A 65,200-nucleotide genomic window follows, 5' to 3' on the forward strand; every position below is an offset into this window, starting at 1 on the left:
TAGAGTGAGAGGAGAATGGTGGGATGGAGGGATGATATGATGAAGGAGGGTGAGGGTGGCGGTGCCATCAGGAATAGAGTTTATCAGCAGTTACTGGTGAGATTAATAATGGGTGTTCTGGAGCTTTGGGGATTTCCATTCATTACCTCATAATACAGTTATCACTCATAAATACAGATACCCCTCCACCTGACAATGCACTTCAGTTGAGTACACCAGGATGCACATTTTTAATCATGTCCTCTATAGTGCATAGGGCTCTGGTCAAAAGTAGTGCACTATATAGGGAATATGATGACATTTGAGATGAAGCCATTGACTCATATCTGAAGGTGTAACTGTAACTGTGCTAGTTTATTTGAAGCCAAAACATTCATCATTTAGGGATGACACTTATCTTATTCCTTTTGTTTTTACAAATTCAGGTGAAGGTAAAGACAAGATTTACTGATAATTCATGTTTTGCACGTCCCTCACTCTGGTCACCGTTGCCAATGTTATCAAAGTTATACAGACTCCACAGCCATGTTGATGTCCAAAAGTGGAACGAGAGCTAATGACTGTTTCACCTAAAAACACTATAGAGGCTTGGAAAGACGATGACATTGTTAAAGTAAGCAACTATTTAGTAGGAAAGAACTGTGTCATCATCATCATGTCATCAAATTTACAATGTTGTCATTAGCTAGCAATGTTTGTCAAAAATACTTAGCAATTCTAACATTAGCTAGCTAAAAATCCTGTGGTCTCCACTCAATCTTAGCTAGCTAGCTAGCTAATGTTATACTGCAACTACAGTCAATCTGGAGACATCAATATTTTGACAAAAGATTTTCCCTCTATTAATTTGCATTCTTTAGAAATGTAATTGTGTTTTCAAGCCACAGTAATGCACCCCAGACCAAACCTTCATCAGTGCCCGTTAAGAATGCATTGAGTAGAACGTTCCGTTGGTCATCAGTCCTAAAAGGAACGTCCAAAACAATATTGTGACGAAATGTGCATTCCATGAATACTATACACTACCGTTCAAAAGTTTGTGGTCACCTAGAAATGTATTTGTTTTTTAAATAAAAGCAATTTTTTTGGACATGAAAATAACATCAAATTGATCAGAAATACAGTGTAGTCTTTGTTCATGTTGAAAATGACTATTGTAGGTGGAAATGGCTGATGTTTTATGGGATATCTACATAGGCGTACAGAGGCCCATTATCAGCAACCATCATTCCTGTGTTCCAATTGTATGTTGTGTTAGAAAATACAAGTTTATAATTTTAAAAGGCTAAATGATCATTAGAAAACCCTTTTGCAATTATGTTAGCACAGCTGTAAACTGTTGTCCTGATTAAAGAAGCAATACAACTGTTCTTCTTTAGACTCGTTGAGTAACTGGAGCATCAACTTTTGTGGGTTCGATTACAGGCTCAAAACGGCCAGAAAAAAAAACTTTCTTCTAAAAAGTGCTCTAACCAGAATACGGTGTGTAAATCTTATCCTGATGCGGAATAGATTGCAAAGTATTCATGGCTCTGTACCTTCCGTAGTTCGGACTTGGAGATTGTGGGGAATGCAGACAGCTCGTCAACACTTCTTACACAAACAGGTAGTGATGAAGTCAAGCTCTTCCCATTTGAGATTGACATGCATATCATTAAAATTATGATTATATATCATTAAAAGTAGAAATGTCCATATTTGGATGGAAACCAATCTAGTGAGAGGTATCAAGGAAAGTTGTAATTTCAGTTGAAAATGACCAACCACAGCCCTGCTGGGCTCACTTTGGCAAACCACCATCTGCTATAACATTGAGTCAGTTCATCCTACTGGACATTGGAAAGCTTTTGTTTTGACACCCATTGTTTGTCCTAGACAGGAAATTGGTGTGCAACACTTATCTCCCTCCGGTGGATGGTTCAGAGTTCCATGCTTACAAAAGGGTTGATTGATACACGTCAGATGACAAGCCTACGACATGGTGTTAAACGCAAATCAGATACAATTAAGGTAGCTCCAACGGTTAGGATTGTTTTATATAGAACACTTTATTTGACATGTTAGAACAAGACATTACACCCAAAGAATGTATCCAGAAGAAACATATAAATTACGCTCCTCAAAGAGGTATTTGACATGTCTTTGACCTGTTGAGAGAGAGAACCTATTAGTTCACTTATGGTCTGCCAGGGTCTGAAAAGCATAAAACAAGACCTACCTCATTTCGGGTTGTCCTGATTCACACATTGTCCACTACAGGGGCCGCCAGAGGGACTACTGGCATCACAGATGACCACATCACAATGGACAAAGACCTAGGAATCAAAGATATGATGGCGTCAGATTTTTTTTTTAAAGGGATGATTGCCACTCACAAAATTAACCAATAAAGATTGTTGGGTGAACTTTGTTACCTGGCCACTCAGCTCAACCGCATCCTTGGCGAAGGAAAACATATTGCCCTCAAAGCGTTTGACGTGAGTGAGGGTGGAAGTGGACCCTGGCGGCAGCTACCACCGGGTGGAAGACCACACGGTATGGAACCTCGGGTTCTCACAGCTGCCAGTGGAGAGAGGGACTAAGTTAGGAACAAGAAAATGCTGCAAACCCCAACCGCTTTGTGTAAGAAGTATTATGGTGGTGTCATGACTGTCCTGTGAGAATCAGTTCAATTTACAGCAGAAGTGGGTTCCTTCTCCCCCTCCAGTATGAACTAAAGGAATGTCTTGAAAAAACATATTTCATATACAATGTAAAGGCTCGAGACTTCCTACCTGTAGAGTGAGCACTTTTCTAGTAAAAAAAATAATCACAAAATAAAAACCAATATGACATTCATTTTCTATAGCTAATCTCTAACCAGTCTTATGTTAGAAATATTGTTCCATTATTCACTTTTGAACGTGTTAGAGAAACTCCCCTAGAAAATGTGCATAGTAAGTAGCCATGCCACGAGGGACATCAGAGAGCGGGTCAGACTGACAGAACCATCCCCGGCGGCCAGAGTGCATAAAAGGAATGGTAACGGCCAGAGTGCATAAAAGGAATGGTAACAGAAATTAACATTAGACCAGAAAACCGTGAGGCGCAAGCTACATGTTTGGAACTTTCCTAAACTCACAAGTACCTAGAAAAATGAACTTAAGTGGGACCATTCTGCTACTATATCATCACCCACTGAGGAATCAGTGACAGGGTTGATTAGCCTATCTTCCAGAACGAGTGAAAGGAAAATCCATCCTGTAGTTCTGTTCAAGACCAGTCATTGGAGCCACGGACAACCAACGACATTGTGACCTCATGTAGCCAATCAGAGAGAGAAGACCAACCACCTACCTTTCCACGGCGGCATCCCACATAAATACATTCATACTTTTACTCCAAACTAGTGCCAGTTCAAAAATATTCAAAAATATATCAACGATAAGTGTCCCTTACGGAACGGGGGGGGGGGGGGGGGGGGGACCTTGTAACAAGCCGTCATATTGTGTCACCTGTGTGTTTAGCCTGTGTTATTTAGTTAGCTAGTAATTCAATTAAACCAACTTGTATAGTACTGAATCATAAGGCTGGGGGTTTTGCAGCTGCAAGGAGGATACGATGTAATGGTTAATAAGTTGACTATCAATTTAATACATTTCTACCATCTAGAGTTTAAGTCGGGAGACGGTAACTCTTTAAAACAGCTTCCTCGGCACCCCAAATCCTAACATGATTCATTTAGAGTCGGCAAACAATTAAACAGTCCTCAGATAATTGAAGGTCACGTCAGTGGTTTGTTGGTTTTAATTTCTGATCTTTTGGCCCATCAGACCTGGATGAATCTGATTTAGTACATTTTTATTGACGGAAAAGGGGCTTTCCGTCAACAATATTTATTTTGGTCTACTGCAATGGCTTGTTACATGACGGATGTCAAACATGTATATTCAATTCCATTGACATGAGGTGAGATGTCTCTCTAAATGGTTCTTAAAATTCTAAATGATCCAGAATGGTCAGACTACAGGTGACCTGAATATTGATCAATTGACCGTGGTTTAACCAAAGTTGCCCAATAGACAGTCGGTATCATCAACAAGGCAGTCATATTTTTTCAACACAAGTACTTCATTTTAAACAAGAATTTCATGCAAATGCGCCAGAGCAATTCTTCCGCTGTTGGAAAAATTGGTCACACAAAATCAATTCTACACCCGATGCAACCTACGCATTGACAGTTTAGGCCGACTTTCTTTATTTGCATCTTTATCCTTTACTGTTTAACTGCCAGATATTAGCAAAAAGGAATGTGTGAAATCTGAAGACGTTACATTAAGAGACAAACGCCCACACCAGTACAAATCCACTTGAACTGACAGACGATGGTTAGGATTTTGCACAACGATATAGTTGCAGCTGAAGTGACAAATCTGAACTGCCCATTTTGTGCACAGCCATGTGAATGTTGTGTATTTTCCTATGATATACAAAACATTTCAGCCTGGTTTTTTTTAACTGCTATGACATTGCTGATTTAATAAACAGCTGCAAAAGTTACTCCGTGTCCACATGGCCAAATGTAGGTTTTTGATACCATTTCATAAAAATTGTAAAATTGCGTGATTTGATAGCATTTTGCTAACCCGATCCTCCAAATGAATGGTTTTGACAAATAAAGTTGCTTCACTACACTGCTTGGTGTAACATGCATCCAGATACTGAAAAGGCACCCGCAAAATAAAGTGTCATTTGCAGCATGCATAATCATGGTCAAAGTCATTGTAGCCCATTACAATGTAGGAAAAATAAGTCATCTTTCAATAGTAACCCAATTTAAATTATTGAGATAAAAATTAGGCCAGCATGTCCATCTGTGGCAAAGTGCTCACCCAAATCAAAAATGTAGTAGTTTTTTTTAAATATGATCATTAGCTAGCTAAATAATTTTAGCAAGATGCTGCTACACTTGACCGTGTTCATGTTTAGCAACTCCCAATTAGCGCATTCCTCTAGGACAGGAAATTCCATTGAAAGCGGCATCAACTTCTGGGGATCCTGTCAACTGATCCTATTGAGTTTCAAACATCCATGCTGCACAGGCATCTGAACCATCCTTTAGGTTTAGTGCAATAACTGTTTTAAACACAAGAGGTCACTTGTGCCTGAATTCAACCCAAAACCAACAACTATTCAGTCAGTGTTAAGAGCAGTTGTATGAAACCAATCGGAAAGGCAAGCCAAGCTTGCCAGCCGCTCTTGATTTCCATTCGACTGACCATCAGCTTGGCACAACACTGAACTGTAGCAAACCAAAAGGATAACATTGAGTAAAAAGGTGTAGGTAACGCCAACATTACCCTTTTCACACACAAGTTCCAAACATCTTCAACAGTCGCCCCAGTGGGAGTTGATTTTATGCGCGTGATGTCAGAATGTACTCACTGTTCCAACATGTGGACATTTAACCCGCGCTGACCTCAGACCAAGGCACACTACCTGCTAATTTTCTATAGGCCGTTTCAGCTTCTAATTTTGCCTCATTCATTCACAAAAGTAGCCATTTTTCACTGTTGCAGACCATTTCTATTTGAGAATTTAATGAGCCGGACAAGCTTTCCTTCAAAAGAAAGCCCAAGCACTTCCCCAGATCAAGTATACAGTCCTTGCACATTTAGTGCCTTCCTTACAATTAACTGTGGACATGCGTGCATTCCTGTCAAAGTGCCTTATTTTCTGCATAACGTGTTGTCATTTCTACTGTAGCGTACCGTAAGTATAATGTACTTAGCGTTTTATTCATGCTTTCTGATTCTTGCCTAGATTGTAATGGACACATGTGTAAAACACTTTTGAAGGTGGTACTGAATATGAGCTAACATCATACAATGCAGTCAGGTTATCACGTACGCGTCTGTCAGACTTATGGTGATCTCAACTGGAGTACCCCCATTGTCTTGAATGCACTGAAGTCGTTAGTTGATTTGAACACGGCATCAGATTGTAAACTATGGTACCTCAGGGTTGCCAGATCAGACCCCCTTTCCAGGGGTATTTAGCTTAGAAAAACTGTCTGCCCGGCCATTTATTGTTGATACATTCCCCATCTTATTAATATTTCCTGCATCATCCTCTCCATAATACCTTCCCCCAAGGACTTCACCTCCCAAAATGGATTGAGCTATATCTTGCAATTCTGTTTAGCTTTGTGCTACGGTTGTATTGGCTTTATGATTAGTTAACTGTAAACTACTTGTCATGTGTACGCCGTAACAAGTACAAAGATTTGTCACATGTGAAGTGGCCAAACTAAGTTAAGAACTCAGGAAACGGGCGCAGTGAGCGGCATTCTGGGATTAGGGAGTTCTTGCTTGACAAACATGGCTGCCATATTTTCTAAACTAGATTTACATGTTCCAATGTACGCTGCAGGGACCAGGTGGGACCACAGGCGGGGTCGCTCAGGGTCAGCTGACCAGGGGTCAGACCGGGAGCAGACTCCACCTTCACCGCCAGCGCAGTCATTGTTCCGTTAGAGAAACACTCATGGAGGTGTGGGAGCAAAAGACAGGTACCCATCAGACATGGGTTCTGTATTTGTTACACTTAATTGAGCTTGCCAAGCACAGTAGAACCAATGGAATATCAGCAAATGTGCAAACCATGCCCATCTGGTTCTCCAGATTGAATTGAAGAATACACCTGAAGTCGTAAAATGTCTAACTTGTTATGCTAACTATCTAGCAAGAGATTGCATAACAACATCATCAACTTCCGGTTGACAGGTGAAGAGCTAGTACACGCGACTGAAAGCATACGGTTCGTTTACAGGTTGGAACAACCTATTTCATATGTTTTTTGCGGTCCTTTTTTGGAACCGTATAAGCCTAAGGCATTCTGCAGCACATCTTGCGTGGTTCCGCATAATTCTATGGCACGTTATTTAAGTGTCAGCCAAGACTCAATTTACCACAATCTGCCACCATCTACCACAAACGGTGACTGCATAAGCTCAAAACTTTCAAAAGTAAGAACCACTGTACATCTGACAAAGTTATCAGATGTAACATTTTACTGGTTGTCTCAGATTTTTTTTTAAACACTACTACTTTGTTCTCCTGTACCTCTTCTCCCTGCCTGTTTGTTCTTCTAGATTCTCCCCTTCCATCTATGTCCCCATCTGTGGCAAATCCACCCTTGTCTCCTTTTCTGAACATTTTCCACCAAAAAATGTGTACAGTCTTGTAGGTAGACTCATCACTGATCCTTTCACCTTCATCCCATCTCAGACGTACTCTCATCTGGGCTACCTGCACAGCCTACCTCATTACAGATGTGTAGATCCACCAACTACATTCACTTCCGAAACCGAATGTTATGATCGAACACGACATTTTTTAAATAATAATAATTCAATGTCCAAAGTCAGATTCCGCACTCATCTGGTACGTTGTGATTCAAACTGTAGCCCAAATGAGCCTGCTCTGGTATCAATGCTCATCGGGAGAAGTCCTCAACTTCAAAACTTTGTTTTCTACAGCAAAGCTGGCTTACCTTATGTTTTCACTACTGCACTTGTTTATTGCAATTGAATGATAAAAACACATCGAAGAAACACCCACATCAAACCACACCCCAAGACAATTCTTGTTTGCCTTCAGTCATGGCCGCTAGCATTTCTTAATGAGCATTGATGAAAAACAAGAGCTGTGCTCGAATACCCATACTAACATACTGTATACTACATACTTAATGAGTATATACTGCATACTATATATTATTAGTTCATTTTAGTATACTGTAAACAAACAGTATGCTTTCATGAATTCAGAGCGTTGTCAGATTGTCTGTTTGTAAATTCAGAGCAGAGTAGACAGCCAGAGCGAATTTACGAAAGCACCCAAATGTCCATTGAGAACGCACAATGACTATACCATTTAGCTAAGCTCAGAATGACGGGAATAATCACATCAAACATTGGGTAGTTAGTTAGATAGCCTATAGTTAGTATATTGTCAAGTTTGATCTAGAAGTAGCCAACATACCGGTACATACTGCTGTACTGATACGCTATGTGGTTCGTAAGACCAGTGTAGCTAACAAATTGTCAGCCAATATAACGTGTAAGTTAACTTATTTAAAAAGTAATTACTTTATTACATTGCTCAACATTTTGTTAATATTTGTCATAATTAGTTAAAGCAATGAATGTGAATCCGCTCGTTGTACTTCGACTGCATATTTTACGCCATTTTCAACAAATCTGGAAATGATGTGAAGCCACGCCCATTTCTTGAAGAATTGCATTATTGGCCCTAAAGTACGGAAATAGTGTCCTCTTCGTGTATTCCTCATATTTTGGCAAATTATGTACGATATCCTGGAACATTTGGCATACTAAATATATCCATAGTATTTTTATTTTTTTCTATTTTTTTACTTCATTTAACCAGTTAGGCTAGATGAGAACAAGCTCTCATTTACAACTGCAACCTGGCCAAGATAAAGCAAAGCAGTTCGACACATACAACAACAGAGTTACAGATGGAATAAACAAACATACAGTCAATAATACAGTAGAAAAAGTCTATATACAGTGTGTGCAAATAAGGAAAGGATAAAGGAGAGGAGGTAAGGCAATAAATAGGCCATGGTGGCGAAGTAATTACAATATAGCAATTAAACACTGGAATGGTAGATGTGCAGAAGATGAATGTGCAAGTAGAGATACTGGGGTGCCAAGGAGCAAGATAAATAAATACATACAGCAAGGGGATGAGGTAGTTGGATGGGCTATTTACAGATGGGCTATGTACAGGTGCAGTGATCTGTGAGCTGCTCTGACAGCTGGTGCTTAAAGCTTAGTGAGGGAGATCTGAGTCTCCAGCTTCAGTGATTTTTGCAGTTCGTTCCAGTCATTGGCAGCAGAGAACTGGAAGTAAAGGCGGCCAAAGGAAAAATTGGCTTTGGGGGTGACCAGTGAGATTTACCTGTTGGAGCGTGTGCTATGGGTGGGTGCTGCTATGGTGACCAGTGAGCTGAGATAAGGCGGGGCTTTACCTAGCAGAGACTTGTAGATGACCTGGAGCCAGTGGGTTTGGCGACAAGTATGAAGCGAGGGCCAGCCAACAAGAGCGTATAGGTTGCAGTGGTGGGTAGTAAATGGGGCTTTTGGATTGGAGATGCTGAATGTGAGTCTGGAAGGAGAGTTTACAGTCTAACCAGAAACCTAGGTATTTGTAGTCCACATATTCTAAGTCAGAACCGTCCAGAGTAGTGATGCTGGACGGGCGGACAGGTGCGGGCAGCGATCGGTTGAAGAGCATGCATTTAGTTTTACTTGCATTTAAGAGCAGTTGGAGGCCACGGAAGGAGAGTTGTATGGCATTGAAGCTCATCTGGAGGTTAGTTAACACAGTGTCCAAAGAAGGGCCAGAGGTATACAGGTATAATATGATATATTTATACGGGTATACTATGACCAATAAGCATACTAAATACTCAAATCATGTCACAAACAGTACAGTTAGTGCGAGTATTCGAACACAGCTAAGGCCAAATCAGGAAGTGCAGTCACCTTTTAATCCTGAATGACAATTGTCTTGCCTCATAGAGATAGATAAATCTTCTTAGGGCTGATCGATATGACAACAGCCAGTGATAGTGCAGGGCGCCAAATTCAAAAGAACAGAAATCTCATAATTAAAATTCCTCAGACATACAAGTATTTCACACCATTTTAAAGATACACTTCTTGTTAATCCCACCACAGTGCCCGATTTCAAATAGGCTTTACGGCGAAAGCACCACAAACGATTATGTTAGGTCAGCCAAGTCACAGAAAAACACAGTCATTTTTCCAGCCAAAGAGAGGAGTCACAAAAATCAGAAATAGAGATAAAATTAATCACTAACCTTTGATGACCTTCATCAGATGACACACATAGGACTTCATGTTACACAATACATGTATGTTTTGTTCGATAAAGTTCATATTTATAAAAAAAAATCTCGTTGGAGCGTTATGTTCAGTTGTTCCAAAAACATCCAGTGATTTTGCAGAGAGCCACATCAATTTACAGAAATACTCATAATAAATGTTGATGAAAATAAAATTGTTATGCACAGAAATATAGATATACTTCTGCTTAATGCAACCGCTGTGTCAGATTTCAAAAAACCTTTACGGAAATGCAAACCATGCAATAATGTTAATACGGCGCTCAGAGCCCAAACAAGCCAAAAAGATATCTGCCATATTGTGCAGTCAACAGAAGTCAGAAATAACATTATAAATAATTCACTTACCTTTGATGATCTTCATCAGAATGCACTCCCAGGAATCCCAGTTCCACAATAAATGTTTGTTTTGTTCAATAATGTCCATCATTTATGTTCAAATAGCTACTTTTGTTAGCGAGTTTTGTAAACAAATCCAATCTCACGAAGCGTGTTAAAATAAATCTTCAATAATGCTCCAACCGGAGAATTCCTTTGTCTGTAGAATTGCGATGGAACAGAGGTCGCCCTCATGTGAACGAGCATCACGAGCTCAAGGCATTCTGCCAGACCTCTGACTCATTCCCCTCTCATTCGCCCTCACTTCACAGTAGAAGCATCAAACAAGGTTCTAAAGACTGTTGACATCTAGTGGAAGCCTGTTGACATCTAGGAAGCGCAACATGACCAATATCCCACTGTGTCTTCAATAGGGAATGAGTTGAAAAACGACCAACATCCGATTTCCCACTTCCTGGTTGGATTTTTTCTCAGATTTTTGCCTGCCATGTCTATTCTGTTATACTCACAGACATCATTCAAACAGTTTTAGAAACTTCAGAGTGTTTTCTATCCAAATATACTAATAATATGCTTCTGGGACTGAGTAGCAGGCAGTTTACTCTGGGCACCTCTGGACAACTTATTCAGCCAAGCTACTCAATACTGCCCCCAGCCATAAAAAGATAAAAGACTACGTATCTGTGCCAATATAGTGTCTGTGACAGCATGGGCAACGCCATTGAGGCTATCTTCATATTAAAGTAGTAACATTTCTTCTTCACAATTGTCTGAGCCCTTCTGATGACCCGATTGGACATGACTTCAACAGGGTCACCAGTAGGGCTCAGCCAATGAAGTTGGTAGTCCCACCCAGTTGACTACATTCAAATTGTGAAAGTGCATGCAAATGCAGCATTTTGGCCATTAGAGGCCAATATCTTTCTCTCTGTCTGGGCTAAAATTGTAGACGGTTGGGTAATTAATGCTTTTCACCTGTGAAAGGCTGTTGTGCTGCTAATGAGGGAGTTCTATTAACCTGAGCTGATGTGTACCGGTCCATGGCCCCTGACATAAATGGATAAAAGCGGTGATGGAGGAGCACCCTTCTAAAATTGAACAGTAGCCTTACATTTAGGTTTTTGTCCTAACACTACACAGCTGATTCAGATTAACAAACCTGGATGATTATTTGAATCAACTTTGTAGGGCAGGGGAATAAAAAGAAGATGTGCAGCCCTTTGGGGTTCAGGTGACTGAGTGTGGGAAGCCTTTGTCATAGGGTAAAAGTTGCATACCCCTGTGCTGTAGGCTTCACACGTTGGGTCAAATATCAGGTTCTGTAGCTGTTTATTTTATAGGAACAAATCTGTTCTACAATGATTATTTTCCTTAGCTCAAGGTAAGTAGTAGCAGGCCTAGGAGAGTCTTATGCGACGCAAACAATTGAATTGTGTTCTTCCTCCTTTTAATCAATCATAATAATTAGTCAAATGCCTTACAGATTTTGCCTATTGATGGCAGCTATGGGCATACAAGCACAACAGACACCTTCTATAAGTATGCATTTTGCACCTCGCCTTCTGGATGATAGCGGGGTGAACAGGCAGTGGCTCGGGTGGTTATTATCGGGTTGTTGTCCTTGATGATCTTTATGGCCTTCCTGTGACATCGGGTGGTGTAGGTGTCCTGGAGGGCAGGTAGTTTGCCCCCGGTGATGCGTTGTGCAGACCTCTCTACCCTCTGGAGAGCCTTACGGTTGTGGGCGGAGCAGTTGCCGTACCAGGCGGTGATACAGCCCAACAGGATTCTCTCGATTGTGCATCTGTAGAAGTTTGTGAGTGCTTTTGGTGACAAGCCGAATTTCTTCAGCCTCCTGAGGTTGAAGAGGCGCTGCTGCCCCTTCTTCACGATGCTGTCTGTGTGGGTGGACCAATTCAGTTGTCTGTGATGTGTACGCCGAGGAACTTAAAACGTACTACCCTCTCCACTACTGTCCCATCAATGTGGATAGGGGGGTGTTCCCTCTGCTGTTTCCTGAAGTCCACAATCATCTCCTTAGTTTTGTTGACAAGGAGTGTGAGGTTATTTTCCTAACACCACACTCCGAGGGCCCTCACTTCCTCCCTGTAGGCCGTCTCGTCGTTGTTGGTAATCAAGCCTAAAACTGTTGTGTCGTCCGCAAACTTGATGATTGAGTTGGAGGTGTGCGTGGCCACGCAGTCGTGGGTGAACAGGGAGTACAGGAGAGGGCTCAGAACGCACCCTTGTGGGGCCCCAGTGTTGAGGATCAGCGGGGTGGAAATGTTGTTGCCTACCCTCACCACCTGGGGGCGGCCTGTCAGGAAGTCCAGTACCCAGTTGCACAGGGCGGGGTTGAAACCCAGGGTCTCGAGCTTGATGACGAGCTTGGAGGGTACTATGGTGTTAAATACCGAGCTGTAGTCGATGAACAGCATTCTCACATAGGTATTCCTCTTGTCCAGATGGGTTAGGGCAATGTGCAGTGTGGTTGTGATTGCATCGTCTGTGGACCTATTTGGGCGGTAAGCAAATTGGAGTGGGTCTAGGGTGTCAGGTAGGGTGAAGGTGATATGGTCCTTGACTAGTCTCTCAAAGCACTTCATGATGACGGAAGTGAGTGCTACGGGGCGGTAGTCGTTTAGCTCAGTTACCTTAGCTTTCTTGGGAACAGGAACAATGGTGGCCCTCTTGAAGCATGTGGGAACAACAGACTGGGATAGGGATTGATTGAATATGTCCGTAAACACACCAGCCAGCTGGTCTGCGCATGCTCTGAGGGCGCGGCTGGGGATGCCGTCTGGGCCTGCAGCCTTGTGAGGGTTGACACGTTTAAATGTTTTCCTCACGTCGGCTGCAGTGAAGGAGAGTCCGCATGTTTTAGTTGCGGGCCGTGTCAGTGGCACTGTATTGTCCTCAAAGCGGGCAAAAAAGTTATTTAGTCTGCCTGGGATCAAGACATCCTGGTCCGTGACTGGGCTGGTTTTCTTGTTGTAATCCGTGATTGACTGTAGACCCTGCCACATACCTCTTGTGTCTGAGCCGTTGAATTGAGATTCTACTTTGTCTCTATACTGACGCTTAGCTTGTTTGATTGCCTTGCGGAGGGAATAGTTACACTGTTTGTATTCGGTCATGTTTCCGGTCACCTTGCCCTGATTAAAAGCAGTGGTTCGGGCTTTCAGTTTCACGCGAATGCTGCCATCAATCCACGGTTTCTGGTTTGGGAATGTTTTAATCGTTGCTATGGGAACGACATCTTCAACGGACGTTCTAATGAACTCGCTCACCGAATCAGCGTATTTGTTGTCTGACGCAATACGAAACATATCCCAGTCCACGTGATGGAAGCAGTCTTGGAGTGTGGAATCAGATTGGTTGGACCAGCGTTGAACAGACCTCAGCCCGGGAGCTTCTTGTTTTTAGTTTCTGTCTGTAGGCAGGGATCAACAAAATGGAGTCGTGGTCAGCTTTTCCGAAAGGAGGGCGGGGCAGGGCCTTATATGCGTCGCGGAAGTTGGAATAGCAATGATCCAAGGTTTTTCCCGCCCTGGTTGCTGATAAAATTTAGGGAGTCTTGTTTTCAGATAAGCCTTGTTAAAATCTCCAGCTACAATGAATGCAGCCTCCGGATAAATGGATTCCAGTTTGCAAAGAGTCAAATAAAGTTTGTTCAGAGCCATCGATGTGTCTGCTTGGGGGGGTATATATACGGCTGTGATTATAATCGAAGAGAATTCCCTTGGAAGATAATGCGGTCGACATTTGATTGTGAGGAATTCTAAATCAGGTGAACAGAAGGACGAAGGATCGGAGTTACGAGAGGGAGTCGGCGAGAGAGAGGGAGTCGGCGAGAGAGAGGGAGTCGGCGAGTCGGCGAGAGAGAGGGAGTCGGCGAGAGAGAGGATCTTGACGAGAGAGAGTCGGCGAGAGAGAGGGAGTCGGCGAGAGACAGGGAGTCGGCGAGAGACAGGGAGTCGGCGAGAGAGAGAGTCGGCGAGTCGGCGAGAGAGAGGGAGTCGGCGAGAGAGGATCTTGACGAGAGAGAGTCGGCGAGAGAGAGGGAGTCGGCGAGAGAGAGGGAGTCGGCGAGAGAGAGGGATGACAGGAGAAAAGTACAGAGAAAGAAGATGAGACTTAATGGACCCCCAATGGTCCTTCTGACATCTCTGGAATCTAAAAGGATCACATGGGTGGAGAACGAGGTGGAGCAAGTGATAAAAGAAAAAGGTTTAACTAGACTGGTCTTTGCCATCACATCAAATTCTCCTCTGCACCCTTCTGCTTGCCTGGCAAAAAGGGTCTGAATGTGACAACGGACCTTTTTTCTTCTCATTTTAGTTCCGCAAAGTACCCTGTACAGTAGGTGGCGTAAATACACCTTATTAATTGTAGTCTGCCAATAAAACTCAAAGAAGAAAAAAACGCCATATCTGTTTCAGAGCCTTTGAAAGTCTTTGTGCTAATAAGCACATCTACTACCTGACTCCAGCAAAAAAACAGGTCAAACAGGGAAATTGTTCCAATCATTTTTCCCATAGGGGATTTTAGAAACACTTAAAATAAGGGATGTGTTTCATGTAGGCTTTACCCCGGCGTGAGGTTTTGATAACCATGTAAATCTCTCTCGGACAAAGTGACTTTTATCAATATATTTGGCTCCACTCACTCTCAGATTTGAAAATGCTAATTAGGATCAAAGTAGACCATGCAAAACTACAAATCCCTGCAAGCTCCTGCACGTCATCTCTAGCTGACACCTAACATGTATTGCATCATTTTAAAACTTGCAAAAGACAGTTCACAGAATTGCCCATTTAAAGAAATTTTGACAATTTATGAATTACTATGTTTAGCTAACATTAGATAGTTAACCCAGAGATTCTTACCGTTGCCTTGAGTCTCGTCCAGATCATCCATGGCATTTGTAGTTATTTATGATAGCCACATTAGCAGCTAATTAGCATTTCATTTTTGGGGGGTAAATACAGGCAAATTATATTGATAAAAGTCACCTTGACCTAGAGAAATTTACACGGTTGTCAAATGTCACGCAATCGTAACCTGAAACGAAACACAGCCCTTATTTTAAGTGTTTCTAAAGTCCCCTATGGGAAAAATGAATGGTGGAAAAACTATTGGAACCAATACCCTGTTTGACCGCTAGGTTTTATGGGTATTATGACTCAAACTGTGGTACTCTATAAAGCCAGGCTTGCCGTTGGCTTGCTTTGCATTTAAGCCTGTGAGACAAAATGGTGGCTGCAATGATTTACATTTTTATCATGCATGTTTTTAGCTCCTAATGGTTTTAATTGCTCATATTTTTTTGTATTTTCATGTGTACATATGAGACACACCAATTATATGTATTTTAACAAGTTATATTATATGACGTTTGTATTTGACTGTCGAATACTAACCGCTAACTAGCTCAGCACTAGCCTGCCCAATTCACCCTAACTATTTGTAGCTCCTGTGGTAGCTAGTCTATGGGTTTTTGTTACATGAATATGTATACCTCTTCTATAATTTGTTTTACTAGTAGCCTGTATGAAGAGAGAATTGGTTATATCTGGAGTACTTCTCCTATCTTATCCAGTGTCCTGTGTGAATTTAAGTATGCTCTCTCTAATTCTCTCTTTCTCCCTTTCTTTCTCTCTCTAGGAGGACCTGAGCCCTAGGACCATGCCTCAGGACTACCTGGCATGACTTCTTGCTGTCCCCAGTCCACCTGGCCATGCTGCTGCTCCAGGTTCAACTGTTCTGCCTGCGGCTATGGAACCCTGACCTGTTCACCGAACGTGCTTCCTGTCCCAGACCTGCTGTTTTCAACTCTCTAGAGACAGCAGGAGCGGTAGAGATACTCTTAATGATCGGCTATGAAAAGCCAACTGACATTTACTCCTGAGGTGCTGACTTGCTGCACCCTCGACAACTACTGTGATTATTTTTATTTGACCATGCTGGTCATTTAGGAACATTTGAACATCTTGGCCATGTTCTGTTATAATCTCCACCCGGCACAGCCAGAAGAGGACTGGCCAACCCTCATAGCCTGATTCCTCTCTAGGTTTCTTCCTAGGCTTTGGCCTTTCTAGGGAGTTTTTCCTAGCCACCGTGCTTCTACACCTGCCTTGCTTGCTGTTTGGGGTTTTAGGCTGGGTTTTTGTACAGCACTTTGAGATATCAGCTGATGTAAGAAGGGCTACATAAATACATTTGATTTGAATGCATTGTTGTAGCCTATGTACTACAAGGGTGTTATTTGGTGGTTTGTTACACCACCACCACTGGCATGGAAATGGTTATATTTGTCTTGCAAACTTGCTCCCACCATTATGAAATGTAATGTTGCTCATTATTCTCCTTTACTTATCAACCCAGAAATGGATCAGGGGGGAAGCTGCTGTCTTTTAACCTGCACAGTTTCAACACAAGATTTAAATAATATTACATACAAAATATTATATTCAATTGATAAATTGATAAATCTCTATTAGGCTCAATGTTATTAAACTGAAGCGGAAAGACTTACATTCATTAAACTGGTGCTTATTTTGTCTCCCGCAGGTTACGCGGGGACTGGGATAACGGGCACCTAAAGGGATTCTACTCGGACAACCCCCATCCAGGAATCTGCAGCCCATTTTTGCATGACTGTGGACGGGTTCTTTGATTTACAATCTCTCTATCTCACCCACACTATCATAATACCAATGGATATGTAGTACAGGATATGAATGGGTGTAATAGATGAAAACCAATGTAGGGATGTGGACTAACACTTGACAACTATCGACCCATATCAAAATTGTCTGTACTATCTTAGGTACTGGAGTCCTTAGTTTAGTAGGAAGCTGAAGGCCTACCTCCAAGAAAACAACATCTTAAATGGAATGCAATCAGGTTTCAGGTCTGGCCACAGCATTGTTTCAGCATCATTGAAGGTTTTAAATGACATCCACTGTGACATCCACTGTGTATGTCTGTCTTTATTGATTTGTCGAAGGCATTTGACACCGTGAACCATGCTGTGTTAGTGCAACGGTTAAAATGTTGTGGAATTTTCTGGTCGTGGTCTAGATTGGTTTATAAATTACCTATCAAATTGTACACAATGTGTAATAGCGGATTGTTGTAAATCTGAGTACAAAGAGTTGTGCTCAGGTGTTCCACAAGTTTCTATTTTGGGCCCACTGTTGTTCATTTTGTATATCAACAACATTGGGGATCATATTGAAACAGCGGATGTTCCTTTTTATGCAGATGATACTATTCTTCATTCAATTGGTAGTAGTTTATCTTTAGCTTTTGAAAATACCCAAAGAGCAGTTAACATCATACAATAGAATCTGTATAATTTAAATCTGGTTCTGAATTCGGGTAAAACAAAATGCATGATCTTTTCAAATGCCAGGCATGTTACTCATCATATCATTGCTACATTGGCTGGACATACTATAGAGCAAGTCAAAGTGTACAAATATTTGGGTTTCACTGTGCATGTGGAGAACTTGATAAGGAAGCTCAAGCTGAGAATAGGTTTATTATTACCGGCATAAGGTTTGTTTTTCTCTGGAGTCCAGGAAGGAGCTGGTATGATGTACATTACTGGCAGTTTTAGATTTTAGTTATGTTATATATATGCAGGCCTCAACCACTACCCTGAGAGCACTTGATTCAGTATATAATGTGTCCCTCAGATTCAGTCAGAGCAGGAAACTCATTGCTTTTCCTGCTCTTCCAAGACCACGCCTCACTGCAGCAGGTTCAGGATAGGCAGGCTGAGCTGATACTCATCTTGCAGGATCTCAAGGACTATAATCGGTGGTTCTCAGGCCAGCCCAGATCTCTCGTGGATCGACTGCGGGACATCCCCACGCTGCTGTGCCACGCCTTCGGGGAGATGTTCTCCATGGGGGGCCAACTACTGGATGTCCTGTACCCATATTTGTGTCTGGTCTACCTGGCCACTTCGCTGGACGTCTTGCTTAAGGTCCTGTTCGGCCTGCAAAGCTTCTTAGATGACTGCGTTGTCATCTTGCTTCTCTTCATCATGTACCACAAAGTGGTGACTCAGAGACTGGCAGGTTGACAGCCTCTGGACAGGAGTATGAAATAAATCCCATACCTCTTTATATCATGTCAGGTCAAAGACACTGTGATGATCAGTTCTCTTTATCTATTAATTTGGACTTCCAAGGGGCCCTGATAAAAGTCCCTTGGTGTACAATGGAGTGACAGGTAGCCCAGTGGTTAGAGCATTGGACTAGTTAAATAAAGGTTTAAAAAAATAGTGGAGACTATGGCTGGACCTGGAAAAGGTACACATAAGCAGATTAAAATTGTTAAGGGGGGAGGGAATATATAAAAAATATATATTGCTATTTTTTTAAAGGGCACTGGAGAAATATACAAATAAATGTACATTTCATTTCCCCGACACGAACAAAGTGGGCTTTAGCCATAGTTTGGATTATACAGAAGTTGGATTCTAAATTTAAAATGCATATTGTGGCAGACCAAGGGTTTTGGTCAAGACGTTTACACAGATCAGACACGGACAGAGTTGGATTAGCTCGGATTCAAGGATGTTTATTTAAATAACAAACCAAATTAAAATAATAGGTCTCCTGGAGGAGACCCTCTCCGGAATACCGTCTTCTGGGCTCCGGGTTTTGCTGTATCCTGTGGGGAACAAAACTGAGCTCCCTTCGTTATCCCTGGGACTGAGCACGACTTAACAGGAGTAACCTCTCTTCCCCCAGTCCCTTCCCGGTGTGCTGACCTTCTGGCAACTTTATGGGACTCGTCCAGCTGGTGAGAAATCAGCCCCTTGATTACTCACCAACCACAATCAGCCCCAATTAGTCCTGGCCCGAGAGCCGTCGAGACCTGGCAAGTCCAGCAGAGGGAGCCATCGCCTCGTGATTTAGACTCCGTCTGTCACCAGGCCTCGACTAGTCTCCTCCTGGTAGCTGACCTGCTTGCTGTTACGCCACAATATTTATCGGATTACATAAACAAGCACACGCACACCGGTTTATTTTTATTGTTTAAATAGTAATGATAATGGTGAAGGTGCATTACTGTAAAATAGAATAATTCTGATATCATTGTCATTGTTTTTAGTACTACCCACAGAGTTCTTTAAACTACGGCACGCAACGTGGTTTAATGTGCCAGTAAATCAGCACAATCTACTTTTGAGTGTTTCCAAATTTCCGACGACTTGGAGCTAGATTTGGGATCATGTATACTGTGCTAATACCGATACAAAAACAGAGTAATGGAGAGTATTATGTATTGAACGGGGTAGTAAAAAATACCCAGAAAAACAAATTATGTTTTGGATGAACAAATTCATACTAATTACCAAAAACAAGAACACTAACCAAATTCGCACTACTACCTTGAATTTCAAATAAAAGTAACAAACTGTACTATTCAGATCTCTCCACAGGTTTTGATTTTTTATTAGTTTGACTAGTGCAATTTACGACTTGCGCTATAAACGAAACAAAGTCCACCTTCTTCACTATTAATGGGTCAGGATCCATCTCCTGCATGGCATCCACTACCATCTCCTCTCTACTCACTCCTTCTGCTATTTTCACTGCCTCCACATACAGTGCATTTGGAAAGTATTCAGACCCCTTTTCCATATTTTGTTACATTACAGACTTTTTCTAAAAATGGATTAAACACATTTTTCCTGATCAATCTAAACACAATACCCCATACTGACAAAGTGAGACATTTTTTGAAAATGTATTAAAAATAAAAACAGAAATACCTTATTTACATAAGTATTCAGACCCTTTGATATGAGACTTGAAATTGAGCTCAGGTGCCTCCTGTTTCCATTGATCATCCTTGAGATGTTTCTTCAACTTGATTGGAGTCCACATGTGGTAAATTTTAGGCACACACCTGTCTATATAAGGTCCCACAGTTGACGGTGCATGTCAGAGCAAATAATAAGCCATGAGGTCTAAGGAATTGTCCGTAAAGCTCTGAGACAGGATTTTGTCGAGGCACAGATCTGGGGAAGGGTACCAAAACATTTCTACATAATTGAAGGTCCCCAAGAACACAGTGGCCCCCATCATTCTTAAATGGAAGAAGTTTGGAGACTCTTCCTATAGCTTGCCACCCGGCCAAACAGGGCAATCGGGGGAGAAGGTCCTTGCTCAGGGAGGTGACCAAGAACCTGATTGTCACTCTGACAGCGCTCCAGAGTTCCTCTTTGGAGATGGGAGAACCTTCCAGAAGGACAACCATCTCTGCAGCACTCCACCAATCAGGCCTTTGTGGTAGAGTGGCCAGACGGAAGACACTCCTCAGTAAAAGGCACATGACAGCCCACTTGGAGTTTGCCAAAAGGAACCTAAAGGACTCTCTGGTCTAATGAAACCAGGCTTGACCTCTTTAGTCTGAATACCAATTGTCACATCTAGAGGAAACCTGGCACCCTTCCTACGGTGAAGCATGGTGGTGTCAGCATCATGCTGTGGGGATATTTTACAGCAGCAAGGACTGGGAGACTGGTCAGGATCGAGACAAAGATGAATGGAGCAAAGTCCCGAGAGAGCCTTGATGAAAACGTGCTCCAGAGCGCTCAGGACCCCAAACTGTGGTGAAGGTTCACCTTCCAACAGGACAACAACCTTAAGCACACAGCCAAGACAACGCAGGAGTGGCTTCAGGACAAGTCTCTGAATGTCTTTGAGAGGCCCAGCAAGAGCCCGGACTTGAACCCGATCGAGCATCTCTGGAGAGACCTGAAAATAGGAAGTACCCGTGCTAAGGCCTGTTCAATGCTGGTCTGACCAATCGGAATCCATGCTTCAAGATTGTATTGATCACCCGAACTGGGATATGTTCCGGGTAGCCTCTGAGAATAACCACTGCATTTAACCATGGCAAGGTGACTGGGAATATGACCGAATACAAACAGTGTAGTTATTCCCTCCGTAAGGCAATCAAACAGGCAAAACGTCAGTACAGAGACAAAGTGGAGTCGCAATTCAACGGCTCAGACATGAGACGTATGTGGAAGGGTGGGTCTACAGACAATCACGGACTACAAAGGGAAAACCAGTCACGTCGTGGACCCCGGACAAGCTAAACAACTTCTTTGTCCACTTTGAGGATAACACAGTGCCCCCGACGCAGCCCGCAACCAAGGACTGTGGGCTCTCCTCCGTGGCCAACGTGAGTAAGACATTAATGCGTGTTAACCTTCACAAGGCTGCCGGCCCAGACAGCATCCCTAGCCACATCCTCAGAGCATGCACAGACCAGCTGACTGGAGTGTTTACGGACATATGAAATCTTTCCCTATCCCAGTCTGCTGTCCCCACTTGCTTCCACCATTGTTCGTGTACCTAAGAAAGCAAAGGTAACTGAACTAAATGACTTTCGCCCCATAGCACTCACTTCTGTCATCTCAAAGTGTTTTGAGAGGCTGGTCAAGGATCATATCACCTCTACCTTACATACCACCATAGACCCACTTCAACTTGCTTACCACCCCAATAGATCCACAGATGATGCAATCGCCATCGCACTGCACACTGCCCTATCCCATCTGGACAAGAAGAATACCTATGTAAGAATGCTGTTCATTGACTATAGCTCAGCATTCAACACCATAGAGCCCTCAAGCTCATCATTAAGTTTGGGGCCCTGGGTCTCAACCCAGGGCCCCCTGTGCAACTGGGTCCTGGACTTCCTGACGGGTCCCCTCCAGGTGGTGAAGGTAGGAAACAACACCTCCACTTTGCTGATGGCCATCATAGCGCTTGATGATTTTTGCGACTGCACTTGAAGAAACATTCAAAGTTCTTGAAATTTTCTGGATTGATTGCCCTTCATGTCCTAAAGAAATGATGGACTGTCGTTTCTCTTTGCTTATTTGAGCTGTTCTTTCCATAATATGGACTTGGTCTTTTATCAAATAGGGCTATCTTCTGTATACCACCACTACCTTGTCACAACACAACTGATTGGCTCAAACGCATTAAGAAGGAAATAAATTCCACAAATTAACTTTTAACTAGGCACACCTGTTCATTTAAATGCATTCCAGGTGACTACCTCATGAAGCTGGTTGAGAGATTGCCAAGAGTGTTCACAGCTGTCATTAAGGCAAAGGGTGGCTACATTATAGCTGTGCCACCAGAGACTCTGGGTTCGCGCCCAGGCTCTGTTCGCAGCCGGCCGCCACCTGGAGTTCCGTGGGGCGACACACAATTGGCATCGTCCGGGTTAGGGAGGGTTTGGCCTGTAGGGATATCCTTGTCTCATCGCGCACTAGCGACTCCTGTGGCGGGCCGGGCGCAGTGTACGCTAACCAGGTGCACGGTGTTTCCTCCGACACATTGGTGCGGCTAGCTTCCGGGTTGGATGCACGCTGTGTTAAGAAGCAGTGCGGCTTGGTTGGGTTTGTTTCGGAGGACGCATGGCTTTCGACCTTCGTTTCTCCCGAGCCCGTACGGGAGTTGTAGCGATGAGACAAGATAGTAACTACTAAAAATTGGATACCACGAAATTGGGAAGAAAAGGGGGTAAAAAAAACAACGTTTTTTTTAAAAGGGTGGATACTTTTAAGAATCTCAAATTTAAAATATATTTAGATTTGTTTAACACTTTTTTGGTTACTACATTATTCCATATGTGTCATTTCATAGTTGTAATGTCTTCACTAATATTCTACAATGTAGTAAATATTAAAATAAAGAAAAACCCTGGAATGAGTGTGTCCAAACTTTTGACTGGTACTGTACATTTGGTAAAATACTGGTTAGCATTGATGCAACGAATAAAGTGTATTTCTTTTTTTTTTTTAGAAAGAGTGTTTTTGACTCTATGTGTTTCTGAAGAAAGTTGACATGGAACATTCTGGGGATGACAATGTTTATTGACAGGGCATATTTGAATAAAAGGCAACAAGCTGTATCAAAACAACGAGACATTTCATCATATCTGAAATTCTTCCAATAGAAATCTACCACCAGGTGTGAAGGGGGTCCATGTAGTTTGTATATGATGACACATCTGCCCATGTTCAGATAACAATACTGTATTATTTATTTCCCTTTATGTGTAAATTATGTTGTAGATGTTGCCACCAGCAGACAATATATACTTTCTCTGGACTATTAATCCATTTTGTCACAATAATTGTTGCTCTATTTTTGCACCTTCATTTTGTCTCTTGCATTCTAAAATAAATTATTTAACAGTTCTTCGGTCATAAGAATAGTGCCAATGTTCTCATAGTCAGGCTGTAGCATCATGTCTGATTGACGTGGTCAGAACTACTCCTCAGGATCCAAAAGCTCCCTCGTCCACACTGACCATTTTGCTACTCACAAACCATCGTACAGCCATAGCACAGAGTTTGGCAAACTATTCTCCTTGTTTGAACCCAATATTCCACGACAACATTGTAATTTGCATCTAAATTTGAGTTTTGTTCGTCTTGTCTTGTCGCACTTGGTTCCAACACGGTGCCCATTCAAATGTTATATATCAAACAGTTTACTTTTGCTTCATATGTACACCACTTTGCTAGTCCTGAAGGCACCATAAAATGCTGAAAAACAAAAAAGCAGCAGCAAGCAGCATCTGGTTAAATTAATTCAAAACAAAAATACTCCAAAATACTCCACAATACATCCATTTCCATAAGACATTGTAAAACTATAACTTTATGTGCTTAATTCACCATTTGAAAAATATAAAACCTCTAACTTGGGCATTTTATTCTAAAAAGGCTGCCCAAACTTCTAACAACAGTATTTGGCAGAGCATGTTGTTGGGGAAGCAAAATAGTTGTATTGAGAATAGAGTTACCAACCATCTAGTTTGATCATGCAGTCAAGGAATAGGCAGGATGTTCCAGGTGTGCAATTCAAAAATCCCAACTCAACACCCAGTAACACATATTATTTTATGTACAATGTCAATCTGTTTAATAAAAACGCCACCACATACTGCATGTTCACACACCTTTTAGCCAGTGCTGGTGAGAGGGGCCTAGCCACAGCGCCCCCTAGCTGCCTCTGAGGACATGACTGGTCTAGCTCAAGGTCAAGGGTGTATGAAGATTAATCAGCGTCTGCTACATCTGGGTCCGTATTCCGTTTCTTTACTGGACATAACTCTCCCCCTCCCTCTCTAAAACCTGTGACTCGTGATTCTCTTTCTGTTGTTTCTCACGTGGTTCCTCCATCTCGCTCTCCTCTCAGCCATACTTTATGTACTTTCCACAAGCCTTACCAAGCCTGACTCTGTCTCTCTCTTACACCTACTGTCTCTGTCAGTTCTAACATAAAGGGAACCGCTCTGTGCATCTGTCAATTCTCCTGGGTTTCACTTTTGGATAAATAAAGGCTTTAGGGAGGTTTTTTTCTCTTCCAGAAGTCAAACGGAATCTGTTCCCTTTCACCTTCAACTCTCTCTGTCCTAGAAGCAGCAATGTCATAAAATCACTATACTGCAGCAGGCACAGTAATGTTGCTGGAATAGTGGAGGCAGCCCCTGTTTTCTTTGCGACTTGCGGCAACTCTCCGTGGTTCTAAATCAATAGTTGTTTAGTGGTCCGACACTGTCAGAAAACATTAACTTGCTTGACCATGCTATAGGTCATATAACGGTTTGTTATGTGCGATATGCTTTGTGGACTTCACTGGACAGAGGTTGCTCTCCGGTTTTGTGATGAAACGAAGGTGTGGTTGAATTTATTCTGCCACTGTATCTTCTTATTGTCTCGGCCTTTAGGCCTATATATCACGGTCGCAAGGCACATGAAAAAAGGGTATAGCAAACAACGCAATTATCACAATGCATAGATTGTAGTATGGGGGAAAAATCTGTCTTGGCTTCTGCAGTGATTTTACCCATGCAGCGCTACTGCACACTAACCACTGAATTACTCTATCACTTGGAGCTGATGTGCTGTACTCAGCTGTACTGTGAAGTAAGCTGATCATTACGTTGCTTTTAGGGACAGTTCAAAATGTATTTGCAACCCCCCCACACACAGAAAATGTACTCAAAAATGATTACCACCATAGCAACCCTGTGTTTATAAACATGGATATCGACTTGACCAATTCAGCATGTTTTGTGGCACAGTCGATGCCACGCAGGGCTATGGCCAGAGGGTTGAGGGTTCACAAGCTCACTCTTCTCCCTGCCTGACTCATTACACTACGATCAGAGGCGGCTGCAGACAATGATCAGCTAGGGGGAAATCCGATTTTCAACATTTTGATGCTATATTTCTAATTATATCAAATATATGCAACACATGTTAGACTAAAACGTGTCCTTGCCAATGTACCACACACAACCAATAAGCAACAAATAACTGCATACCGTTTGCTGACTTTGAGCGTTTTATCATGGATTGCGTTTTCAACACCAAAATCAAATAGAGTATGTAAATCTTGACAAACTGAAAATACACCCCTTCCTACTCAGTGTCGATCGCTTGGCTTGACAATCTCCGAATGTCATGAAACCTTTTTGTGGTTTTGTAACAGATTGAATGTCCGTTGCAGTTTGGATGCTGGAATTATATTAGAGCGGAGTGGATGAACGTGCGCAGGTAGCCTACAGGAGACTTTCGAAGTAAACTAATCAGATTAAAACATTGTTGACTGGTTGTGGTTATGCCACATATAACATGTAATACGTTTTAAAAGTTGAAATGACAAATATTTAGCCTATAATGAAGCGTTAGGTTCGAGGAATAACGCGCTTTAAGCTTTCCCGAATAAGTGGGCCTGCTGGGAAAAATGATGATCTGCAACAGACAGCGCATCAGTATCAGAAGTAAAAACACAGCCAGACTGTCCTTGTACTGTGCCTTTGTAGACCTTAAAATCATTGCATTGTGGTGTCTTGGTAGGATCATGTATTGTCCCCAAGGCCATACACATGTAATTAACTGAATAATGGATTAATTTGATGCGAGACAGCGAATAAAAATTATATTCATATTAAAAATTTAAAATAAAGTTGTATTCATTAATACAAAAAAAGAGATTTTAGCCTCTTTGTATTCCCAATTTTGACACGAATGTAGCAAACAACAGGACAAGGAAGTGAAACCCGGTCACTGGCGTCAAAGGCAAACACCCTATGCATCGTGCCAATAGGGTTAACTCACTTGGTATTAATTGTATCATGGCTCATACAGCGAGGATTGTGACAGTATAATGGGTTTGGAATGACAGTCACAGGGACCAGGGTTTGAGTCCCAGGCAGGGTACCCCCCTAATCCACTATATTGGTTTCAGGTGTTGGAGAACACCATTGAAAGAATGTCCCCGCTAAGTTTCACTCACAGTCCATTTGTGTTAGACAAGAAGGGTTCCTGTCAGGTTTCTGTACTGCACATGTGATGGCAGAGTATGCAGAACAAATGTGCACCCGATTGATACCAATCTTCATGATATCATTCTGCCCAGGTAGGCCTACTTTTGCAGTCAACATTTAATTGGAAGGTTTGCGGGGGAAACGTTGTAAATGACTGTTTCAGCATTGTAAATGACTGTTTCAGCATGCACCGCGGATTTTCTAGTCTTCCCATTAGAAGTGTGTAATTCAGGCTGACTACTAGCATCTTTTGAGTTACAACATCCCATAAATTGAATGTCCAAATCGACTTAAAGTATCAACAAAGAGTTTTGCATCGACACAATTCGAAAGGAAGGCTACAGCTAAATTGTTTCCTTCTACTATTTGCGATTCTCATATTATTATTTTGATTCTCATGATTCGATTCACCACAATTTAACCCCAACTACTACTGTACAATTTTTTTATTTAACCTTTATTTAACCAGGTAGGCCAGTTGAGAACAAGTTCTCATTTACAACTGCGACCTGGCGAAGCACATCGCTCAGTTAGTAAAAAATAATCATTTAAAAGAATCGATTCATTTGAATTAAATTCGTCACTATTTTATTAAACGTTTGACTATTTTTACAACTGTGAAGAGGGGAATCAGTTATATAGTAGATCAAATGTGTTTGGTCTAAACAAGATGAATAGGAGAGCTTTTTGAGCTGCATATATCATGTCTTGACTGTTCTTTCATGCCCAATGATGACCCTGGCGTCTCTACTGCCTATCAGCTATTCGTTTTTGTTCTTGTGGATTTATATTGAAAATCGGTGCAGATATTATGTGGTATGATTGCTAGTTAACTTATTGCAGATCTACTATTGTCACTATGTATAGAGGGCAGGATAGAGTCGACTGTATAGTAATCATGCAGAAAAGTGTAGTGCATAAGGGAAGTACTAAAACACCTTGATAGGGGAGGTGCAAGCAAACAGATGTGGAAATGTGACTATATGGAAGACATTATATAGTAAAACCTGCTAAATGGGGAATGTAAACCAGGGAAAAAATACACCACCCTCCCCTGTGCCCAATATAAAAAAATCACACAACCCTCCCCAAAGCAAAAAAATATGTTTGACAACCCTCCCCTATTTTGGACCAACTCCCCACCCCAGTAAAATTTCGAACTGTCCCTTAAGTGCTGCTGCAGCTCACATGGTGGGCATGGGCGGGGCATTACAGTGAGATGGTTCTGAGTGACCTCATCATATAGCGCTGTCCAATTACAACGTCACGTTCTCCTGGTAAGACGTTGCACGCATCAACCAATGGTTGCGTGCCACGTCATTGACTATTTAATCGCCTGACAGATTGCTATAACATGTGATGTGGTTAGCTGATACTTAAAATACCTATCCTTGCGTTGTAAGATCTGGCAGGCGTCAACAATGCCCGGTCAGAGGAACGTGCCCTATATGTGCTGCAAAGCCTCCTGGGCCTGTTCGGTGTACACCTCATCCTTTCCCGCCCACGAGCTGAAGCTGTCTTCAAACTGTGCATTCCGCTGGGAGTTCCGCCTCTTGTCGCGAGAGAAGAAGCTAAACCTGAGAGAGAAGAGGAAGCGAGGATGGAAAAGTACAGAGAAAAGAGAGACAAAAAAAGTGGACTTCACTACCCAGCGTCATTGTTGCCGTATGTCCTCCAGACATATTCTTTAGTCTCTCATGACTTTAGAGTTCTGTGGTTATAACTGTTCAAATACTGAGATGCATTTCTACACAGTGAGTTCTGAGATGAGACAAAGTGCATCATGGTTAGAGTTATATGCACAAAGCAACAGAAGCAGAGGAAAAGCAATAGTTATAAAAACATCTGTTAATGGGACAGGAAGTGAATACACACCCTATTCTGACTGGCTGATTTGATCATTCAAATCATCTTTCCACTGGACAGTGATTTAGATAGCCCCACAGTCAGCCAATCAGAATATAAACATCTACAACGGATGAGAGGGTCCATGCAGGTGTGATAACCAGGGCCCAGAGTTTTTACTGGTCAGATCACAAAGTCAGGAATAACTCCTGGCCCCACCAATATGACATACAGGGGAAGAAGGTGTTAGCTAAGACAGTGAGTGACACAGAGGCCAACCAATAACGGGGAGTCGTACAAGGGATATGAGATGTCTGATTGGCTGTAAAGTGGGGTCATCTGAAATCAACCCAGCTGCCACCATCGGCATTATGGCTGTGAAGATCCTGTCACACACACACACACACACACACACACACACACACACACACACACACACACACACACACACACACACACACACACACACACACACACACACACACACACACACACACACACACACACACACAGATAGAGATAGAGGGAAGAGAGGGACCACATCAAACCCAGCCCATTTGATTTATTTCCTTCTGCTGTGAGATACGTTGCTACACCCAGTTTGGTGTAGATCAGAATCCAGCGTATCTGCGGATTTGTGGTACGTACAGGCGTTTGATTCCTGACTCGGGCTGTGCGTTGGGTCGGGGCCGCGCCCTCAGTTGTTCGGGAGAAGGGGAAGGAGTAGGGGGGCCGGTCTCATCCTCCGCCTCTTCACTGAAGAGAGAGAGGAAGAACAGTCATCACTCCACCATCATCATTGTCAATATTGTTGACTCCAATACGGTTAACTTTTAACTTCTTAAGTTTAACCTGACAACTTGTGTTAATCTCATCTGATTTAAAAAAAAACATGTTCTGTTTGTATGGTGAAAATAAATAGGGCTGCCTTTTGTAGTAGGCGATCTCCTCCTGCAGCATGAACACTTTGGCCTTGAGCTCGTTTCTCTCGTGCAGAACGTCTCTCAGCTCCTGCAGTGTGAACCGGGGCCTGTTGGGATCCTTCTGGTCCAGGCCTCCCCCCTCCTCATCACATAGCGCCTCCTAGTGAGGTACAGCCACATTACACCATGGGACGAAGGAAGAAAGGAAAGGAAGGAATAGAGGACAGGCAGGAAGGAGGGATACCTTGGTAAAGTGTTGGAACAGAGCAGGTGTGTCCTCATCACACATCGCCTCCTAGTGGCACAGGAAGAGAACTGTAGGTCAGACACTGGGCCCTGTTCCAATACTTAAGAAATGCACCCTTCTCTCCTCCCTTCCTTCATTCCCTACAGCCAGAAGTGCACCTCAGGTTGAGATACTTCAGACTAACTCACTGCATGCAACCAACAGTCTTAAGCCACTCTGTAGCAAATGGCGTGTGAAAAAAGAGGCACCAAGGACAGTCATGCTATAATCGTTACAGGCTGAGCTTGTGTTCCGAGGTCCCGTTGGTACAAACTACATACTCTGCTATTGCGTGTGTTGCAGGGACTAGTCCATGTGCTGTTACAGGGGCGTCAGAGCAGTCTATGTTTAGAGGTGACAGCTGCAGTGGTACGGTCTGCCCCAGTGAGTGTAGGGACAGTGGGTTCTCACACGCACACACAGTCTGACATAGTTGGCACAGGGATACAAGACTCACACATGCTTTGTGCCGTCAAAATCAACAGTTAGGGTGCACACACACAGTAGAACTGCAGGCAGGAGCACACACACACACACTCCCACATACACACTGTGCACGTTTATAACACACCCCGACACACACGCCGACTGTGCGCATACTCCAACACATACCGTATGAGTACACAAAACCTCACTCTTCCTCTTCCTCTCAAACACACACCCATGTGGTAAAGTTAGGGAAAAGGGATCACTGCCTCAAGGTTGGCTGAATCAAAAACAGCCCTTGAAATGCAATCAAACTTCACAATCCCACACGCGTACAGGTGAATGAGGCAGCATCTCAACTCTGTGCTCTAGCGATAGCAGCGTCAATAGGACACTGTTTAAGGGGACAGTGTGTGGTGCAAAGGTTAGAGGTCACGGCAAACACACCATTCTGGGGGCGGCTAGCTAGCTAGCACAACGGTGTTACCCATAGCAACACTGCCTCTTCCTCTACATCCTCATCATCGTCATCCAGGGACGGGAGGCGCGGGGCCGGATCGTACCCCCCCCAACATCAGCTCAGGGTGGTAGTGTCTGTCTGGTTCTGGCCAGCCCACACCCTGAGCCCCCACCTCTGAGGAGTAGGGGCTACCAGGCTGTGAGGGGGGAGATGTTTTTTGTATTGTACCTTTATCAAGGGTTAGTCATTGTAAAAGAAAAGTGACAACATAAATGGTACTGCAGAGTATTGTGGGTGATATGTGTTCCACTTTCTGTATGAAGTCTGTGAAAAAATCTGTTTTTCATTCGGCTACCAGTAAACCAGTTTGGTGTGCATGTGACTACAAAGGTCATTGCCAGGTCACTTTTAGCTGTCCTGAATTGTCTGGCTGCCTTTCTGTCTCTGTCTACATGTCTCTGGCTTGCATGCTGGTTGGCTGGCTAGCTGGCTGTGGAGGGGTAGAGAGGGGGGGCTATTTCTGTCCTGCCCCCCTTCCCTCCACCTCCACTTCCCACCCCTCATATGATAGCCAGGTCATGTTTTCCAAGGAGGCAGAGACTGCAGCTCTACAGGCTGTCAGTCAGACTGCTATAAACTGACTCAGGCTGCAAAGATTATCTCATAGATGTGAAAAGAAAAGATAATACTCTGCCAGGGGCCGCCAGGGTTATAATGAAGCACATAGGGCTGCTGGGGGCAACTCTCCCTGTAATAACTGTGTAGTTACCTGTGCAGGTGAGCCTTAACTGTGTAGCTGCCAGTGTGCCTGGCTGGTTCTACCAACCTGAGCAGGTGTTGTTATTACCTGTGCGGGGGAGGGGGCTGGGGAGGTGTTGTTATTACCTGTGCGGGGGAGGGGGCTGGGGAGGTGTTGTTATTACCTGTGCGGGGGAGGGGGCTGGGGAGGTGTTGTTATTACCTGTGCGGGGGAGGGGGCTGGGGAGGTGTTGTTATTACCTGTGTTGCGGAGGGGTACTGGGGAGAATGTTATTACCTGTGCGGGGGAGGGGGGCTGGGGAGGAGGCTCCTCTAAACCCTGAGGCGTGTCTCCTTGCAGGCGCTCCCTTAAACGTGTTACTTCCTGCCGAAGTGCTCCCATTTCCTGTACCCGTGCCTGAGCTCCCGCCTCCAGTTCCACCTTAAGATACAAATATAATAATATACTGAACAAAAATATAAAGGCCATGTAAAGTGTTGGTTCCATGTTAAATGAGCTGAAATAAAAGATACCAGAAATTTTCCAGACGCACAAAAAGCTTATTTCTCTCAAATTTTGTGCACAAATATGTTTACATCCCTGTTAGTGAGCCTTTCTCCTTTGTCAAGATAATCCATCCACCTGACTGGTGTGACATATCAAGAAGCTGATTACACAGGTGCATCTTGTAATGGGGACAATAAAAGGCCACTCTAAAATGCACAGATCGTGCAATTGGCATGCTGACTGCAGGAATGTCCACCAGAGCTGTTGCATGAGAACTGATTGTTCATTTCTTGACCATAAGCCGCCTCCAACGTCATTTTAGAGCATTTGGCAGTATGTCCAACCGGTCTCACAACCGCAGACCATGTGTAACCACGCCAGCCCTCCACTTCCGCCTTCTTCACCTGTGAGATCGTCTGAGAACAGCCACCTGGACAGCTGATGAAACTGAGGAGTATTTCTGTCTGTAATAAAGCCTTTTGGTGTGAAAAAAAATCATTCTGATTGGCTGGGCCTGGCTCCCCAGTGGTTGGGGATGGCTCCTATTGTCACGCCCTGGCCATAGAGAGGCTTTTTATTCTCTATTTTGGTTAGGCCAGGTTGTGACTAGGGTGGGCGTTCTATGTTCTTTTTTCTACGTTTTTGTATTTCTTTGTTTTTGGCCGGGTATGCTGTCTGTCGTTGTCTCTGATTGAGAACCATACTTAGGTAGCTCTTGCCGACATGGGTTTTGTGGGTAGTTATTTTCTGTTTAGCGTGTGTTGCACCTGACGGAGCAGTTTTGGTTGTGCCTTTTGTTACTTTGTTATTTAGTGTTCAGTTATATTTATAAAATGCCGAACACGTACCACGCTGCACCTTGGTCCTCACCTTCTTCCACCAACGGCCGTTACACCTATGCTCTCCCAGGCCCACTCATGGCTGCGCCCCTTCCCAGTTATGTGAAATCCATAGATTAGGGCCTAACTTGCTGACTAGACCGGACAAGCGCGCGCGTCCGCGTGTGCCAACACTCACATGTGGACACAAAGATTGAAATATCAAAACAAACTCTGAACCAACTATATAAATTTGGGGAAAGGTGAAGCACATGAAACATTCAAGGCAATTTAGCTAGATAGCTTGCTGTTGCTAGGTTATTTGTCCTAGGATATAGACATTGGTTTGTTATTTTACCTGAATTGCACAAGGTCCTCTACTCTGACAATTAATCCACAGATAAAAGAGTAAAAGTTAGTTTTTAGTAATCTGTCCACCTTCAGTCTTCTTCTTCGGACTTTATATGGCGGTTGGCAACCAACTTTAAGGTGCACTACCACCACCAACTGGACTGGAGTGTGCACCTCAGTTCATCTTTCAATCACCCACGTGGGTATATGCTCCTAAAAACCAATGAGGAAATGGGAGAGGAGGGACTTGCAGCTCATCAAGCGTCAAAAATATAACCAAGTTCTATTTTAGCGCCTGGCTACGCAGACGCTCATTGACGCGGGCGAGCACGTTATTTCAGTTGACTGATTTCCTTATATGAACTTGTTGAAATTGTTGAACTTATATTCTTGTTCAGTATACATTGTTGAAGTACTTCTGAACTATTTTGTTTTTCAAATACTGTGGGTAAGAAAATATGTATTACACATCCTAAGGCGCCGAACCTTCTGTTCGATGAGGGCTTTCCCCTGAGCTTCCACCACGGAGATCTTGTGGCGCAGGTCATGGTTGATCTTCATCAGACGAGACTGCTGCTGCTGGAGCTAGAGATATTGAGGGATGGAGGGGAAGGGAGGTGCGGAGAGGGAGATGGACGGATGGGTGGAAGTAAAGAGGGGGGTAGAAACAAGAAGAGATGGTGGTAGAGTGAGTCGGAGAGAGAGTTAGGGGACAGGCGGAATAGAGAGGAACGTGGGGCCCAGAGAGGGAAGAAGTACAGGGGGATGTGACAGAGGGAAACAGAGGGTCAGGTCATTGATCCATCAAATCAATACACTTTAATAAATAAACAAATCCCCCCCATAGTCTACAAGCAGTCCCTGACCCCTAACCCAGTCTCCCCTTGACACTGATCTAAGGTCAGTTTTGTGTTCTACCTCCTAATGGTTAAGGTTGGGATTGGGGAAGGGTCAGCTGATCTTAGGTCTGTGCAAAGGGACATGTTCTACCCCCAAGCAAGCACCCATCCTGCTGCCCTTACTGCCTCAACGTCCTCGTTCTTGAGCGTGAGCTCGCGGTCTTTGGCTCGGATCTCGTCTCTCTGCTTGTCCACCACCTCCTTCAGCTTCTTCATCACCTGGCGCTCCCGCTCCGACATACCTGGCAACGCAGCAGAGAAAACATGGCAGAGCAGAGACGGTTAACTCAGTATGGATGAACACTATAAATACTAGGCAGCCAAGACACAGGAAAAAGGATCCAGCTTAGAACAACATGAATACTCTGTGTGAGTATGTGTATTATTTGTACACCTTTTGTACTGCACTAGAGAATAAATCAAGTGATTATGAGCACAGCAACCGAGTTCCTGTCTGTAAGCCCGACTAGCGAGGTTTAAAATAGCAAACAGGCACACATACGTACTTGATATCTCTGACACAGAAACGGCGTACCCATGGCTGACGCACAGCCCTGAATATCAGCAATGGAGGAAGTCAGACTTTAAAACCTCAGTCAGGACTGAGCTGGTGGAGAGGGGACTTAGTGGGGACGTATGTGTGCGTGATGTGTGATTATGTAGTGTGTGTCTGTGTGTGTGTCTAGCATAGGGATGGGCACGAGTAATCGACTCAAGTACTCGAACGAACGTCAAAACTCGATCTTTAACCAAAGATCTACTTTTTTCAAATACTGTAAAGGTATTTGGTGGAATGTGGCTGCCCGAATGGGCAAGTGAAATGTATCCTCCCAAAAAATGTTGTCTTGAAGACAACGTTAATTTGCTTTGACTCTAGTGTTCCATTTGTACTAGTGCATTTGTCGGGGTACAACGAAAAAGAAACCAAGCCAAGCATCCCACAGTTCTCCCTAAATTCCCTATCCCCTCCGTATCTTATTCACTCAATTGTGTCCAACTGTTCTCTCTTACACACGCGTGCTGAGAGTGCACACAAAATCCCGTAAGGCCTACACAATTAATTGCCTATAAAACTCTACAGGGCCTTCAGAAAGTACGCACACTATTTGACTTTTTCCACATTTTGTGGTGTTACAGCCTGAATTAAAAATGAATTAAATCAAGATTTTTGGTCAATGGCCTACCCACAATACCAAATAATGTCAGTGGAATTATGTTTTTCTATAAAAAATGAATTACAAATGAGAAGCTGAAATGTCTTGAGTCAATAACTATTCAACCCCTTTGTTATGGCAAGCCCAAATAAGTTCAGGAGTAAACATTTGCTTAACAAGTCACATAAGTGGCATGGACTAACTGTCAGGACCCGGTTACGAACCCGGGTCTCCGGAGTGAGAAACAGTCACTTAACCAACTGAGCCACGAATAGTCAGCAGAACCCAGAAGATGAGGCAGACACAGCAGTACTTGAGACGGTGTATTTAATGAAGTAAAAAGTGAAGTTCTTCAGGAAAACATGTAACTCCACAACCTCAAAAGGAATTCCACAAGAACTAAGGTAATCCTCCAAGACAAAAAGGTAAATCCACAAGGTGAAAGGAATAGCACAAAAAGCCTTAAAAGATACTCAAAAAACAAACAAACAAGAACAAAAAAAAAAACCAGAATTCCACAAGAGAGTCCACCGGGATCTACAAGAGTTCACAGAGTACTAGGGCTGGGTGCTAACATACAAACACAGAGCACAGAACTGAGTAAAACAAAGGGTTTAAATACAATCAGGGGAAACGAGGCACAGGTGCAAATAATAATGGGGATCAAGGGAAAACAAAAGGTCAAAAGGCACAATGGGGGCATCTAGTGACCAAAAACCGGAACAACCCTGGCCAAATCCTGACACTAACTCTGTGTGAAATAATAGTGTTTAACATAATTTTTTAATGACTACTTCATCTCTGTACCCCACACATACAATTACCTGCAAGGTCCCTCAGTCGAGCAGTGCATTTCAAACACAGATTCAACCACAAAGACCAGGGAGGTTTTCCAATGCCTCGCAAAGAAAGGAACCCTTTGAGCATGGTGAAGTTATTAGTTACAATTTGGGTGGTGTATCAATACACCCAGTCACTACAAAGATACAGGTGTCCTTCCTAACTCAGTTGCCAGAGAGGAAGGAAACCACTCAGGGATTTCACAATGAGGCCAAAGGTGACTTTAAAACAGTTACAGAGTTTAATGGCTGTGTTAGGAGAACTGGATGGATCAACAACAATGTAGTTACTCCACAATATTAACCTAATTGACAGAGTGAAAAGAAGGAATCCTGTACAGAATAAAATATTCCAAAAACATGCTGCCTGTTTGCAACAATGCACTAAAATAATACTGCAGAAAATGTAGCAAAGCAAATAAGTTTTTGTCCTGAACAGAAAGTGTAATGTCTGGGGCAAATCCAATAAAAAAAATCCAATAATTTCAGGATAATAAAAGAAACAGAATGGAGCTAAACACAGGCAAAATCCTAGAGGAAAGCCTGGTTCAGTCTGCTTTCCACCAGACACCGGGAGATGAATTCACCTTTCAGCAATACAACAACCTAAAACACAGCGCCAAATCTACACTGGAGTTGCTTACTAAGAAAACAGTGAATGTTCCTAAGTGGCCGGGTTACGGTCTTGACTTAAATCTGCTTGAAAATCTGTGGCTAGACCTAAAAATGGTTGTCTAGCAATGGTCAACAACCAATTTGACAGAGCTTGAAGAATTTTGAAAATAATTAAGGGTAAATGTTGCACAATCCAGGTGTGGAAAGCTCTTCGAGGCTTACCCAGAAAGACTCACAGCTGTAATCGCTGCCAAAGGTCATTCTAACATGCATTTACTCAGGGGGTTGAATACTTATCTAATCAAGATACAGTACATTAGTGTTTTATTTTTCATGATTTATTTTTCCTTACACTTTGACAATACAGAGTTGTAAACACAGCAAAATTTGGAAAAAGCCAAGGGGTGTGAACACTTTCCGAAGGCCCTGTAACTGATGGGAAACACAAAATCAAAATTGAGTTTTTGATTGATGTAGAGAAATACGTGTTCCAACAACGAGCTGCAGTTTTGGAATAATTGCGTCCTGTCTATTTTCCGCATAGGCTACTTTGCAAATTGCGAGTGCCATTTAGCCTGTTGGGGAAACCCGTTCCCAGTTGGGAACGTTTCTACATAAATTGCCTAATATGTAATTATCAAAAATATTTAACTTCAATTAAATCAGAAATGCAGCACACCAAAGGAAAGCTAAACCTCTTGCTAATCCAGTCACCATGTCAGATTTAAAAAAAAAATCCATGCAATCTGCTTACTGATCAGTAGACAACACATTGGGTAAGTTACAGCAAAGTACATTTTCACAAAAGTCAAAAATTGCACTAAAATTCATCAATTACCTTTGAATATCTTCTTCTTTTGTCAACAGTAAAGGTCACCACGAAACAATAAAGGGTTGTTTTGTTCATATAATCCATTTCTATAGCCTGACCGAAACATTTTGGAAATCTTAATTTTTTTCTTCAATTTTCCAAAATATATGTTTCCGGGTATGTGTGAATATTATTTTTTAATTTTGTATATAGTTATTTTCAGCAATGTACCCATGTACCAATTCGGCCACTTGGGTACATTTGGGAAACTTGTGAGGGACACCTGGGTGACTACATACCCAATGGCATGTACCTCACTCATTCCTAGAGGCATCTGTCTGAAACTTTGGGGAAATACTGTTGCCTGGTTATTCTCTCATGTAAAAGTATCCAGAGTATCATAACTGAATATGTTGATGTTCTAGTTGATTTTAAAGATGCTACAACAATAAAATAACTGAAAAACGCCTGTTTATCTCCTTGTATTTTCTTCTACCAGATCTATTGTGTTATATTCTCCTACATTCAATTCACATTTACACAAACTTCAGAGTGTTTTTAATCAAATGGTAACAAGAATATGCATATCCTTGCTTCTGGGCCTGAGCTACAAGCTGTTAGAATAGGGTATGTCTTCAGGCGGAAATTGCACAAAGTGGGGGGGTATCCTTAACAGGCTTTAGAATTGGTTAGCCTAGGCCCTAGGCTATAACCCCCCTAAACATAGACAGGTTCCACGCCGAAAAAATTATCAAGAAAAATAACATTTTTTTTTATCAAAATCATTAAGCCTATAGGCCTACTGACCAAATAGATGTCATGGCTTTAATTCATCACCATGCAGGGTTCAATGTGGACAGGCAGAATAAACTAAATCTAACGTCTATATCGAGAGAGAAAAAACACCAATTTTGTTTTGTAACCCTGAAAAATGTCTATCAAACGTGCCAAATTGAACCCCCTTTCAAATTGTCCCTCCTTGAGAATAACTGTTCCAGACCCGAAATGCGCATCACTATGGGTGACCCTGTAAAACACATTTCACTGCACCTATCCGGTGTATGTGTCAGTAAAACATCACAATCATCAGCACTTTGCACTGGCAACTCTTTTCATTCGGAAAAAGATTTTGTTATATTTAATTCTGTTATATTACATCATGTTTTTTTAATACTATAAAATAGGTGTGTCTTGACTGTGATAAGGGCTTGGGAAATAAGTGGCTTGTCTGCTAAATTAACAAAACAAGGCTTTGCCATTGCACAGTCATCGGCTTCGACAAGCAAGTGCCACTGCTGAGTAAACTACTTTTTTAAAGACTGTATTCTTTTTTTACCTTTATTTAACTAGGCAAGTCAGTTAAGACCAAATTCTTATTTTCAATTACGGCCTAGGAACAGTGGGCTGCCCCTGAACTGCCTTGTTCAGGGGCAGAACGACAGATTTTTACCTTGTCAGCTCGGGGATTCGATCTTGTAACCTTTTGGTTACTAGTACACCACTTTCACCACTGGGCTACGCTGCCACTGTGTTCCACAATATAGGCTAATATAACCAGTTGATATTATGGGTTCAATAAATTCATCTTAAATGGTACTTTTTTTATTGACTGAGTGCCCTCAGAAAGTATTCATACACATTGACTTATTCCACATTTTGTTGTGTTACAGCAATTCCAATGGTATTTTTGTCTCTCAAACATCTACACGCAATGTGCCATAATGACAAAGTGAAAATCTTTGCCAATATTATCAAAAATGAAATACCCAAATATCTCATTTACATAAGTATTCACACCCGAGTTAATACTTTGTAGATGCAACTTTGTGAGCAATTACAGCTGTGAGGTTTTCTGGGTAAGTCTCTAAGAGCTTTCCACACCTGAATTGTGTAACATTTACCCATTATTCTTCTCAAATGTCTTCAAGCTCTGTTAAACTGGTTGTTGATCATTGCTAGACATCTATTTTCAGATCTTGCCATATATTTTCAAGTATATTTAAGTGAAAACTGTAATCCGGCCATTCAGGAACATTCACTGTCTTCTTAGTAAGCAACTTGAGTGTAGATTTGGCCTTGTGTTTTAGGTTATTGTTCTGTTGAAAGGTGAATACATCTCCCAGTGTCTTGTGGAAATCAGACTGAACCAGGTTTTCCTCCAGGATTTTGCCTGTGCATTTTTGCCTCCATTCCATTTATTGTTTTATCCTGAAAAACTCCCCAATCCTTAATGATTACAAGCATACCCATAACATGATGCAGCCACCACTGTGCTTGAAAATATGGAGAGTGGTACTCAGTAATGTGTTGTGTTTGCTCCAAACATAACACGTTGTATGCAGGGCAACATTTTTGCAGTATTACTTTAGTGCCTTGTTGCAAACAGGCTGCATGTTTTGGGATATGTTTATTCTGTACAGACTTCCTTCTGTTCACTCTGTCAATTAGCTAAGTACTACAATGTTGTTGATCCATCCTCAGTTTTCTCCTATCACAGCCATTAAACTCTGTAAGTGTTTTAAAGTCACCATTGGCCTCATGGTGAAATCCCCGAGCGGTTTCCTTCCTCTCTGGCAAATGATTTAGGAAGGATGCCTGTATCTTTGTAGTGACTGAGTGTATTGATACTAAAGGTGGACCGATTGTGATTTTTCAACGCCGATACCGATTATTGGAAGACCAAAAAAGCAGATACATATTAATCTGACGATTTTTACATTTCTTATTTGTAATAATGACAATTACAACAATACTGAATGAACACTTATTTTAACTTAATATAATACATAAGTAGAATCAATTTAGCCTCAAATAAATAATGAAACATGTTCAATTTGGTTTAAAAAATGCAAAAACAAAGTGTTGGAGAAGAAAGTAAAAGTGCAATATTTGCCATGTAAGAAAGCTAACGTTTAAGTTCCTTGCTCAGAACATGAGAACATATGAAATCTGGTGGTTCCTTTCAACATGAGTGTTCAATATTCCCAGGTAAGAAGTTTTAGGTTGTAGTTATATGAATTACAGGACTATTTCTCTCTATACCATTTGTATTTCATGAACCTTTGACTACCTTTCACTTCAATTACACCAGTCTCATCTCGGGAGTTGATATGCTTGAAGTTATAAACAGCGCAATGCATGACACACAACGAAGAGCTGCTGGCAAAACACACAAAAGTGTTGTTTGAATGAATGTTTACGCGCCTGCTTCTGCCGACCTCCGCTCAGTCAGATACTTAGATACTTGTATGCTTGTATGCTCAGTCAGATTTTACGCAACGCATGACACGCTAGATAATATCTAGTAATATCATCAACCAAATAGTGATTATGATTAATTGATTGTTTTTTATAAGATAAGTTTAATGCTAGCTAGCAATTTACCTTGGCTTACTGCATTCGCGTAACAGGCAGTCTCCTTTTGGAGTGCAACGAGAGAGAGGCAGGTTGTTATTGCGTTGGACTAGTTAACTGTAAGTTTGCAAGATTGGATCCCCAGAGCTGACAAGGTGAAAATCTGTCGTTCTGCCCTTGGTCGAGGCAGTTAACCCACCGTTCCTAGGCCGTCATTGAAAATAAGAACATGTTCTTAACTGGCTTGCCTAGTTAAATAAAGATTAAATAAAGGTGTAAAAAAAATATTTTAAAAAGGCAAAATCTGTGTCCAAAAATACCGATTTCGATTGTTATGAAAACTTGAAATCGGCCGTAATTAATCGGCCATTCCGATTAATCGGTCGACCTCTAATTGATACACCATCCAAAGTGTAATTAATATACCATGCTCAAAGGGATGTCTGTTTTTTGGGGGGACCCATCTACCAATAGGCCCTTCTTTGCGAATCATTGGAAAACCACACTCGTCTTTGCGGTTGAATCTGTGTTTGATATTCACTGCTCGACTGAGGGACCTTACAGATAATTCTATGTGTGGGGTACAGAGATGAGGTAGTTATTCAAAAATCATGTTAAACACTATTATTGCACACAGAGTGAGCCCATACAACTTAATACGTAACATGTTAGGCACATTTTTGCTCCTGAATTGATTTAGGCTTGCCATAACAAAAGGTTTGAATACTTATTGACTTATAGACATTTCAGCTTTTCACTTGTAATAAACATTTTATTAATTTGTTTAAAACAATTGAAAAACACAATTCCACTTTGAAATTATGGGGTATTGTATGTAGGCCAGTGACATAAAAACATCTCAATTTAATTCATTTTAAATTCAGGCTGTTACACTGTTACACAATAAATTCAGGCTGTTACACAATAAAATGTTGAAAATGTCAAGGTGTGCAATGTAAGTATATGGGGCAATTTAGCATTTAGGATTGGTTATCGGTAATGGCTATGATAAAAATGAGACATTGTTTCGCACTGTTGGCATACAGATAAATGCGCAAATATTTGTTTTCTGGTGCAGGCCTTTTGTTCTAAACATGACAGTCCTAAACAGTCAAAAATGTCAAATGTCTATCCCTAGTCTAGCAGGTGTACGAAACACTGAGGGTGGTCTGTCTCTGTGCTCATTCTCATGTGTGTCTGTGTGCAGTTGGACTGTAGCCCCTCTGTGACATCACGACAGAGCCACTCATGCAGTGATGAGCCTGGCTCAGCCTCAAACACAGAGAAGGCCTCCTTTGTGTGTGTGTGTGTGTGTGTGTGTGTGTGTGTGTGTGTGTGTGTGTGTGTGTGTGTGTGTGTGTGTGTGTGTGTGTGTGTGTGTGTGTGTGTGTGTGTGTGTGTGTGTGTGTGTGTGTGTGTGTGTGTGTGTGTGTGTGTGTGTGTGTGTGTGTGTGTGTGTGAGAGAGAGAGAGAGAGAGAGAGAGAGAGAGAGAGAGAGAGAGAGAGAGAGAGAGAGAGAGAGAGAGAGAGAGAGAGAGAGAGAGAGAGAGAGAGAGAGAGAGAGAGAGAGAGAGAGAGAGAGAGAGAGTGTGTGTGTATACAGTGTATATGTATTTGTAACCAACATTCTTTAAAAGAGGCAATTAAGTAATATCGTCATTGTGTGCATGTATGGGTTTAGACTTTAGGGTGTAGAGTAAAGGGTTTAGGATTCAGGGTTTAGTACCTTCGTGCCTCTGCAGGTCCTCTTCACTCATGGGGTCTTTGATGGACATGTTCGTAAGGAGTGTTTTGTTCTCTTCCTGAAGCTGAGCGATCTGAGACAACAGGTCCTGGGCCTCCCCTCTCCATACATCTTCTACCAGCTCCAGCTCCTACGCACGCACACACACACACACACACACACACACACACACACACACACACACACACACACACACACACACACACACACACACACACACACACACACACACACACACACACACACAGTTAACAAACACACACTCCATACATCTTGTCTGCACGCACACACTCCAAACACAGACTCCTCTCCTCTCCATTCATGCCTGCTCACAGCCCCACCACAAACACATCCTTAAAATGTGGTGTTTCCACCATATTACTTTAACCAATTCAGCCCTCTCTGATCAATGGTTTGAAAGCACACAAGGAAAAGAAGCCATTTGGGCTAATATTAGGACGTGGCCACAGACATACCACTGAGCCATGATTTGTTTGAGTAATCACACTCAGAAAAAAGGGTTCCAAAAGGGTTCTTCGGCTGTCCCCATAGGAGAACCCTTTTTGGTTCCAGGTAGAACCCTTTGGGTTCCATGTAGAACCCTTTCCACAGAACCAAAAAGGGTTCTTCAAAGGGTTATCCTATATAGGGACAGCCGAATAACCCTTTTAGGTTCTAGATGGCACCTTTTTTCCTACAACATGTGCATTGGTAGGCTATACAAAAGGCATCCGTTTTGTTGTCAACCTGAACTTTTACAGTGGCTTTCTCCTGTCTGTCAATGAATGTCTTCATCCTCGTGACGTTTAAAGATAGTTGGTCTCATAGACTATACTCTGGCTTTACTGTCAGCTTTACTGTTGTTTGCATAGCCTACACACTAAAATCAAATGGTTCTATATAGTTCCAAATAAGGGTTAATTGGCTTATAACCATAGCAGAACCCTTTTTGCTGCTATATGGAACCTTTGAAGGTTCTATAAAGAACTGTGCTCATAAGGTTCTAAATGGAATCTGTATGGTGCTGTAAAGAACCCTTTCCTAAGGTCCTATAAATAACCATTACAAAAACCTCTATATAGCACCAATATAGGGTTCCGCTATGCTTACAACCCTTTTTGGGGCTATATTGAACCCTTATAAATGGTTCTTTAAAGAACCTTTATGGAGAATGGTTCTATAAAGAATCTTTCTAAATCTCAAAGGATCCTTGTAGAACCATCCAGGGTTTTTCATTCTTGGTTAATAGCCATGTTAAATTGTAAAAATGCCTTTGATGTTATTATTGTGTTAATTAACAAGTTGAATCAGGTGTGCTAGCTCTGGAATGGCTGGGGGTCCCTGAGGAAAGAATTGAGAACTACTGACTTATTTGTCAACTGTTCTTAATTGACACAAGGCCATACGTGTGTCTTTCACAAGATACTGTCACTGGCCATGGTCACATATACACCCTATATACAGCAGTATATGGACACCCCTTCAAATGAGTGGATTCGGCTATTCCAATCACACGCGTTGCTGACAGGTGTATGAAATCGAACGCACAGCAGTGCAATCTCCATAGACAAACATTGGCAGTAGAATGGACTTACTGAAGAGCTCAGTGACTTTCAAAGTTATAGGGTGCCACCTTTCCAACAAGTCAGTTCATGAAATGTATGCCCTGCTAGAGCTGCCCCGGTCAACTGTAAGTGATGTTATTGTGAAGTGGAAACGTCTAGGAGTAACAACGCCTCAGCCGCAAAGTCATAGGTCACACGAGCTCACAGACGGGGACCCCTGAGTGCTGAAGCGCTTAGTTAGTTTCACACATCCCCATGTGCTACAATCGCGTAACACAACAGATTAGATCAACTGGAATGACATTCTCGCCAAAATATTCGAACGAGCCACAGTCACTACATTTTAATTATCAATAAAAGAGGAAATAACCCTTTTTTGAACTGCTAAGAACCATTGAAGGGCTCAACAGGTTATTTGGGTTAGTATGGTTCCACATAGAACTATCACCCTTCCCAAAGAACGCTTAAGGAACCCACATTTTTTTCTGGCCTACTTAACCTTCTACTGAACATTTCCAAAGCATTTATTTGAAGTTTAAGTTTAAACATATCATCCTAAGCATTTCCAGGGGCAATAACTCTACCTACATGTACATGTTACCTCAACTAACCGGTGCCCCCGCACATCGACTCTGTACTGGTACCCCCATGTATATAGTCTCGCTATTGTTATTTTACTGCTGCTCTTTAATTATTTGTTACTTTTATTTCTTATTGTTATCTGTATTTTTGTAAACTGCATTGTTGGTTAGGGGCTCGTAAGTAAGCATTGTGCGCATGTGACTAATACAATTTGATTTGATGTAATAAACATGGCTCTCTTGTCTAAGTAACATTCATGTCGTGACACACTTTATTTGAGTCAGGAGACACATCTCAGTCAACCAATGACAGGCCAGTTTAACTCCCACCATGTCACTGTCATGAGACCAGCAACGACATTTTTATTTTTAGTGCACCTACTCTGACTGTCGCAGAAGGACATGATTAGGGTAGAGAGATATGCCTTCGTGTAAACGCGTTATAGACCTACTATGCACAGTAATGCACTAGTCAAGTGAACACTTGTGTTGTGACCCTATATATTTTGTATGAGCATATTTCTATCCCCAAAACATCCTAAGTGATTTTCTGCGACATAGCAGCGATACAAAGAGGTAGGCCTAATTGTAACAATATCCTCAGTCAGTGAAGTGTCATTCACGTCAGAGACCAATTTTATTTGGGCATATCAGTTAGATTTTCTAAATGCTTAGTACACTTTCCAAAGTTATTGTTAAGATAATCTCATTGCATTCTTTTCATGATGGCATGACAAATTAGTTGTCTTCTCAAACTTTTCTATGTTTGTTACCATTATTGTCATATCTTCACCAAACATTATTTGGCCTACTGTTATCAATGATGTTTGGTTACAACTTGGCATATTATTAATCTTATCATGTATAAACTAATTATGACCTTCTTGTGTTTCTTCTCTTTCTCCAGCCGGTCCATCCGGTCCAGTCGTAGTTTGTCCAGTTCCAGCCTCAACTCCTCTGTCTCCGGGCTGATGCTGTTCCTACTGACCATCACCTCCAGGATCTCCAGCACCCGCACCACTTTTGGCATGAGCCTGGACAGAGCCTCGCATCCATACTGATCAATGATCCGCTCAAACTCCTGGCCCACCACCGCGGCTATGTCATACACGTCCATAACCGTTAAATCGGCCACATTCTTCTCCAACGCTGACCCAAACTCTTCCATGGCTGACTGGGTGGGTGGGTTTGTATTCTGACTGTCCCCCCGCTCTGGCAGTTTTCCGCAGTCTCTCCCTGCTTTACCGGGCTATTATATTTCCTTCGACACAACAAACTTCGTCCCCTTGGGAAAAGTATTTACTTTTGGTTGTTCTGCAGGCTCTGTGTGTATCGTGTCCACGTCAATAAGTACAGATGCGTATCGATTGGGGTTTTCTACTCGCGTCGGACATCTTGTCAGCGATTTATGATCAATTTGATAAAATCACCCGCCTTCCCATTGCGGTTCTGCTGCGCTGTCGTTCTCTCCCGATTATGTGGTCAGATTGCAGTTTGTAATGCGCATGTCAGGAATATCAATCGGTTGAGGTCGCCGCTAGGGTGAATTTGAAAAATAAATAAAAACATGACATCTCAGTGTCAGTGGTGTGAGAAGAAGATATTCAGTTGTGATATTAATTGTTCTGACTGATTTAGTGCACGTCTATGGTAATTGAAGAGCCTACAGTTAAACAGTCTATGATCCGAAGTAATGAGGGGAAAAGGACTAGACATCACATAGGCATCCTAATTAAGACCACAATATTAGAAATCAGATCAGTGTAATGCCTGGATTGTGTTAATTATACAAAGGATAACATTGACTGTGTGAAGCCACCCTGAACTGCAGTATACTGTGAAATAAAAAGGCACAATATAATATAAACGTGATCTTTAAACCAAAGCCATACAGATGTAGGATTTTAATTTGATCACCCTGTTGCAGGACACATTTCCTGCAATACACGACATGTAAAACATTTAGTATATTTGAGATTTAAAAAGGCTTCTGACATTTGAAATTTCCACTTAAAAATGTCCGACTTGATTTTCCCATATGAAAAATGTACCAACCCCTACAAAAATGTCCATTAATTAAAATCCACATAACAATTTATATTTCCTGTTGCTGCAACATTATTTTCCTGCTGTAGCAAACTGGATCAAATTAAGATCCTACATCTGTAATAGTCAATCAAATCCATACATTGGTTTTATGTAAACATAACTGGCTTCCAGTTGAACATCCGCTACAAGACCATGGTGCTTGCCACGGAGCTTAGGCACCTCAGTACCTCCAGGCTCTGATCAGGCCCTACACCCAAATAAGGGCACTGCGTTCATCCAACCACTGTACAGCTCAGCCCAGTCAAAACATGGTGGAACAAACTCCCTCACGACGCCAGGACAGCGGAGTCAATCACCACCTTCCGGAGACACCTGAAACCCCACCTCTTTAAGGAATACTTAGGATAGGATAAAGTAATCCTTCTCACCCCCCCCCTTAAAATATTTAGATGCACTATTGTAAAGTGGCTGTTCCACTGGATGTCATAAGGTGAATGCACCAATTTGTAAGTCGTTCTGGATAAGAGCGTCTGCTAAATGACTTAAATGTAATGTAAATGTAAACATACAATTCAATTAGGCTATAAGGCCTACAACTATAAAATACAGACAGACAAACATACAGAAAATGAGGTTAACAACGCTTGTTTTCTTTAGTTGAGTGAGTTAGTTCGGAGAAGGAGGAGGAGGAGGAATTAGAGAGGAGGGGAATGAGAAAAAAGAGGAGAGGGAAACAAACACCAAGGTGCAATGGGAGGAGTTATGACATGGCTGCACGCTGGAACAAAGTGTTACTTTCCTCTTGAAGCTCAAAGCAGGCAGCTCAGTTGCACAAAGTCTCTGGTCTAGTTGATTTTCCTTACACCTAAAAACAACATACTCAGGTAAGTGGAAAGATAGAATGACCTGGGTTGGTGAAACTCTTTTAAATTAAATAAAATAAATGCAATGAGCTTTTCCAGTTTTAATGTTTCCATTGAGGGATAGTTTAGTTGATTTGGTCATAAATCAGTTTGTGAAGATATAGCTCACCACTACATTTGATATTAGTGCATACTTGAACACTGCATGAGAATGTGACTTGAGGCAATATCATTTGTTGAAGTACAGTACTTCATGTACTTAGTGTGTAGATATTATTTGCTCTGTAAACTGGAATACCAAGTGTCCACATACTGTAGGTTTTTACTGTAAAAATTCAGATTAGATATAATTTCTAGAACTCATCATAGTCTATAAGATATGCACATGGGCACTGTTACTGTTGCATTGGAGGAGAAGTTCGAGGCCCTAAAGTACTGGTGGCATGCCCCTCTCTTCCAGCAGCCCATATGAAAAAAGACTATAATATACTATATAAAGTGTAGTATTTACTACAGCAATTACTGTAGTTAATGTTTGCAGATATTACTGTATTATTTACTATAGTGTTTTTGTTGAATTATATTTGACAATCTACTGGACAAATAGTAAAAGAGCAAATTTCCCATAACCTGTAGGCAGGTAGGACTGGAGTGTGAATGGGTAGTTCAGTGCTTCGGCTTTTTCTATGACCTGTGGGGAGCACAATATGGTCTATACTTGGTATGTAGGTTTCTCACTCCTGGGTGGCACAAATTAAGATATGGGGGATGAGAATGGATGTAGTATATGCAAATTAAATACTTCAGCATTACTATAGTTAAAAAACTGTAGTGTTTTTGCATAATTACTGTAGTATTTACTACAGTGTTTATTTGCGCATAATACTGTAGTATTTACTATAGTATTCTACAGTATACTACAACATTCTAAAGTAAGCACTACATAACCAAAGGATATTACCCTGTCATACCCAATTGATGCCCCTGCTCGCCTTGTGATGATAACAACACTGAAGCTTTTTCTAGAATGTTTTATGGACATTGGAGAACACAGTGGGAGGGATCTTAGACCATTCCTCCATACATAATCTTTCCAGATCCTTGATGTCCTTCATCTGCACTTATGGATTGGCCTCTTCAATTCAAACCACAGGTTTTCAATGGGGTTCAAGTCCGGAGACTGAGATGGCCATTGAAAATATTGATTTTGTGCTCAATTCACCATTTCTTTGTGGATTTTGATGTGGGCCTGGGGTTATTGTCTTGCTGGAAGATTTTTGTTGTTGTTTGTAATCAAATAGTGTATCAAGACATTAAGAAATATGAAATACTACAATAAAGTTGCTATCTTGAAAAGAGTTGTTCTTCAATCACTGCACCGGAGTAAACTGAGTCAACTGCATATACAGTAGTTCACATGACAAGGTATGCAGACAGGTAGAATCTTCTCATTCTGGATTTGGGATTCTAACATTCCGGATTCTGGATTCCTCTGTTCCAGCCTCACCTCTTCGGAACTGCAACAGAGGAAAAACAGACCACCAATGACATCACAATTCCATCCTTATGGGAAGTCAAACTGGCTCCAATACAATCACTTCTATCCTTAGGCCCTAGGCCCTTGTTCTGTTCGTATACCTATAACCTTAATGCCTGTGACGAGGATGATCAATACGACAGCCGGTAATAATGATTCTTACCTTACTAAACAGGGTTCCTGTTTTCTGGAAGATGGAAGGTTTCTTTGAAGTGTGGGTTGGCTTGGCGAGTTCTGCTGAGTTATTTGGAAGGGGAAGGGACTCGGGCTGGGACAGAGGTGGGGACAGAGGCTGGGACAGAGCGGGTGTTGGGAGAAGGGATTGGTGTTTACATATGGCTGGCTTTGAGAGTATGTTTGGGGAGGTGAGTAGGATTGGGTTTGAGAATATGATTGAGGTGGTAAGTAAGATTGGGTTTGGGATGATGAGTAGGATTGAGGTGGTAAGTAAGATTGGGTTTGAGATGATGAGTAGGATTGGGGTGGTGAGTAGGATTGCGTTGCAGGCTGTGAGTACGATTCAGGTTCAGAGTAAGGCTTTGTGTGTGAGTAGGACTTGGGTGGTGAGTAGGACTGAACTGATAGTTGTGAGTCGGGTTGTGTCTGTGAGAAGGGCTGTGTGTTTAGGTAGGGCTGGGGCAGCAGGGTGGAGGCTGGTAAGAGGGTTGGAGGGGGAGGGGGTGGGAAGCTGTCTCCCCCGTCGTCCCCGTCCCCGTCTCCTCCCTCCACCTCCACCTCCCCCCCGTGGGCTGTACCAGTCCCAGACAGCTGGTAGTGTTTCTTCCTCAGCTCTCCCAGACGAACTCTCTCCTGTTCCAGCTGATTCTCTAGCTCCAACACCTTCACCTACAGCACCGAGAATGGAGAAGAGGACGTTCACCTACACACACATCCAGTTGGTCACATGGAATAATATGTCCCTGGCCCACACACACACACACACACACACACACACACAAAACATACACAAACAGCTATAAGTGGCTGTAGGCAGAGTAGGCAGAGCAGTACAAGCTGCTGTAATGACATACCTGAGACTCAATCTCTTGAGTCTTCACTTTGATCAGGGAGATGCCTGAGAAGTCCATGGGTTCTGGAGAGAAGCGAGGACAAGGATTCAGAACTCAGGGGTACAATGCACCCAAACCATTATACAACATTTATTTTATACAATCCTCCACCCTATAGCTGCAGGAAGTAGTTTGGCGGTGGGGGTGCTGAAGAAAAAACGATGCCCTCACTGAAGATGTCTATATCTGTCCACTAATACAGAACTAGTAGACGTTCTTATCCACAGCTACAGTTGAAGTCGGAAGTTTACATACACTTAGGTTGGAGTCATTAAAACTCGTTTTTCAACCACTCCACAAATTTCTTGTTAACAAACTATAGTTTTGTCTAGTCGGTTAGGACATTTACTTTGTGCATGACACAAGTAATTTTTCCAACAATTGTTTACAGACAGATTATTTCACTTATAATTCACTGTATCACAATTCCAGTGGGTCAGAAGTTTACATACACTAAGTTGACTGTGCCTTTAAACAGCTTAGAAAATTCCAGAAATTGATGTCACGGCTTTAGAAGCTTCTGATAGGCTAATTGACATCATTTGAGTCAATTGGAGGTGTACCTGTGGAGGTATTTCAAGGCATACCTTCAAACTCAGTGCCTCTTTGCTTGACATCATGGGGAAAATCAAAAGAAATCAGCAAAGAGCTCTACAAGTCTGGTTCATCCTTGGGAGCAATTTCCAAACACCTGAATGTACCACATTCATCTGTACAAACAATAGTACACAAGTATAAACACCATGGCATCACGCACCGTCATACCGCTCAAGAAGGAGACGCGTTCTGTCTCCTAAAGATGAACGTATTTTGGTGCGAAAAGTGCAAATCAATCCCAGAACAACAGCAAAGGACCTTGTGAAGATGCTGGAGGAAACAGGTAAAACGAGTCCTATATCGACATAACCTGAAAGGCCGCTCAGCAAGGAAGAAGCCACTGCTCCAAAACCTCCATAAAAAAGCCAGACTACGGTTTGCAACTGCACATGGGGACAAAGATTGTACTTTTTGGAGAAATGTCCCCTGGTCTGATGAAACAAATATAGAACTGTTAGGCCATAATGACCATCGTTATGTTTGGAAGAAAAAGGGGGACGCTTGCAAGCCGAAGAACACCATCCCAACCGTGAAGCACGGGAGTGGCAGCATCATGTTATGAGGGTGCTTTTCTGCAGGAGGGACTGGTGCACTTCACAAAATAGATGGCATCATGAGGGAGGAAAATTATGTGGATATGTTGAAGCAACATCTCCAGACATCAGTCAGGAAGTTAAAGCTTGGTCGCAAATAGGTCTTCCAAATGGACAATGACCCCAAGCAAACTTCCAAAGTTGTGGCAAAATGGCTTAAGGACAACAAAGTCAAGGTATTGGAGTGGCCATCACAAAGCCCTGACCTCAATCCTATAGAACATTTGTGGGCAGAACTGAAAAAGTGTGTGCGAGCAAGGAGGCCTACAAACCTGACTCAGTTACACCAGCTCTGTCAGGAGGAATGGGTCAAAATTCACCCAACTTATTGTGGGAAACTTGTGGAAAGCTACCCAAAATGTTTGACTCAAGTTAAATAATTTAAAGGCAATGCTATCAAATACTAGTTGAGTGCATGTAAACTTCTGACCCACTGGGAATGTGATGAAATAAATAAAATCTGAAAAAAAGAATTCTCTCTACTATTATTTTGACATTTCACATTCTTAAAATAAAGAGGTGATCCTAACTGACCTAAGACAGGGCATTGTTACTAGGATTAAATGTTAAGAATTGTGAAAAACTTATTTTAAATGTATTTTGCTAAGGTGTATGTAAACTTCCAACTTTTTCTGTGCTTACAGTAGAGAGTGCATATATTTTCATACGGATCCCATGTGGGAATCGAACCCACAATCCAGGCATTGCAAGCACCTTGCTCTACCAACTGAGCCACATCATATCACATCACATCGTTCAGCTGATGTTCTGAAAGAGCTGCAAAATCTGGACCCCTACAAATCAGCCGGGCTAGATAATCTGGACCCTTTCTTTCTAAAATTATCTGCCGAAATTGTTGCCACCCCTATTACTAGCCTGTTCAAACTCTCTTTCGTGTAGTCTGAGATTACCAAAGATTGGAAAGCAGCTGCGGTCATCCCCCTCTTAAAAGGGGGGGAGACACTCTTGACCCAAACTGCTACAGACCTATATCTATCCTACCAGTAAACTCTCCTTCCAGACCCATATCAAACATCTCCAATCCAAAGTTAAATCTAGAATTGGCTTCCTATTTCGCAACAAAGCATCCTTCACTCATGCTGCCAAACATACCATCCTTCTAATCCTCGACTTTGGCGATGTCATTTACAAAATAGCCTCCAATACCCTACTCAACAAATTGGATGCAGTCTACCACAGTGCAATCCGTTTTGTCACCAAAGCCCCATATACTACCCACCATTGCAACCTGTACGCTCTCGTTGGCTGGCCTTCGCTTCATACTCGTCGCCAAACCCACTGGCTCTATGTCATCTACAAGACCCTGCTAGGTAAAGTCCCCCCTTATCTCAGCTCGCTGGTCACCATAGCATCTCCCACCTGTAGCACACGCTCCAGCAGGTATATCTCTCTAGACACCCCCAAAACCAATTCTTTCTTTGGCCGCCTCTCCTTCCAGTTCTCTGCTGCCAATGACTGGAACAAACTACAAAAATCTCTGAAACTGGAAACACTTATCTCCATCACTAGCTTTAAGCACCAACTGTCAGAGCAGCTCACAGATTACTGCACCTGTACATAGCCCAGCTATAATTTAGCCCAAACAACTACCCCTTTCCCTACAGTATTGAATTCATTTATTTATTTTGCTCCTTTGCACCCCATTATTTTTATTTCTACTTTGCACATTCTTCCATTGCAAATCTACCATTCCAGTGTTTTACTTGCTATATTGTATTTACTTTGCCACCATGGCCTTTTTTTGCCTTTACCTCCCTTATCTCACCTCATTTGCTCACATCGTATATAGACTTGTTTATACTGTATTATTTACTGTATGTTTGTTTAACTCCATGTGTCGTTGTATGTGTCGAACTGCTTTGCTTTATCTTGGCCAGGTCGCAATTGTAAATGAGAACTTGTTCTCAACTTGCCTCCCTGGTCAAATAAAGGTGAAAAAAATAAAATTTAAAAAAATCATCACATCATATCATCACAAACCACTTGATGTCTCAATGTACTAAATTACTGTATTGGTCATTTTTTTCTTCATGGTGATGGAAAGTCTACGGGTACAACCCTAGATGACCAGCCTATGAACAATACAGGCATGTATTACTTCTGCACAAAAAAAGTGATTGTTTTCCATGTTATTTGATCAAGAAAGTGGGTGTTTTGTGTCTTTGCCCATAACTTTGCACTTTTGGATATAAATGTTTGAGGACAGGCTTTTGTACTTTGTGGATTCCATTAGAATGACATCACAGAGAAAGGATCAGGGCAACAACTCTTAATATTCCAACCGTTGAATCCTGCAAGATACTCTTCTTAAATGACCTTTTTTTGCCAAAGTGGAGATGCTGAAAAATGTTTTCCATAGCTGCAGACGTCTATATTGGTCTGCTAATACTAGTAAAAGCCCAGTGTACTACTTGTGTGAATTTCTTATTAATATAGTCTCAGAAACTCAATCCTAGGCAACAGTGACTATGGTCTGGTTTTCAATTACTCTTTTTGGAAAATAATTGTTCCCGTGTGGGTACTCTTCAGACAGACAACAGAATGTCACAATTCGAAACAAAAGTTTGCAAGGAAAACCTTTGCAGTGGCTTTAGGGAAGGTAGTTGATACAAACTAGACACGTGTGAAATGCCCTCAATAAAACTAACCGGCGTGATCTCCAGTTTGCTAGCTACTAGTTTGTATTTTAAGTGGCTAAGGTAGCAACGTAGGCATTGGACATAGTTCCTCTTTGCCAGGGGACAAGGGAGTCCGTCATTGAAACCAGACCCTAGTCACAGTTGCCTAGGGTCTGGTTTTTCGAGACTACCTTCCTCCTCTCCCTCTTTTCACCTCTCTCAGTGATCTGCCTCTGTCCTTGATTGGTGGAGGTCACCACTATGGCAGCCATGTCGTTGACGTGTCTCGAGGCCTGCTGCAGCGTCGACAACTTCTTGCTGTTGCGGTCCGCCTTCACCTGCAGCCACGAAAACACAGGGGGAGACCAGGGGTCCATTGTCAAGTCAGAGAATATGAAGACGGAATCAGCTGTGTGTGTGTGTATGTGTTGTACCTTGGAGGCAGCGACCAGCTGGGCGGTACTAGCAGCGATCTCATGAGAACAGACAATGAGCTCCTCGTATTTACCCCCGCTAGTTACCACCTTGTCAGCCGAGTCTCTGCCAGCCGGGAGAGAGAGGAAACAAGATATATCAATTTGTGTGGACAAAAAGTGGGTTTTACACACAAATATCTCAATTTTAGGATTCAGCCCTACGACAACGTGACTAGTATCACTGCTGTAACAACAGTCCGCTGTATATAGTATACGTGTGTAATGGGCATATCAAGTCAGTACTTACAGCATCTGAGTGGCGCCCCAGCCCACTGACTTGGAGGCAGAGATGAGGCCTTCAGTCCAACAGGAGTTCTTAGCATAGAACTCCTTCACTGATGCTGCCCCCTGTGGAGAAAACACGTCACTGAGCCCAGAGCTGAATACAGATGTGCTCAACCTTTTGGAGGTCCACTATTTGACTATGTCGATAAGTATGGAAGTACAGCCTATTCTAAACACAAATGTAATATTTATAACTCACTCTGCCGCTTTCCACAATATCTTTCTGCAGGTCAGTGGCAGCGGTCACCAGCATGTGGATGGCCTTCATTAGGTCTGAACAGGAGCCAAGGATGCTGAGAGTGAGAGAGAGAAGAGGAGAGAAATTGAGAGGGAGACAGAGAAAAAGCATATTGACTCTGTAAGCTACAGTGATAGCTCCTCCAGCACATAACGTTAGTTAGTAAATACAGAGTTATTGTTGAGTTAATCCACTGTGTACTGTTGTGTTTTGTGTTCTGTGATCTACTATGTACTATTGTGTTTTGTGTTCTGTGTACTATTGTGTTCTATTGTGTTCTGTGTTCTACTGTGTACTATTGTGTTCTATTGTGTCTGTGTTCTACTGTGTACTATTTTCTTCTGTGTTCTGTGACATATTGTGTTCTATGTTCTACTGTGTTTCGCTGACCTCTGGTTGACCTCCAATTTGACCCCAGACGTGTCTCTCCTGGCCTGGTTCAGGATCGCCTGTTCACAGCATGGGTAGAAAAGACATGAGGAATGTCCTCAACAATGACATGCTCTGTGTGTGTGTGTGTGTTCTTACGTCCATGCGGAGTACAGCCTCCTCTATTGCAGTAGAGGTAGCAGTCATCTCTTTATCCACCATTTCCCCCAGCTCCTCTTTTAGAACATCCTGCCCTTGAAGACGCAGATCCTACACAGGAAATACACTTCCATTACATCCTGTCCTATCCTGCATTGACACAAAATGGCTGCCAGTGCACTGACCACAGACGTTGCTCTCAACAGGAATGCTTATTCCACTAGCTGCAGTTCTCCGTGTGTGATGACCCCGTCCGTACCTGTCCCATAGTGAGTATGCGTCGCATGACATAGCGTATCGTAGTAGGGTCGGCTCTCTGTAACGTGGCTCTGGACTTCAGCTCGTGTAGGAACTGCAGACAGTGGGTGGAAGCTTCTCTACAACTGTCAGTCAGACCTAGAGGGAGAGAGAGAAAGGGATGAGTGTGTGTGTTTGTGAGCATGCTTGCGTGCGTGCAGTGTGCGTCTCTTACGGTCGGCCTGGTCAGTAGGAGCACTGTGTGCTGTAGCTCCTCCATTGACGATGGTGTCAGAAGCCAGATGGGAGAACTGCGTCACAGCCCTCAGAAGACCACTGGCATCTGAGACAGACAGGACAGAGACAGGAGATTATATACACACACACACACACACACAAACACGCATGCCGTGCGCACACACAAGGTGGTTACACACCGTCCATATTTCCAAGGTAGACCATGTGACTCTGCTGCATCTTGTCCAAAGAACCCAGGGTGATCTCAGCTCGGTTCACCAGGTAATCTGGAGAGCAGGTGCAGCGTACGTGTATGGGGTCGTCCAGTTTGGACACAGCGTCCAGTATGATGCCTTCAGCCTCCACCACGGCACACTGGAGCAGACAGAACTGTTCCTCTTGCAGCTTCCTGGTCAGCTCACCCTCACGAGATGCCTGGAGTAACACACACACACACACCGGAAAGATTACAGGTTAACACACCTATATGCGCATGCTCGTATGTGTGCACAGAGACACATATGCACGCACAACTGTTTCACACACACACAGCCCATACCCGTTGCTGTAGTTGTTGCCTCAGACTGGCCATCTCTCTGGATGTCCTGTCGTTGTCCTGCTCCAGAGAGCTGCGTTGGAGCTGCGCCTGCTGCCTTAAAGAGGTCAGCTCAGCATCTTTCTCCCACACAGAGCACAGCAGCCCCTCTCTCTCGGTCTGGAGACCCATCAGGGCACTGTTCATCTGAGAACCAGTCTGACAGGGGAGACAGATACATAGACATATCTCTCAACCTTATTTGTATCTAGGACTGACAAGTATAGGTCCTCCATTTGCTAGGGACCAGCAGACAGGTTCCTACCATCTCCTTGTTCTGCAGGGCATTGTTAGCACGTGACACCTCTGCTCGACTCTGCTCTAGCTCTCGCTTCAGTCTATCAATCTCCACTCTCTGCTCCGCGTTTATAGCCAGCTGTAATCTCACACACACACACACACACACACACACACACACACACACACACACACACACACACACACACACACACACACACACACACACACACACACACACACACACACACACACACACACACACACACACACACACACACACACACGTCAATTCATCAGAATGTCCTCCAATGTCTTACTACGCAGCACAAGTTCGACTTCAAGTTCAAGTCTAGTGTGTTAACAGCCCATACCTGTTGCTGTAGCTGTTGCCTCAGGCTGGCCATCTCTCTGGCTGATCTGTCCCTGTCCTGCTCCATGGAGCTGTGATGGAGCTGAGCCTGCTGCTGTAGAGAGGACACTTCACCCTCTTTCTCCCTCAAACAGCGCATCAGTTCCTCCCTCTCTCGCTGGAGACCCTGCAGAGCACCAGTCATTTGGGAACCAGCCTGGGGAAGCGGGAAGAGTTCTGATTGGTTCAAGAAGGACACACAAAATAATAAAAGGGTAGAGTCGAGTTTGAGAGACGGAAAAACACTGTCCCGTGCTTCTACCTAAATAACCCTACCATGTCGTTGTTGCCTACCATCTCTTTGTTGTCCAGGACACTGTGGACTTCACCCAACGCTGCTCTCTGGTACAACAGCTCTCTTTTCAGCCGATCCATCTCCTGCTTCTGCTGCTCCAGCTACAAAGACAGGACAGAGAAAACACGCAGAGAAGTCAGGAAACACGAGGACAAACATCAACAATTGTTAAACCTTACAAGAGTAAGAATCATCCTGGAGAAATAAACCCTGAACCTGCTCCATATTTGCTACAAACTCTCGGGGTTAGAGGTCAGGGGTTAATGGTTATAGTACCTTGAGACTATTCTCCTGTCGAAGGTGGTCCACCTCGCTGGCCAGCTGCTGTTTGGCCGTGGCCAATTCCTCCTGGTTCTGCTGGGTGCTGGACAAGAACCGGACTGTCTCTGCATTCTGAACACACACACACAATATTGTGTCAGGTCCCAAAAGACATAGAAATTCCCAGTGTGCAGTGTCTGTACCTTCTTCAGTAGATCAGCGTGGCTGGTGACCAGTTCAGCGTGTCGCTCTTTGAGCTGAGAAAAACGCAGCTCAGCTGCCTGGGCTCGACCTGTAGGGGGAGGACGGGGTTAATAGGTGTGTGTGTGTGTGTTTGTGTCCGTCCGTGTCTATACTCACCATCAGCCTCCTGGTATCCAGCCTGTACCCCTGGTAGGGCGGCGGTGGCCTGTCGTAAGGCCCCTACCTCCATGCGCAGGTGTTCATTGTCCACCAGAGCAATCTGCTTATGGGTCCTCTGGTCCTCCAGCTCTGCTTCCAGCCTGTTCACCTGAGACTTCAGCTGGGTCACACACCTCTGAGCCTAGGGAGAGAGGGGTGGGAGGAGGGGGAGGGGTCAAACACACACATGCATGCATTTTGAGTCACCCCTACACCTGCACACAGACAGATAGACAGAGACACGCATGCAAGCAAACACACACACCTCCGTTTTGAGGAGCTGCAGCTCTGGTTTGATGACCTCCAGCTCCTTCCTCAGAGCCTCTGCCTCCGTCAGAGCTGGAGACGGAGATCTTCTGAGGGATACCAGAGGCAAACCAGAAACGGTTATTATTTCACAATCATTTCTCCTCAAAAATGTGGTTAGACAAGTGTTATGTTAGCTCAGTGAAAAGAGAAGATCTTTCATTTACCTTTGATCAAATCCAGCATCAGGAGCTCCCAGCTGGCTTAACATGTTGTACGGTTGCTGTCGAAGACAAATGGATGCAGACAGTTATGAGGCAATTGGTATTTATCGTGTAAATAACAACACTCGGTTCAATAGCATAGTGTAAAATAAAGTAACGGGAGAGTGTCCAGTCGTACCTGTGGTGCTTGGCTGTAGTCTGGCTGTGGCGCCGCATCGACTTCTTCATAAGGCTCCTCATTGGGCATCACCACCACCGGCCGCACGTACTCCGCCAGCGCAGAGGCACGCAGGAAGTTCGGAGGAGACTACAGGTGTTGCACACACACACACACAAGTGAACATACGGAACACAGAGATAGAAAATGAAAACAGGTATTGGCGGGAATGACCAATTCCCCACAAACACAAACTACGTGGCTTACATCTGGCAGGTCAGGGATCTGAATGATCTTTTTGAAGAACTCTGTCTCTCTGGCTCGATCAAATAACTTTGTGAGGCTGGAAGACAACAGGGCAGAGATCATTCAAACCATACGGCGTGCATACCGGTGCACACACACACACAAGACAGTCGATAGTTGTGTAGGCAGACCTGTTGAACAGATCACGGAATCTCTCCCGGTGTCCGAGAAGAGAGTCAGCTGAAACACCTGGAACACAGAGCAGGATCACACATGTCTATTAGACGAGGACAGGTCAGATTTAGAAATCCAGAGGGCTACAGGCCTGGGGTTTTGTGTATGTGCGTGTGACTGACAGCTGTGCAGTTTGAACAGTAGTTTGACAGAGAAGTGGTAGAGCCAGCTGCAGTCCAGTATAACAGGAATTAGAGGTCCCAGGCGACACTGTCCGGCCGGAGTGGTGGACTTGCCCGCGTTGGCATCCAGCTGCCGCCAAACTGTTAGGAAGACACGGATGGTTATGGCTTCATTCAACTGAGAATCAATGCATAAAGGAGAATGAAAGCCTTAGCCGAAAGACCCACCTGTCTCTGACATTTTCAGAGCAGCGTCCAGGTTATCTAACAGCTCATGAGTCATATCAAATCTGTAGAGAAGAGAACCCCTTACAGTGAACAGCTTAACAGAGATCACTGTTACCACCTGCAAATGTAGCTCACCTCAGAAACAGCTCAGCAAACCCTGATTTGATGTTGAGAAAGACATTTGCACCCATAGTATCATAGGAGGTTTTGGGGTACAGTATGGTGCTATTGACTCACATTTTGTTGACGTCAGTTCCTGCCTCTCTCTCCAACGTCTCGTCTGTGGCCTCCAGGTTACCTGGAATAACCTTGTGCTGGGGAAGAAAGAATCCATGTACATACCAGAAAGGTTTGTCTGCAGGAGAAAGTGGTGAGAAACAGTAGGTTCTAGGTGGTATATGTATGCAATGCACGGGGTCTCACCTTCACATGGAACTCCATTTTGAGGGACAGGAACTTGGCCGAAAGGGACACAATATGGCCGTACCTATCATGCAAGTTCCCCTGGAAATACATATGGTCAAAATCCACTGTCATAATTTTTTTGCCTTTATTTAACTAGGCAAGACAGTTAAGAACAAATTCCTATTTACAATGGCGGCCTTGGAACAGTGGGTTAACTGCCTTGTTCCGGGGCTTAACGACAGATTTCTACCTTGTCAGCTCGGGGATTCGATCGAGCAACCTTTCGGTTACTGGCCCAACGCTCTAACCACCGCCCCATAGTACGTCCTACGTTTCAATGTCATCAACTCCTGTAAAGGTAGCGTCAACCGAGTACTCACCCAGAGTACGCCCATGTCTTTGACGTTCCTGCTGTATCTATGAGAGTCTCTCACAGCCTGAGGAACACACAGGGGAGAGGAGTCACTCACAGGACCTTACAGCATGAACGTACAGGGAAGTTTGGCAGGAAGAAGAGAAGGAAGAGATAGAAGAGGAGAAGAGATCTCATGAAGAGATGAGATACAAGAAATGCAGTATGGGGGGCATGAATGGGATGACTAACGTTATGGTGCCCGTCCCGGAGGACTTTGTGTAGCATGTAGCAGAACTTCCAGCTGATGATGGCGTTGGAGGAGAGCGGCAGGTTGATGATGAACGACCAGAACGTTGTGGCTCCCCCTCCTTATGGGTCCCCATGATGATGTCGGCACCGTCGTCAAGGAGGAACCAATGATGTATATAAAACACACCAGACAGACAGACACCCCCGCAAGACCAAGAAACGAACAAATATTTATTACATCTCAAATCATGGGGGTGAATATGAATAGGCCTGGGAGGAATGGTAAATGATACAGAATATTATCAAAACAGGGTGGATATACTTAGAGGTAGCCTCACACACACATTTCTCCACATTTCTCCAGATGGTTGGAGTGTGTCTAGGACATGTTTGGAAAGGATACTGCGTGCATATTTCTCCTTCAGCGGTGTCTCACTGGAGGTGATGCTTTTACTGATGCTGTGGAGCTGAGTGGAAGAAAGGAGAGAGGAGGAAAGGGGACAGTGGGAGAAGTGACAGGGAGATAATCAGTCACCACCTGCCTACAGTACCCGTCAAAGGTTTGGACACACCTACTCATTCAAGGGTTTGTCTTGATTTGACTATTTTCTACATTGTAGAATAATAGTGAAGACATCAAAGCTATGAATGAATACATATGGAATCGTGTACTGTAGTAACCAAAAATGCTTTAAACAAATCAAAATATATTTTATACGGGAGATTCTTCAAAGTAGCCACCCTTTGCCTTGATGACTGGTCACGGGTGCACCTCAGCCATGCTCAAGGTACTAAACGATATTATAACCGCCATCGACAAAAGACAGTACTGTGCAGCCGTCTTCATCGACCTGGCCAAGGCTTTCAACTCTGTCAATCACCGTATTCTTATCGGCAGACTCAACAGCCTTGGTTTCTCAAATGACTGCCTCGCCTGGTTCACTTCTCAGATAGAGTTCAGTGTGTCAAATCGGAGGGCCTGTTGTCCGGACCACTGGCAGTCTCTATGGAGGTACCACAGGGTTCAATTCTCGGGCTGACCCTTTTCTCTGTATATAATAATGATGTTGCTCTTGCTGCGGGTGATTCCTTCATCCACTTCTACACAGATAACCCCTTTCTGTATACATCTGGCCCTTCTTTGAACACTGTGTTAACAAACCGATCGCTGCTCGCACCCGCCTGCCCGACTAGCATCACTACTCGGGACGGTTCTGACTTAGAATATGTGGACAACTACAAATACCTAGGTGTCTAGCTAGACTGTAAACTCTCATTTCAGACTCATGTTAAGCATCTCAAATCCAAAATTAAATATAGAATCGGCTTCCTATTTCACAAACAAAGCCTCCTTCACTCACACTGCCAAACATACCCTCATAAAACTGACTATCCTACCGATCCTCGACGATATCATTTACAAAATAGCCTCCAACACTCTACTCAGCAAACTGGATGCAGTCTATCACAGTGCCATCTGTTTTGTCACCAAAGCCTCATATAACAACCACCACTGCGACCTGTATGCTCTCGTCGCCAGAACCACTGGCTCCAGGTCATCATAAGTCTCTGCTCGGTAAAGCTCCACCTTATCTCAGCTCTCTGGTCACCATAACAACACCCACCTGTAGTACGCGCTCCAGCAGGTATATCTCAATGGTCATCCCCAAAGCCAACACCACCTCTGGCCGCCTTTCCTTCCAGTTCTCTGCTGTCAATGACTGGAACGATTTGAAAAAAATCGCTCATATCTCCCTCACTAACTTTAAGCATCAGCTATCAGAGCAGCTCACCGATCACTGCAGCTGTATGCAGCCCATCTGTAAATAGCCCATCCAACTACCTACCTCATCCCCATATTGGTTTTATTGACTTTTTTTGCTCTTTTGCACACTAGTATTTCTACTTGCACATCATTATCTGCACATCTATCACTCCAGTGTTCATTTATTAAATTGTAATTACTTTGCTACTATGGCCTATTTATTGCCTTACCTCCTTACTCCATTTGCACACACTGTATATCAACGGTTCTATTGTTTTTGACTGGACTTTTGTTTATCCCATGTGTAACTCTGTGTTGTTGTTTTTTGTCGCACTGTTTTGCTTTATCTTGGCCAGGTCACAGTTGTAAATGAGAACTTGTTCTCAACTGGCCGACCTGGTGAAATAAAAATGTACAAATAAAATGACAGCTTTGCACACTCTTGGAATTCCCTCAACCAGCTTCATGAGGTAGTCAGATGGATTGTACTTCAATTAACAGGTGTGCCTTGTTAAAAGTTAAATTAGTGGAATTTCTTTCCTTCTTAATGCATTTGAGCCAATCAGTTGTGACAAGGTAGGAGGGGTACACAGAAGATAGCCCTATTTGGTAAAAGACCAAGTCCATAATATGGCAAGAACAGCTCAAATAAGCTAAGAGAAACGACAGTCCATCATTTCTTTAAGACATGAAGGTCAGTCAATACGGAACTTTGAACGTTTCTTCAAGTGCAGTCGCAAAAACCATCAAGCACTATGATGAAACTGCCTCTCATGAGGACCGCCACATCAAAGGAAGACCCAGAGTTACCTCTGCTGCAGAGGATATGTTCAATAAAGTTAACTGCACCTCAGATTGCAGCCCAAATAAATGTTCATAGAGTTCAAGTAACAGACACATCTCAACATCAACTGTTCAGAGGATAGCCTTCAAGGTCAAATTGCTACAAAGAAACCACTACTAAAGGACACCAATAAGAAGAAGAGACTTGCTTGGGAAAGAAAACCAGCCCCGTCGCGGACCAGGATGTCTTTCTCCCAGACAGACTAAACAACTTCTTTGCTCGCTTTGAGGACAATACAGTGGCACTGACATGGTCCGCTACCAAAACCTGCAGACTCTCCTTCACTGCAGCCGACGTGAGTAAAACATCTAAACGTGTTAACCCTCGCAGGGCCTCAGGCCCAGACGGCATCCCCAGCTGCGTCCTCAGAGCATGCGCAGACCAGCTGGCTGGTGTGTTTTATGGACATATTCAATCAATCTTTATCCCAGGCTGCTGTTCCCACATGCTTCAAGAGGGCCACCATTGGTCCTGTTCCCAAGAAAGCTAAGGTAACTGTAGCACTCACTTCCGTCATCATGAAGTGCTTTGAGAGACTAGTCAAGGACCATATCACCTCCACCCTACCTGACACCCAAGACCCACACCAATTTACTTACCGCCCCAGTAGGTCCACAGACGATTCAATCGCAACCACACTGCACACTGCCCTAACCCATCTGGACAAGATGAATACCTACGTGAAAATGCTGTTCATCGACTACAGCTCAACATTTAACACCATAGTACCCTCCAAATTCATCATCAAGCTCGAGACCCTGGGTCTCAACCCTGCCCTGTGCAACTGGGTACTGGACTTCCTGGCGGGCCGCCCCCAGGTGGTGAGGGTAGGTAACAACATCTCCACCCCACTGATCCTCAACACTGGGGCCCCACAAGGGTGCGTTCTGAGCCCTCTCCTGTACTCCCTGTTCACCCATGACTGCGTGGCCATGCACGCCTCCAACTCAATCATCAAGTTTGCAGATGACACTACAGTGGTAGGCTTGATTACCAACAACGATGAGACGGCCTACCGGGAGGAGGTGAGGGCCCTTGGAGTGTGGTGTCAGGAAAATAACCTCACACTCAACGTCAACAAAACAAAGGAGTTGATCGTGGACTTCAGGAAACAGCAGAGGGAGCACCCCCCTGTCCACATCGACAGGACAGTAGTGGAGAGGGTAGTAAGTTTTAAGTTCCTCAGCGTAGACATCATGGACAAACTGAATTGGTCCACCCACACAGACAGAGTGTTGAAGGCTGAGCAGCAGAAATTCGGCTCGTCACCAAAAGCTCTCAAACTTTTACAGATGCACAATCGAGAGCATCCTGTCGGGCTGTATCACCACCTGGTACGGCAACTGCTTCGCCCTCAACCATAAGGCTCTCCAGAGGGCAGTGAGGTCTGCACAACGCATCATCGGGGGCAAACTACCTGCCCTCCAGGACACCTACACCACCCGATGTCACAGGAAGGCCATAAAGATCATCAAGTACAACAACCACCCGAGCCACTGCCTGTTCACCCCCCTATCATCCAGAAGGCGAGGTCAGTACAGGTGCATCAAAGCAGGGACCGAGAGACTGAAAAACACTGTTAAACTGTTAAATAGCCACCAGTAACATTGAGTGGCTGCTGCCAACATACTGACTCAACTCCAGCCACTTTAATAATGGAAAAATGGATGTAAAAAATGTATCACTAGCCACTTTAAACAATGCCACTTAATATAATGTTTACATACCCTACATTACTCATCTTATATGTATATACTGTACTCTATACCATCTATTGCATCTTGCCATCTTTATGTAATACATGTATCACTAGCCACTGTAAACAATGCCACTTTTATATGTTTACATACCCTACATTACTCATCTCATATGTATATACTGTACTCAATACCATCTACTGCATCTTGCCTATGCCGTTCTGTACCATCACTCATTCATATATCTTTATGTACATATTCTTCATCCCTTTACACTTTTATGT

General features: G+C 43.1%; 2 protein-coding genes and 1 long non-coding RNA gene across 5 annotated transcripts; all 3 read right to left on the reverse strand.

The window, feature by feature from the left end:
• Positions 1–2,221: 2,221 nt before the first annotated feature.
• LOC124048442 lies at positions 2,222–15,218 on the reverse strand. The gene is made up of 3 exons (XR_006841214.1): positions 15,168–15,218; positions 2,415–2,559; positions 2,222–2,315 (listed from the first exon to the last, which is right to left on the reverse strand). It is a non-coding gene; the product is annotated as an uncharacterized LOC124048442 (long non-coding RNA).
• Positions 15,219–25,327: 10,109 nt separating this feature from the next.
• Positions 25,328–46,069, reverse strand: LOC124048682 (RILP-like protein 1). 3 transcript variants are annotated; one of them, XM_046369699.1, is made up of 10 exons: positions 45,474–46,069; positions 42,430–42,577; positions 34,054–34,172; positions 33,518–33,616; positions 31,653–31,796; positions 29,689–29,739; positions 29,450–29,604; positions 29,170–29,277; positions 28,820–28,907; positions 28,115–28,253 (listed from the first exon to the last, which is right to left on the reverse strand). In XM_046369699.1, the coding sequence occupies exons 1-10, from the start codon at positions 45,759–45,761 to the stop codon at positions 28,248–28,250; spliced, it is 1,206 nt and encodes a 401-aa protein (XP_046225655.1). In that variant the 5' UTR covers positions 45,762–46,069; the 3' UTR covers positions 28,115–28,247. The 3 variants fall into 3 exon arrangements, with proteins under 3 accessions (XP_046225654.1, XP_046225656.1, XP_046225655.1); XM_046369698.1 differs by lacking the exon at positions 28,820–28,907 and having other exon boundaries at positions 25,328–28,253; XM_046369700.1 differs by lacking the exons at positions 28,820–28,907; positions 29,689–29,739 and having other exon boundaries at positions 25,328–28,253.
• A 1,252-nt stretch (positions 46,070–47,321) lies between these two features.
• On the reverse strand, positions 47,322–60,744 carry LOC124047661 (huntingtin-interacting protein 1-related protein-like). Its single transcript, XM_046367973.1, is given in 31 exon segments — positions 47,322–49,022; positions 49,206–49,888; positions 50,074–50,135; positions 54,156–54,279; positions 54,376–54,481; positions 54,665–54,765; positions 54,902–54,995; positions 55,331–55,389; positions 55,469–55,579; positions 55,728–55,864; positions 55,941–56,048; positions 56,143–56,377; positions 56,502–56,696; positions 56,803–56,913; positions 57,149–57,343; positions 57,481–57,582; positions 57,758–57,874; positions 57,946–58,034; positions 58,103–58,286; positions 58,410–58,500; positions 58,618–58,673; positions 58,793–58,921; positions 59,039–59,114; positions 59,209–59,266; positions 59,374–59,514; positions 59,602–59,663; positions 59,839–59,915; positions 60,025–60,105; positions 60,387–60,443; positions 60,611–60,726; positions 60,729–60,744. Coding segments are annotated over 31 exon segments (3,897 nt in total). The 3' UTR covers positions 47,322–48,898.
• Between the last annotated feature and the right edge of the window lie 4,456 nt (positions 60,745–65,200).

Source organism: Oncorhynchus gorbuscha, linkage group LG11 (genome assembly GCF_021184085.1).
Source record: "Oncorhynchus gorbuscha isolate QuinsamMale2020 ecotype Even-year linkage group LG11, OgorEven_v1.0, whole genome shotgun sequence".
NCBI classification, from domain to species: domain Eukaryota; kingdom Metazoa; phylum Chordata; class Actinopteri; order Salmoniformes; family Salmonidae; genus Oncorhynchus; species Oncorhynchus gorbuscha.

Excerpts from the sequence above, each read along its gene's own strand:
- LOC124048682 (XM_046369698.1), bottom strand. The coding sequence starts at position 45,761 with ATGGAAGAGTTTGGGTCAGCGTTGGAGAAGAATGTGGCCGATTTAACG. Across the intron at positions 33,617-34,053 it reads AGAACGAGGACGTTGAGGCA|CTCCAGCAGCAGCAGTCTCG; the intron begins GTAAGGGCAGCA and ends CAATATCTCTAG. Across the intron at positions 29,605-29,688 it reads TGTTCCAACACTTTACCAAG|GAGGCGCTATGTGATGAGGA; the intron begins GTATCCCTCCTT and ends GTACCTCACTAG.